The sequence below is a fragment of the Pempheris klunzingeri genome, chromosome 22 (assembly GCF_042242105.1).
Source record: "Pempheris klunzingeri isolate RE-2024b chromosome 22, fPemKlu1.hap1, whole genome shotgun sequence".
In the NCBI taxonomy this organism is placed as follows: domain Eukaryota; kingdom Metazoa; phylum Chordata; class Actinopteri; order Acropomatiformes; family Pempheridae; genus Pempheris; species Pempheris klunzingeri.
This window is the reverse complement of record NC_092033.1, coordinates 6,699,874-6,768,927: the sequence shown is the minus strand read 5'-3', so window position 1 is coordinate 6,768,927 and position 69,054 is coordinate 6,699,874. Positions and strand designations below refer to the sequence as shown.

The window sequence follows — 69,054 nt, the reverse complement described above, 5'->3', positions numbered from 1 at the left end:
TGAGCATCCACCGAATAAATAACTTCATGGTGTTTATATAGACTCTTCAAGCAGACACGATTTGATGGCACCAATAGTTCGAATACTGGTATTCACATGACATGTTCTTGAAGTAAGTGGTCATAGACTGATCTATCTATCTGACCAAACTATTTAAAAGGCCTCTTCTCCTTTCATGTGGTCTTTGTTGTTATTTTACAGAGCCAAAGTCTGCTCCTCAAAAGGCCTCATACACTTCTAAGGAGGGTACATATGGTGCTGCTCATGCAACAAGTAACTAATCATCTGTGGTTAGCCTGTGCTCCAGTCTCATGTTCAATAAAATGAAACAAATTGCCAGATGCAGCATATGTGCTTGCATAGGTGAGACCTGAGAGGAAGTGGAAGCTTTCCTCAGCTTTTTCAGCAACAATTAGGTTTTAGGTTTATGCACTTTTAGCCTGGGGGCCACTTTACTGACACACATTACAAAGTAGTCAATTGTTTTTATTATCTCTAAATGTGTTTTTTTCACATCAGTATGTTTGTCTTTTGGTTTCCATTGCGTCTCCAAAATGGACGCTTCTGCTGCCAAACAAATGTCCCTCCCTTAGATAATTAAGTTTATCCTGACTTTTGACACTTGAAACAATGACTGTATTTATAGTCTGTGTGTATAAATTCTAATTCCTGAAGAAAATTAATGGAAAAACATTGTTTAAAGGATAATTGCAAATCATTTGAGCTTAGCTCCATGCTAAATGAACGGCTGAATCAACTTCGGTTAATGCGTTTTACCCTAAACGCCCAGTCTAATGATAGCTTACTGGAAACTTCTGAATCAGAGTCTTTGTTCACGTGGACGATTTTCGATTGTAACTCGTAAAACAAAGTAGAGCCATAAGAGGTAAAGAAACTGGATTTCATCCCAAAAGCCTTTATAGAGTATACTTCTGTTGCAATTCTATGTAATCTATTAACAACAAGAGAGAAACAAACTTTTTATAGATTAAATTACAGTCAGATAAATCCACGTCTTATATACCTGAATTTATCGTAAAACTTCCTGGTGGGGCAATAAATTAATTGATTCCAGGTATCTGACCCCCCCATGACCTCTGAGTTGGAATTCATCCAAGGACACCCTACAAATGGCCAGAGAGATTAGAGTAAAATTACCTCCATCTTCCTGTTTCCACTGAGGAAAGGACAGAGAGTCCTGTATCTATTTTACTGCTTTCCACAAACCCGTATGAATTTCATGGTCAAGGATTTGGGGGTAAATTGGAATACTTCAGAAGGGTCACAGAGGTCACTTACCTTGCTGAGAACAATTTAAATGGAAATAAACACAGTGGATCAGGTTTGTGTTTTTTCTTGTTTTACTACACCGCAGTAAAAGCAAATCTGTCACAAGTGATGAGTCAGTCTGACTTCTCACGGACACACGATTAAGTTACTTAAACATCTTTTTATTTGCTTTGGTTTAGGCTTCAAGTTAACCCAGGTGGCACTGTGGCTATTTTAGCTCCAGTGCAAGGATTGTTTTTCTTTTCAATCTCTATCCATTAGCATGCAATATATAAGACTGGCTCAACTGGATTAACGTCTCACAATACACTCACAAAGTCTAATTTTTCAAGCTGAGGATGATATTAAACCCATTGCATGTCATCCTTTATCCTCCACCTCAACTTGATTAATTCCAGTCACCACTGGATTCAATCTAAAAAAGTAAAATTGTCTTTAAAATAGTAGAGAGGATCACTTTATCTCTTGCACACAACTTAAAGAGCTGTGGAGGAAAGTGGTTGAAGATTATTATTATTATTGTCATTCTTCTTCTTATTATTATTATTAAGTCATTTCAAAATAAAAACAACAGTAGCCAAAGAACTGACCCTCTTCAATGTTCTATAAGGAGTACAGTTTTAAATTATTGTAGCATAAAATGGAAAAAAGTAAAGCACTATTTCATTTAAGTAACATACTTGAGCAAATGGAGTTAGATTTCACCACTGTTTAAAAATGTACATTTCTGTGGAAACAAAAAATTGGGAATCCTTTTTTTGATGTCTCTGTACAGTACAAAATGAGCAATAAAAGAAAACACAATCAGGAGAGGAAATTCATTGGCAGACAGAGACATGCATACATGTTACATCGCGTCAGAGGAGATTTAATCACTTACAAACATCTGTTCTGTTGCTGACCAATCCTTAAGGGTATTAACCTCTTTTATGGGTAACACTGGAATGTAAAAGAAAGAAAAGCTCTGTGATGTGTGTCTGTGTAGTGTAAGTTCATTTCCCTTAGAGTGGCACATTGCCTATTTAGTAGGATGGAAGCAATTAACCTCACCTGTTCATCAGATTAAGAGGATAGCCTCTCATTTACATACATGTTCCCTTTGTGAGTTTGTGTTTGTGTGTTTATGAGTGTGTTCCCCACAAAGCCACGGAGGAATCCTCCAGGGCCGCCTGGTTTCCTTCCCTTTCATCCCAGCCACAGTCCACAGACAGCCACATTCTTGCCAACACCACCCTCCCTGGTTAAGATGGTTTAGACTACGTAGTATCTAAGAGACAAATCACCTCCCACGTCTCTGTCTGTCTTTCTGTTTTTTTCTGTATCTATGTTTTCTTTCTTTTTGAACATATAATTTTATTTTCTCATCATGAATCATTTTCTCTCTGTGTCTCTGTCTCTCTTTCACTCACATATATCTACACACACACACCACATCTGGTAACTCGTCAGCTGTCACCACTGATAAATGACAACAGCAAAATCTCTAGGGGGAAAAACGGACATTTCATATTTCTGGAGTTGCTATATTAGGCTCATGTTTAAAAAAAAAACATGTCTTGTGTTTCCTATCGGAAAATCTAGTGTTCAGTGTTATGGAAATATGTGAATGTGTATTCCACACGGTGATGAAATCATATGGTATTTTATGAGGTTTTTCAGTAGAGCAGCTTTAAATAGCCTAAATTTTTACTGGACCAATAAATCAAGGAATCACTTCCAAAAAAATTGGGCACTGCCACTTTGGTGTCAGCAGAAGAACATCATCAACTCACCTTTAAGTTGGTGTAGTGAACTTTTTATTAAAAATTAGCTTATTTACAAACCCAGCAGACATGCAATGAAATTAGCATTCATTTGGAGTTGTATTTTTGGCCACCAGACAAATGTAATGTCAATATTCACACTCTTTTAGCTCTGATTTGGTCTCCACCAAAGCCTTAGAAAAACATCTGGCTCTTTAGCAACTAAATGCTCCAGCAACTTGTTACTAACTTTGTCCATCCGCTATTTGGATCTGGTCAGGTAACGCACAGTGTTTTTTGCTGCCTGCTGTGGCTGAAAATGATCCCGATGAGAGCTGTGAGACTGAACCAAAACACTATATGTGTGGGCCAGCAAACCAAAACAATGAGCTGAAAAGAGGCTATAAAGCTCTGAGGGGGGCAGCAGAGTTTGCTGACAATTCTCTGTAGGTTTGTCACCACGAACAACCCCTTTCACTAAAACATTGTTATGTGATCCATTTTTGATATTAAAAACATTTATTATAGCAACTTTAATGCATCATATGTCTTCACATAAAAATGAAGTTGGGATGGTTTTTATCAAACAACAGCACCTTCTTCCTCCTCTTCTGCTACCACCTTCCACTAATGTCTGAAGTTATAAAAAAAATGTAATTAATTTGAATTTGTCATGTTAAATTATTATACAGTATACCTTTAAACATACGACTTCATATAAACAAGTTGACCAACGTCCAAGCACACACATATTTCAGCTGACCAGTGAATTTTCACTTTCCAAACTAAGTTTCAGTCATCAACTGTAGCATTCAGGCTCCAATAATTTAACATCCCAAACCCCAAACTACTAGTTTCCTTTGTTTCATTTTCTATTTTACTAAAAGTACAAACCACAGAAAGACACTATAATTTTCCACTGTGACTGTTGCCAGCCTGAAGAAGGCACAGTTCATTTTTATTGCATGATATTCTACATCCACCACTTATTTTGTGTGTGTTTTTTTTCCTGTCAGTGGTCAGAAACGAGCTTAGACTGTTTCTATGTAGCCTACACCCCAAAACCAAAATTACAGAGTAGAGAGCTCAGACTTGAGGGGGAGGGAGGGAATGTGCAACTACAACCTTCAAAAGGATAATTAAGCTCCTTTTAAACATCTCAAGTTCATAAAGAAACAGTCTGCAATTTAAGGACTTAACAGAAGAATAAACCAAAGATAAGAAATATGTGTGTGTGTCTACATACAGTATGTGTGTTCATACACATTTACTGTAAGCAGGAACACAGTAATTGGGTTTGCTGAGAAAGGTCATGACTCACTGTCTGCCGGGTCTCAGTAAAACCATTACAGATTAGACCTTTAAACCGACCCCCCACTGTGACCCAGTCCTCACACAGTTACACGCATTCCCAAATCCTCCAGACTCCGTTGTTTACTGGGCAGTTTAGTGAGGTCTTAAAAGCTCTCCACAGTGAAATGAACAGGCGTGCCACAGGACCAGATGACTTAAACCAGTGAGAGTGCAAAATGGAAATTAGCATTAAAAGAAAAGTAAAAGCTACTAATGACACACCCATTTTCTAGGCAAGTCAGCAAGTCAACACATGTACACAGGGGGTGAATGAAAGTGAGCAAAGATGTGCAGATGCTGAGGTCATGGTGAAGATATGCAGCTCTGGGGTCAGAAAAAAGGCTGTTTTAGTGACCTTTGAACCCTATATAGCTGTAGGATGTTGACCAGTATCTGAGCATGTAGGGGCTCTGCAATTCATCATGCATGCACACACATGCGAGCATATCTGGATTCATGGATATTTGCCATAAGGCTTTATGTAGATTTGCTTTCAATGCAGTATACAATATAAAATGCAATATAATGTATTATACTTATGTATTGCTAAAATTCCCAATGTAAGCTAACGTTTAAAATATACAATTCCTGTTTAACTTGTACACATTTTGGCAATATGGCTTGCGTCACACTTGCTTACATTGCTTTGCTTGTCTCTTCCTTATCAGTTTATCCTGGTTTCTACCTTTACTCCTCTGTCACAACTAATTCTGAAACTAAAGCCAAAAGGTCTCCTCAGGGCAAACATGCAAATCTTATGCCTGTAATTTGAGTCTCAAGGTTATAAAATTGCTGTGTGCAACCATGAACAATATCCTTGTTTTACTGTAGCAGATGGTGTAGTTTATGCTGGTAAATATTGGTCTCTATGACCAGAATTCCAGAGGTTATAAAATTTTACTGTATGCATGTGTGTGTGTGTGTGTGTGTGTGTGTGTGTGTGTGTGTGTTTTTCTGGAACAACAAACTCAACTAGTGACTGTTTAGACCATGAAACAAGATTCTGTGATCTGTGTAAAACAGTTTTTCTGTATATAAAGATCCTCTTTGGCGAGAGACAACTTTTCATTCACAGGAACCTTCACTTTCTGCCATTTTAAATAATGGACTTCAGTTTACTTCACAGAGAACCTCGTCTAACTGAATACAGTGGTTTGCATCTAATTAACAGTGATGAAACAATGCTCTTCCAAAACAAAACCAACTGTAGTTCCTTCCACTCAAGTCCTCTAGGTCTGTCTCCGTTTCTCTTTGTACCACTTTCCATGAGTAAGCATGGAAACTCGTGTGTTGACATCATTTCAACCTTTGACCAATCAGCTGCTCTCCTGTGGTGTCTTTGATGGACCACAAATATGGAGACGTGTATTACTGTAGAACGCATGGAGCATTTTCTCTTACCCAAACAGCTCCTTCCTGTCTTCCTGCTGTTTTGGTCTTCCTCCACCAGCTGAACACAGAGAACTAGTTCCAGTGAGTTAGATGTACTGTGACTTTGGTCAACTTCAGAAAACAGGAAGAGTGGATAAAAAATATTTGAAGTCAGCATTCAGTTCTTAATGAATATGATTCTTTTTTACCTCATACAAGGACTCACTTAATGCCCAAATCTCCAATCTGTTTTGTCCAACCAACAGTCCCAAACCCAAAGATATTCTGTTTTAGATCTTATGAAATGAAGAAAAAACCCAGCAAAGGCTTACTTTTAGGAAGCTGAGACCAAGGAATGATTTAAATTTCTGCTTGATAAATTAATTAAACAAGTTCTCAGATATCAACATTGCTTATTTATTTCCTGTCAACTTTTCTGTCAACTCTGTCTAAACATTTAGGTCACTGGCTTTATTGCAAAGATCGAAGAGTTCAAGGAAAAAGCATGAACAGTCAGACAATCAGACAGGTTGTAAACAAAACATGGAATGTCCCTTTAAAGAAAAAACAGGCACCAAAGCTATGAAGCTGGCGCCTCTTCAGGTTCGACAAAACACACACACACACACATACACACACACGCTATGGCTTGACAGTGCTGGAAAGCAGATGCTCCAATGAGAAAGTATCCTTCATGGTAAATCAGCTGTAAAAATCAAACACACAATCAACACATTTCATTCCAGCACACACAAACACACACTGATAGACAGCCCTTACATTGTGCAGCACACCATAAACCAGAAAGACGTGGACTGAGAACCTTAGACAGCACAAAGAGGATGCTTTTAGAGCAGTCTCAATAGTAATGAATGTACACAGAAAGATTCACAAATTCATTTCTGGATTATATATAAACAACTGTCTGAACATAAATATTTTCAATGCACAAAAACAGTTATTGCTTTATATAAGTGTAAAACAATTATAATTAAATGTAGTAAAAATCCACAAATATATATATTTAGAAGTATTTACAGTTTTCATCAAAAACATATTTGGATGTTGTTACATTCACATGCAAACTGTTGAAGCTGCATTTTCAAACTGTTTCTCTCTCTATGAACTTCATTGCATTTGTGTGTGGGATTGTTGAGACTCCCCTAATGCGGTTTGACTCACAAATGCACTTTTTTTCAACAGGGAATTATCTGTAGCCAATCAGATCTCTCCGTGTGTTTCAGCCAATCGGCGTACACTGAAGTGACTCTAACTGGTCTGACTCCATAGTAAAGTATGTTTTTTGGAGCTCAAACAGAGGAAAGACGTTTAGGGGACTCAGTGGGAGGATGAAAGAGTTTTTACAGAAAAGGAAAAAAAAGCAAAATACACACACACACACACATACACACACACACACACACACACACACACACACAGCGAGAAACAGAGAGAGAGAGTTCAGTATATTAAATTCTGAACTACTTTAAAAAGATTTTCTTCAAAGGTGTGTAATCTTGCAATATCACAGAGATCATACCACCACTGGCAATTACATTTATCTGCCACTTCAATAAATACTCAAGAGTATGTAACAGTCTGCTCATTTGCATTATACATTAAGGTGCAACATGTAAAAATTGGACACCTGCCACAGCAAGGAGGACTCTGAATTGCCCGTAGATGTGAGTCATAGCGTGAGTGGTTGTCTGTCTGAAGGCGTTGACCCTGTGATCGACTGGGGACCAGTCCAGGGTGTCCCCCGCCGCTTGCCCAACGTCAGCTGGGATTTGCCAGAGAGTTCTGCTTGCAGCTGTCAAGACAGATGTTTCCGTTTCATGCTTGTCGGGTGAAAAGCGCAGGAAATTGTTTTTTAAGGCCAACATCTCCAACCCCATTACCCCCTATGGATACTGCCTGCAGAGTCCTCCTCACTATCAGGTGTGTAGTGTAGTGTGAGCACTGGGTTTATTTCGCAATGAAATGCGCACCTGGATGTCAGTGTGACGGGTTTTAAAAGTACTTTGGATGTCTGAAATTAATTATGAAAATATCTTTCTAAAATTTATTTATATATATATATATATAAGAAGAAGTTGAAATGTGTATGTGAAAGGAATTCTGGAGGATGAGGAGGAAAGTGGGAGGTAGAGAGCAGAGGAAAAAGAGGAGGACAAGAAGGGAAAAGACAGAAGCTCACAAAAAGGATGGGACTGACAGAGGATAAGGAAAGGGAAAGGGATTCCTGTGAAAATGGAAAATTTGGATTAGAGAAGCAGAGGAAGACATGAAGAAAAGGGATGCGGGTTGGATAAGAAGGTTTTGGATAAGAAAAGCATTAGAGTGCAGAATAAAGGAGGATCATGTACAATAATATTTTATCCCTTCAATGGAATGAGCAGAAGCATCCAGTTTGGCTTCCTACAGACATGGTCAGAGAAAATGTGATTAACCCACTTTATCACTCCGTCACAGTTTGGCAACACACTCAGTATTAAGTTTTTGCTAGTAGCTGTACATTAGAAATAAAGTTATATTTACTACAGTGATGACTGATTTGTAGTGTGTAAAGATCACATAAACAGCCTCCTCATGTGGCTTCTCCAGAGTTCTGTCTGTCTGACACAGAGCCTGAAAAGTACCCACTTGCCAAAAAGAACATTATTGTTATTCAATGGAAAATATTCTCAATGATCACTGCCAATAGTTCTCAGTTCCAATAATATCCAAGCATCCTAATTAAAGTTTTGTTACCTTTGTTAAGGTAAGGACAACATCTTACATCAAGGATAGTATGAGTTTGTGTGTGTGTGTGTGTTTATGCCGCACTGTGTGACAGCTGTTATAAACAGCTTGAGACATTAAAAAACGGCCTACAGAGTGGCACGGCATCAGAGCACTGCGACACACCACAGCTTCTATTAGCGGCTGAGGTTTATGGTGCTGTCGTCCTATTAAATCCCAAAATCCAGCTCTGAAGAGAAAGTTCTATGAAGAACCAATTAAAGAAACATGTAGTTAAACGGATGTAAGACTTTTGCTTGTTATGCTCAGGCAACTCCTTATTGCAAAGCTGCAAAATAAATTAGCAGACAATGACGGCGTTTCGGAAAGCGTTTAAGCCAGAACCTTTTTTTAGTGGCGGGTATCTGATCCTGACCTTGTGGCCTCCTTGTATAAAACTTCCCCACTGTGTTACAGCCTTTTAAAAATGTATTAACATAAATAAAATCATGTGGATCCTCAAACAGCCCCTTCATTTACAAGCTGAAACTAGACGTGATTAAGTTTCTACTTGAATAAGAGTTGAGATTTGATTTGATTCACCTGCTGCCTCTCATGTCTGGCAAAGGTGTGTGAACAGGTTCAGTACTTTGAGCAAGTGCAGCTCGGTTTAGCATTATTTTGAAGCTAAATATTGTTCCATAGTCTTAGTGTTGCACTCAGCTTTTTATGCAAAAATTGTCCAGTGTAAAAAATTAAAATATTATTTGACAATCATAAACACATCACGGGATCATACATCTAGTTATGTGGTCTAAATAGTGGAAATGTAATTTTGAAATGAACAAAATCATCTGTATAAAGCCAATAGAGCTTGTCTAAATCAAGGCCAATGAAGAAAAAACTAAAAGTATTCTCTCACAGCACTGGATTCCTAAGAAACTTCCAAGGTTATTCATGACTCATCTTAAATAGAGGCTTCACACATTTGCGAAAAATCTAATTTAGTTTTGACCCTAAAAGCTCAAAATGTTTGTGATGTTACACAGAAGCTTCTGACATTTGCAAATGACTATGACAGCTTTCTTTCCAGCAGCTTCTGTGTGTGTGTGTGTAGCATGTGTGTGTAGCATACATCCACACACATGCACACACACACACACACATGCACACACACACACACACACACACACACACATACACACACACAATACAGGTCACTTGTCTCTGGAAAATTCTGGTTAATATATGGCATGTCATGTGAGATAACTTCAACAACTAATAATTTTCCTCTAGGGCAGTGACAAACCGCAAAATATTATCCAGATAGAGAGAAAGAGATCTGAGTCTGTTATGAGCAAGCCAGTGCTTGTGTTGTGTTTGTACATGATCTGTGTTTATGGTTACACCTGGTCGCTCTGATTTTATGTGTTCTGTAATTCCACTCCTGTAGAAGTCAGCATAGATGAATCATAACCAACTTGTTCAGGCAACAGAGATGTATCACAGTCTGAACAAAGCGGCATGGCTTGGACAAGAGGTGTGTGTTGGAAAATGGGTAATATAGCATTAAAATATTATAAACTTAATATATCTATGGTGTACCTTTCAAAATAAAGTCCTTTAGTTACATTTCATATATGATGTAAGTTAATGTTGTGAAACAGCTGCAGTTTGGTTAGGTTTAAGCACCAAAACTAAATATTTAGGAAAAGATCATGGTTTGGGTTTAAATGAGTTTGTTAGTTGTGGAAGTGTAGTTTGCCTTGAGACATATGTGAAGTAACGCTATAAACATGACGTAACTTAATCTATGTGACGTAAGTTAGAAGAACTCTGTGTTGACTTTTCTATCACATTCTGTGTTAGACACATCCATCCAAGCCAAACTCCTCTCTAAACTAACTTTTTGTTGCTCTTTATACTATGTCACCTGACTCCCTCCTTTGCTCCCTTCATAATTACTACGTCCACCAGAGTTCACCTACATAACACTGGTCGTTTTAACTCTCTTGAAAAAGGGAGTTAAAATGACCTGGGAGTTCAGGCAAAGTAGTGAGTGTAGGTTTGAAATGAAATGATGAAAGAGGGACCTGAGAAGTCCTGTGACGTGGAAGAAGAGATAAGCAGATGTGATATGCACTAGCAGAACAGTTTTGGTCTTCACATCTCGGTCTCCTTGGTAACAAGAGGAAGTGCATGAGGTCTGAGTTCTGTCAAAGAGCCTTGGCTAACAACAAGAAGGATGAATTATATACTGGAGTGATTATTTAGTCATGGTTACAAAAGAGCAAGGTGAGAACTCGCACCATCTGGATATATATGAGCAATAAATTAGTTTGTATACTGTTACAAAGAAAGTGATGATATACTTCTTCACTAAGTGCCCATATTTTGATAGTTTACTCTTTCCATGCAGTCCTCCTATGATTCATTTCCTTCTATTTGTCTGGGTTGTGATATCAGCAGACTAAGAAAAATAACCCAGGTGCTCTGAAGTAGCAGTGGCTCTAATCCGAGTTCCCTCTAGATATCTGAGCCCTTCACCCTGTCCTTGACAGTGAGGTCCAAGGCTGTGCAAAAGATGTTCAGTTCAGCTGCTTGTATTTGAACATTTTCCCACCATTACCCAGAGCCCATGACCATGGGTGAACGGCCTGTGTTGTTGTAAACTTGCATGAGGGATAAAGGTCTATAAATGTAGAGTCATGGTTAAGTAACAGTAAAAGAAAAGTGATCCCTCACTGGCTTCCCACACATGAACACTGTCAGTAATGTTTGATTGTGTTTTTAGAGGGGTTTGAATCTCTGTTTCGCAAGTTTTAGAGGGCTCTTTTTTCATCTCAGTCTCCTAATCTATAACATTTGATGTTATGAAACAGTTCCGCTCCTTTTTGGTTTCTAAGACCCGAATTTGTGTTTGTGTTTATCCTGTCTTCCATGTAACATTTGTGTATTATTTACTTTCCAATTGAAAGAGTGAGATGACATCACTTTACATCTGTTCAGGCAACGTTAGGCTATGTCTCCTAATTAGTCACAAGGTTTATTCTACTGGAGTTTCGCTGTCACACAACTGGTATTTTGTCATTAGCTAAATTTAATTTACGCTTTGGTGGGGCCAAGTTGAGGATTTCCATTTCATGGCTGTTTTCTGTTGTTGGACAGGGCCATTACATCAGAAAAAGGGTGGAAACACTGGAACCAGATATTCAACACACTGGAGTATTTATTATGGGTCTTAAAGTGAAGTACATTTAAGATCTTTAAGGTGACTGAAACAATTTCAACTTAAATGTAAGTCAACTCAGAGCCAGAGAACACATCTGTATGTACTGGATACTCTGTAGCCTGCAGCTCATGGCTACACTTAGAGATAGCTGCTTAATTCCCTGGACTTTGAATACCTTAGCAACACATGTGTTCAGTCAGTGGATGACAAACACCATACTGTACAAATACCAAAATATAACTAGTTTTGGACACATTTAGGAGAAAACTGAAGTGACTCAGTGTTGGTTGTGGGAAGAGAAGAAGATTGTTTTAGGTATTGGAAAGTTTACTTTGGATCTAATTTGATCCAATCTATACCTGATATTCCCCATACACACTCCAATGCCTAAAGAACACATCATCCTTCACTGTAGTGGAGCAGAGGGGGTAAAGATTCCTCAGTCAAAGCAATTATAATTGGAAGAAACTCGTCATGCAGCAGTGAAATATAGTGTCATGAGGTGTAAGAGTAGAAGAGTATAATTTTTAGAATTTTTAACCCATTGTTTGAGGTTGATCTTCACAAATAACCAGATAGTTTGTGTTAATGGACGGAGCTAGGTAACATTTTGACAGCTGTGCAAATCAGTAAACTGGCCAACATAAGGCTGGGGTATGCTCGAAATGGGTATGCATGTGATGAGAATGATAAATTGTGCAAATGAGAATAACAGCAGCAAACGTTTGGACAGATTTTCGTCATCAAAAGTGACAGAAGCAGTCGTGTGAAGAGTGCCTGAATGAAAACAACCAATCAGAGAGAACATTGGTGAAATTGCAAACCAGCCTGCGTCGGAAGCTCCTTGCTGCCTGCAGTCTATGACAGCCTCCTCTGTGGGAGGGGGCATTGGAGGCAGAACTGAAGTGCACCTGAGAGAGGGGGGAGGGAGCTGGAAGTTGTACTCTTTCAAACTCTGAAGCAAAATCTCTGAAGTCTACTGTCTTGTAAATGCTACCAACTGCAGCTTTAAATACTGAAAAAATATTTTCTATTTTGACAAGACGGATGTAAGGGAGGGAAGGGATAGAAGGACAAAGTAGCAACACAGACCTGGATGTAGAAATGTGTTTTTGTTGGATTCAACCTGCAGGCTTTTCCCTGGAAAATGTCTGTACCTCATCTTTTTAACCTCACTCAAAAATGTTTCCATCTTTTAGATTTCTTTTTCACGCAATATGTTTTCTGTTCAAAATTAAGACAATTATGAAGTTGATTATCTAAAAGTGGCTTTCAAAATTAGAAGGAAGTCCATAACATAGTCATTACTTTCATAAACACATGTGGACCATTCACTGGTGAGTTCTGGGAACACTTCAGACATAGACTTTACGCATAAACACATTATGAAGTCTCAGCAATATTTCCGAGTGTATCACACAAAATAAAGAGCACTTATCCAACACACAAAGGCAACATTTAACCACACTCCTCATAATTGAAACTGTTTAATGTGGTGTTGTTACAATAAACAACAAGACTGAATTTTTTTCAGCATCTTTAAGCAATTAAGGAATTGGCCTTAATGTCTTAAAGGCATATAATTTAGAAAATGTGATTCATTTAAAAACTCACTTTCTTGTTTATGTGGTTTATATAATAACAAAATGCAGCCCATATAGCATTATCTTCATTATCATAACTTTTTAAAATAAATCCACAGTTATGAAACAAACAAACAAAAAAAGAAACAGGACAAATTTTCAGCTGATAAATGCATTTAAATGTCTCTTTAAGTTCCTATTTATAAGCTTTCATCTTTGATGGGGAACAGCTACTTTCTGTCATAACATGCAAACTGATCATTTAAACCCTTTGTCTACATCCTGTCATGCATCAGACTCTTTGTAGCTGGAGACTCCTCTTAAAGTAAGCTCCCCCAGACTTGGCAGCTCAACACAAAGTCCCAGAAGCAACCAGACTATCCTCTATGCAAATGAGTTTTACATTAATACTTATCTACATTTTTTTTTTCCAGCCACTGAAAACATGGTGCTTCCTTGGACGAATGTTTACTCAGCAGGGGAAATTTCCGGTGCTGGATAACTTGTGTCAGTGACCTCACTTCGTACTCCCCTCAGGGAGAAGAGCTATGTAGCCTCTGGGCTATTGTAACTGTAATTTAGGCTTTTGTCTGGTCTTGCAAGGCTTGTGTAAACAGGATTTTGACCAGTAGTCCACTAGGCACACAAGGATGAGTAAAATGTGTAAAGAGGTCATATGTAAGTTCAGTAACTGTCAAGATAGGCAGTTGCCAGAAGTTCCGATGAGAGAATTTGTAAGCGTTTAATCCACCAAACCAAATACTCCCCAAAGTTGTAGCAATTAAAATGAGCTTGTTCTTGTTCAGCAGAGTTTTATGCCTTTGGGCCCTCAGAGACAAGCATCTCTCCACACCAGGAGAGAGATAAGTGCATTCTCTCACCGTCTTGTTATTTTATCACATTAGGGAGACAAGCTGTGCAGGACATGGAGATAACTCTGAATGGGATTTGTTCATTAGGGGCAAAAGAAGACCATGATCATAAAATGGCTGACTTGACAGTTTTTAGCCATTAACACAGACAGAGAATGTAAGTTGTTTCAACAGAATACAGGGGAGTTTAGGCTTATCACAAGATCACTGAAAAAACTCCACATGGATAAAAATATACAATACAAAGGGCTATAATTGATCGTGTTTATAGCTGGAGCTGCCAACATTACAGATGTCTCTTTTACAATGGTGGTCAATGGGGAAAATGCTATTTTTGGTTGCTTCAATTTTTCTTTATAACACCTGCAGGGGCAGGGCTCTCAGGCCTCTCCAGCTGTGCATGTTGGTGATATTGGTTATTTTACCTCTGCTTTGGTCTCCACCAGCTCCACACTGGAATATCCACTTTTAGGGATTTAAACTAACATTGTTTTGGCTACAAAGTCACTTCTCCAACAATCATCGACATGTCATCTACATCACCTACAACCCTTACGATACTTCCCATTTATGAGCTCTAATTCCTGCATCGTATCACTGATCCTTTATTTAACTATCTGTCCGTTTTAATCTGTTATTTTTAAATGAGCCATTTTACACTCTCTTGACAGTTCCTTGTAATTGTCTGCCAAAACGAAACAAAAAAATTCAGTTTGTTGCACAACATAAAGACTTACAGTGCAATATGATGGGACTCATTTCTCAGTTGTGACATGCACAGACTTGCAAATTGCACAAAACATATCCAAACAGTCCCCTTTTCACCCTCCTGCTAGTCTGGATTAATGACAGGCATTACTCTAAACACACTGTTAAGTCATTTTTTAGTCATTACAGCACAGGCAGATGTGTTATTCTCTTCTTTGACACCTCGTTATAGGTATTAAATGTCTCCTTCTATTTATTCTTTCTACATCCAACCTTCATTTGTCTGTGCACTTCAGTATAGTAATATGTCATGATCTTTCAATGCACCATGACACCCACAGAAACAAATTGTAACAGACACCCAGTTTATTATGTGATACATAATCGATCCTGCAGATGTGAAGACAATTCATTGATTGTGGTTTTGTTATTTGTTTATTTCTTCTGTTCTTATCTTTCTTTTTGCATCCTTCATTTGTCTGTCCACAGACACACAGCAGACATATATTTCACAGGGTAATGCTCAATTGAAATTATTGGTGTTAGTAATGCACAGTCATTCCAATTTATTCAGTCTGGCACGGCACTTATATTAGAGATATATTCATATTATCTTTCATTACGCCTAGCTGTTCTTCGTCACAGCAAAGCACTCCAAAACTGCAAAACAAATAAATCACCGAAAGGAGTGGAAAGAGGGGCGGGGGGGAGAGGACACTGACACAGCAAGACAGAACAAGGTAGATAAACAATGAGAAAATAATGGTGAGAAGAGAAAGAAAATAAAGAAAAAGAAAGCATGAGTGGTGATTAATGCTTGCTGTCTTTGAAGTGACCAACTACCTATAGAGCATAGACTGAATCAGTGCTGCAGACTGATGGATTTTAATGGGAGGGATTCAGCGTACAGTTCTTTGATTAAATAGGCTTTAAGTTTATAGCCGCAGCAGATGGAGATATGGGGTCATCTGGTTTGTCTAAATAGATGCATCCGTACGGCTGCGTTTGTGTGTACATGTGTTGTTCCGATGCGTTTCCAGTCTGTGATGGATTGTGGCCAGGTAGAGGAGCATGGGACACTGACGGAGAGAGAAAGAGATGCAGACAGAAAAGGGGAATAGTTCCCAAACAGAGAGAGGCAAGAAAAGGGGAGACAAAGCTGGAGAGGCAGTTAACTTACAAAACATGTACATCAAACATCTCATAGCTGATCTGATACATTTTTCATAATCCTACTGTAGATTTGTTCCCCCAAGTTTTACAGTTAAAGTTTGACTTACTGTATGTTCCAAAATCTCTTACCTCCGTGCCCTAGTACTGCCCAGCCCACAAAATAAACAGAAGAAGCTTGGATTTTTTTCCATTTTTTAACATTTCATCTTCAGCCCCAACTGATATTGAATAGAGTCTCCACTTAAGGCAATTTATGAGATTTTGCACAGAGCCTAAAAAGGACCCTTTGCATTGACATTGTGAGCGTGTTAGTAAAAACGTGACTATTTACATATCTAGCAGACAAGGTGCAATGATAGCATATTCATAATTCAGAAAGTGTAAGTGCAGTTGGGAAGACTCCTGCTTAATTTTCATCCAAGTCACCCACACAACTTGTGTGTGTACACAAGAGACTAGAGGAAGAAGTTTGTCGTTCTTCCAACAAGACATAGTTTCAAGTTTCAACTTCCTTATTTGTCGTATGCACAACAATTACAGTGAAGCAGTCAGTTGTAATGAAAATCTTGAATCTTAGGCTACCTCCAACAATGCTCTTATGAAAATGGAAAAGAACATTACGTAAAAGTAGTGCAGAAATTAAAATACATAAGTATAAGGTACTGCATATAGAATAGATGTCAGGCTGCAGTACACAGAACTGTAACAACTGCTGTAGACAAAGACAAAGGACCCAAAAGCAAGACTTAAATTCCCAGCTGTTGAAATCAAAATCAGTCTTTACTTGGAAAAATGTTTGGTACACAGATGATCAGTCTGGAGAACTAATCCATCGAGGAGAAGGTTAAATGACACAATAAATAATCAAAAGACAGTAACACTAAATGACTAAACATGAGTAGAGATATGCTGGAACGTTTGACACAGTGGCCCAAAGACTAACCGGCACAGAGAGGGGAAACACTTAGACTAAATACACTGGGAAGGGGAGGAAAGTGAGGGACAGGTGAAAGTAATCAGCCAATCACACAGACGGGAAACACACAAGGGCAGGAGGTGAAGTATCAGTATGACAAAGTAAAACAGGAAATGAAAGAATGAAAGCAAAGGACTCTCCTTAACAGGTTTAATACGGGCAACATGGGACGTAGGATGGACCCTCAATGACCTGACAAGTCTGAGTTGCACAGCCACTAGATTAATCACCTTTGACACAGGGAGGGGGCCCACCAACTGGGGAGCTAATTTGTGTGATTCCAATCGTACAGGAAGATCCCGAGTGGACAGCCACACCCTCTGCCTGGGACGGAAGGAGGGAGTGTAGATTCGTCGGTCATCTGCCATCCTCTTACCATAGGCTGGGCTTCGATGGAGCACCTGTCGAGCCCGGCTCCAGGCGTGGTGACATATGTGAATGAGAGCCAGGGCAGAGGGGATGCTGCATGGGGACTCTGCAGAAACTGTCCGAAGGCAGATATTTGAGCAAATCCTTGCCCCAACTATAAAACGTCAACTTATGGACCATGTCACGTGAGGGTTATGTTTTGTGAGCCAAAGGAAACCCAGAATGAGGGGATGACAGGGAGTCAAAAAGGTGATAACTTAGGATCTTAGAGTGATTATCAGTAATAATGAGTTGGAAATTGTTGGGTATGGTGAGTGACTCAGCAGAGGAGAAGGTCATCCAAAGCATTAGCTTCTAAAAGCTTGGGCAATGGATCCAAGTCTTTTGACGAAACCCTAGTCCGTAAAACTCACATCAGCTCCAGAGTCCACCAACACAGGGTGAGAGAGAGTGTGGGAAGAAGTAATGAGCCGTGCAGGGGTGAGGGTATGAGAGGGATTAACAGAAGAAGTGGTTTAGCTCACTACCACCCTCTCTTCACTGATGAGCCTTGTCTTTTACTGGACACCTGGAAATTAAGCGCCCCAGCTGAGAATAGTAAATGCGAAGTTGAAGTGAATAACGTGACCCACAGAAGCATCACTAGAACAGTTTGTGGCTCAGGTGATTGGGGTCTTTGATGATGCTGTTGGCCCTCTCCCTGCACCGCTGGGCGCAGACGTCCTTTCTGTAGGCCGTCCCGTCCCCGGGGATCAGGCTGATGACAGTAGTGTCTCCAGGGGGCAGGGGTCCTGGACTGGGAAGTTCTTAGTTCAGCCTGCATGTTTTTGGTGTTGGAGCTGAGGAGGAGATCAAGAGACAGCAGCCGTCTCCAGCGCCATTTTCTCTAAATGACAGAAGATTGGGAGTTGTTCTTCTACTCTTGGGGCAGAGATGCGGTGCAACCACCATTTACAATGTGTTTTCCCACTGGAGAAGGAGGAAATGCAGGGTAAGCCTAATTAGAGGGCAGTTTGTCTTGTTTACATTACATAACTGTCAACCAGTCTCCAAAGTGTACAATTAGGATAAATTATAATGGCATTAAGGTGGATTTCCTACCTCCCAGAAAGCCATTGGTTGTCATTAATGTCAGTGTAACAAACTGACTTGAAATTTGCTTCAGATTCTGTAAGCTTTGTTTTTTTGATGCTATCTAGTAGAGATATTATTATCATTATCAGGATAAACATGCCTCTCAACTGCTCTGCCTGACAAAATTAGACATGCTCACACATTTTGCTATCATCAGTGTTTTATTTAGACATTTATATAGTAACCAAGGCTATAAAAATGCCTTAAAATGATGCATTGGGTTCAAAAGTCGACTCGGCTCTTTAAAGAATGTGTTTGAAGAGTTTTAACAAGCCGCACATCTTTCTCTCTCTCTCTCTCCCCACTGGCACCACAGCTGGCCTGGCGCACAATCAGCCCTTCTTACCAGACCTGAATGTGCACACACAATCACAAACTGAAATATGTGCATGCACAGATTTGACAGAGAAAACGAATTTTGCAGTTGACATGGATGTCATTTTGTATTCTTTCTCCTTTTAGGCAAGATTTTGCAGATGTGTGTGCGCAGTATGTTCTTGCATGTTTGCAGGGGGACTTCTGTAAGTACACTGTAAGTTGCAAAACAGACAGGTTGACTCTTTTATAGGCTTAACAGAAAAGCCTACAGGTCTCCATCCCACCTCCTCCTGCTTACTTAACAACTGTACTGATGTAAGTGCCCCTCAAGCCGTTTAAAGTGTTTGCCAGTAAACAATCCATTTAAGCCAGTGCAGAAGGGTGGTCCTAATATGGAGCTGTTTCACTCACTGTTGATCAAGAGAAGAGAAGAGAGGGACAGAGCAGGCTGCAGTATGTTGATTAGCCAGGATTGCTGTGCTCTGGCACAATAGAATTACACAGAATGCCCCTTACTAATAGGTGAAGCTATTTGTGTGGTAGCTGTTTTGTGTCAGAGAAGCCAAGTGGTTAATTTTAGCGGCAAGTGGTAGAGAGTATGCAGTCACTTTGGGAATCTTCACTAGCTCATAAGTAAACACTTGAAACATGCCGCACAGCAAAACAATTACACAGATTTTACCCTCGATAAGACACCAGGAGTTCAAACATGATGCATCACAGAAAAGTCAAAGAAATCAAACAGCACGAAAAAAGAAATTGGATTCAAGGAGAATAAGAGTCTATAAACACGTAGCAGCTCTGTTAAACTCTAATAGCCTCACTAACACCTGGCTAAATAATGACTTTCAAATGATGAAACCAGGACAAAGAATGTTAAAATGTCAGACAGTAAAAGAGGCTTTGCAGTATTTATAAGGTAGATTACATCAGAGAAAGGAACAAGATGGGTCTACATCCTTCCTAACAGCTGTGAGGCTTTACTTTGTCACAGCAGGGCTTTGAACTAAAAGTTAACGTCAGAATGCTAACATGTGCACAGTGATAATGCTAATATGCTGATGTTTCACGAGTAGTATGTTTTTTCTTTCGCTAAATGTACTAGAATGCTAACATTTGCTACTCGGCACTAAACGCAAAGTATAGTTGAGGCCAATGGGAACGTCATTATTTTGAGGGTATTTGATCATAGTATTGGACCAATTAAATTATATTTTGACCTGATGATAGTGCCTGATGAAAAGTTAAGCATTCACTGATTGCAAATTGCTTTGCGGTCATGAATGCCTAAGATTTTTCATTCAATAGATCACTTCGGCACATCCAGGAACTGAATCTGGGAGAAAACAAACAACCCTTGCTGTAGACTTTAATGTAAAATAGCAGTACAATACAACACTATCAGAAAGCCATCAGAATGAAATTAATTCATAAAAGGCCTGAAGACATCATGTCAGGCAAATATTCTTCCACTCATTCTCCAGCATCAGACTGAAGACTAACTTGGTAATGGTCCATGCTGAGATGTAACTTTTGGAGAATTTTAGCTGTTGTGACGTTATGCCCTGTATCTTCAAATTAACACTTGTTCAACATTTTCATCATTTGCCTCCTGGACTAAGATTCTAAGAATAAGTGACGGATATAGAATATGGTAAAATGGCCGTTACAGTCACTCAGTAACTACAAAGCAAAAAGTCGGTGCAGGGGGTCACCAAAGTCAGTAGGATTTATTTGTGGGAACCATGAACATCTTGAACAAAATTTGATGGCAACCTGTCGAACAATTAATGAGATATTTCAGTCTGGACCAAAGCAACACTGCTATTCCTAAAGCCCCGCTGCTAGCATAGCTAAAAAGAAGCAGAACAGAATAAAACATAGCATCAGTGATTGGATCCACCTCTTCCATTACTATGAGGTACTATGAGGCAGCCCTGATGATAGGTGGCACAAAATCCTGGAAAGCCACAAGCGCTGCATGCAACATCATAGTAACACAGTTCAAGGCCTAATAACAAAGGAGAGATCCTCCAATGAAGCAGTGATCAAAGACAGATGTTGGATGTGGACTGAGGGTATTTTGGAACAAAATCTCTAAAATTTACATTTCTGAGGTCCCTTCTGCTGGGAGCATCACACCACATGGAACAGGATAGAGGCACACAGGGTGTTTGTGATGGTGGGTCAGTGTTTGGCCTCTGTGCCACCAAGGTGCCTGATCTCTCTCACTCTCTTCTCACTCTCTTCCTCTCAGTCCTTCAGGCCAGCCAGCAGCATATCCTGGAGGAAGCCCATTGGTATAACAGAGGGAGAGGGGAGCGGTGCAGGGTTGCAGCCCTCCTCCACGTGTGTGAGTGTGTGTGTTTGTGAGTGTAATGCTTCACCAGACTCAGCCTTGTGGCTCCTTTGAGAATCAGCCTCGCAGTCTGTCTCTCTCTTCACATTCTCAGTGTGATCCAGCTGAGTGGGTGAAAAGTAAAGGAGAGAGAGAGAGAGAGAGAGAGAGAGAGAGAGGCAGGTTGTATAAGACAGTAGTCAATCACTTAGCACAAGCAGCCGGAGAGAGAGAGAGAGAGAGAGAGAGAGAGAGAGTGAAAGTGGAGAGAGAGAGAGAGAGAGAGAGAGATTGGAGAAGCAGCGAGTCGTTCGTCCCTCACTCCAGGCTCTAAGTTTATAGGCAGCCAGGCAGATTTTCTTGGCTTAGACACAGCGCTCATGACAGGATTAGGAGCCGGGGACGCGGGACCAACCGGAGATCTGCAGGTCCTAGTGGACGAACCCGAGCCAGATTCTCTCCCTGCACAGGTAGGACTGAAAACTTCATATTATACCAAAGTGCATCAGATATGTCTATCTGAAGAAGATTATTCAACTGAAAGCAGCAGCAAATCCCCAGTCATTCCTGAAGCAATATTCAATATGCAAGGATATTTTTGGCAAGTGTTGTTTGGCACCACAGTTTAGTTCTTGGTGTGTCTTAAAATGTGATTCCCTGAAGGGTAGGAGAAAACCACAGCATATTATTTTAATCTTGGTGTGAGAGGGTTATTAGGTTGCAGAATATGTCAAAACTCCATCAAATGATTGTGTCTGCTTATTTCTTTGAATATTCAGCGAAAGTCTTACAAGAAGTGTGACTTCCCTCTCCTCTTTCCTTTTTTCCTTTGTTCCTTGGACATTGTAGGCATACACTGATAGTGTATGCTGCAGACAAAGAATGACTCCAACCCAGTCATGTTGAGAACTGACTAAGTGCTCCATGATGAGTAATTTAAAGATAAGTTGCAGCAACACAACATTAGAGCATGTGTTCAGTGTCAGACATTGATGAAATCATCTGCAGCGACTTTGTATAAGCATAATAGAATTACAAATGTGAAGATGCAAATATTTTAATTCATTACATTTTGCTGCTACACTGGTTTGTTCTTTAAAATTGAAAAAACAAACAATTAGCTATTGTATTCATTATATTTTCAGTGCATCTTGTGCCAGCTTAGTATTTGTGAAATTGCTGAAATTGCTCTTTTCAAAAGGGGCAACTGTTGACGTTGTGCCAAGTTTATGGAGGGTCATAGCGCCCTGAGGTTGTTCTTGATTTCATCTTAACAGCAGAGAAATTATGCAAAAAACACCTCTAATTTTAGATGCTTCCTTACTACTTTTGTTATGTAACTGGCTTGTGGTCCCGTACACCATCCATTAAAAGCACTCACACTCACACGACTAGGCATTCAGCTCCCTGTGCAGCTCAACAAAAAAAGCCCCACTTCTGCCAGAGCAAAGGGTTAATTTACCCACTTGGACCCTCTTTGTACTGTAAGGAACTCCGGATAGTCATGTCCCCCAATGACTCATGTTCGCTGAACACATAGCCAACTCTTGCTAGGACTGGGACACTTAAAATTTGTCAGAACACTCTTTTTGCAGAGATGTCCAGAATTTGAGGGCAAGTTTACAAAATGTTCAAGAGGAAGGGCTGCACAGCTTACTGTACAGATGGTGTGAACACTTAAAGGTTCTTAAAGCATCTATTTGTGTGTGAATGCAGCAATATGTGCAGCTGCACATTGAGTTACATGCTCCTGTGTAAGTGTTAGTAAAATTCCAGACTCACGCAGCGCAGAGCGGAGCAACGTGTGGCTCCACTCTGGAATCCTGCACCCAAAGAGGGGAAGACAAAAAAGCTTGACTTGCAAGTTTAGTGATTACAAAGTGCGAGAATCCCCTTTACTTAAATTTCTGCTGTTTCAGCGTGCTGCAGTTAAGTGCAAGTGGAACACTTTGTAGCAAAAGAAGTGAGAGTTTGTAGTGGGAGAATTATGCCTCAAGTATGTGTGTTGTGCCTTTTGCATGTGTGTGCGCGTGTGTTTACGGTGCAGATGTGTCTGGCGCCAATACATAGCAATCAGCATAGCTGGTTGGTGGGGAAGACATTGTGTGTGCATGTGTATGTGTGTGTGAGCTCTGTTAAACATCTCATGACAGTTTTTTTTAACTCCTTCATTCTAATGAAGCAATTTGCAAGACACTCAAGATTTTTGATAGAGAAGAACACATATTATTACATAACAGAGAAATAAATCGCTTCCCCAACTCCCAGAATTTAGAAACCTGACACATTTTAGCTCTACAGCAATCCCGTGTTTAATGTTTTATGATGGAGCTGAGTGTTTTGTAGTCAGCGGTTTCAGAACATGATCACACATAGCCAAGAAGCAGGGGGAGACCACACTGGTGCATGTGTAACATCAGCTGAAAGCTGGCGGGTCACTGCATGGGACGGTGACCTCTTTTCAAGGGTTGAAGTTTCTATTCTCGCGGGTATGTTTGGCCTCAAGAGATTAGGAGAAAACAGATTTCTCAGGGGTATAAGGAGGACAACACAAAGGCACACAATTTGGCTTGTTTCCATTAGAAAGGTTCTCTTTGTGAGGTTTGTGTATGTGAGTTCAACACCTCTGACCCCGTCTGAAAAAAGTCATTTTCTGTCTCTAAACTTGCCTCTCCTCCTCTGCAGAAATGACTGTGTCTGGTTTCAATTAGGCTCTCAGGGATATGTGAGAGTTCTCTCTCTCTCTTTTTCTCTTTCTCTCGCTCTCTCTACATACACAGTATATGTCTGTCTATGTCACTGTCTCATCCTCTGGGTCAGGAGTCAGGGCTTCTCTTTACATCCTCATAGTCTATACAGTCATTCTTTCCTTGTATCTGCCCCTTTATTATAGCTAGATGGCGGGTATGTTACATGGTAACCAGCCACATACTTTTGGGCAAGCACTCCACACATAAAGGAAACTCAGACCAAAGGAAACAAAGTATGGTCCGCCTGCTGGGAGGTTGGCTTGCAGAGGAAAAAAACGCTCACCTTTAAGCCTGCTCCATGCTCTTGCCTTCCAACTCTTTGACACTGTTTCTTACTGTGATTTACTGCCTGACTGACCGACTGACTTTCTGCCTGTTCCTGCCTCCCTGCCTATATGGTACCAATGCATGCAACTTGGATGGAAGTTGAATTTTTTACATTTTTCTGGAAGAAGCTAAGGAGAAAAGGCTCCTTTTTGTTTTTGCAGCCTCCCCTGCTTGTTCTCACTTTCTCTCTGTAACACAGTGGCCCTTGTTTCCTCTGGAGGTCTGAACTCTTTCCATCCCCAATGGCTTGTCCAATGTTATTGGAGCATTAGGAACCTCTCCAGGCAGGCAGTGCAGGTAGAGAATGTGCTGCCTCAAGGTCTTGAGGGTCAGAGGCTGGGACATTGTGTTTTTCAAAGGTGCAGCATGGATTATTGTAGTTTTTGTATGACTTTCTTATTCTTCAAACCCCTCTCCATTTACCAGTAGCAATATCCCTTGAGCTGACATAATCATATTTTCTGTCCCATGCAAGCTCAGCTTCAAACATTAATCTTGTCTTCTGGACTTTTCTTCCGTCTTCCACTCTCTCCCTTGGGATTCTTTTCAGTCTGAAAGTGGTTTTCAAACACGTGTGCTGCCTCGGCTCCATCTGTATTTCTCTTAACGTCAGTCAGTGCCTCTGCTTTCACCCACTCTTCCTGATGTAGGTGGGTTGTGAGGGTGGTGTTAGAGACTGTCCTGTCTGTGTTTCCTCCGGTCTGCTGAGCCCAAATGACCCATTTGAACTCATAGAAAGTTCAGAAAACACACACAGACATATGCCTCATTTGTGGGTTAACATGGGTGCCTATTGTATATGTGTGTATATATATATATATGTGTGTGTGTGTGTGTGTGTGTGTGTGTGCGCGCGCCATGTGGAGGTCTCCCCTGCTACATTCACACACATTTGTACTTTGACCATTGATTCAGAGGAATGTAGCTGATCTGATCTTGGCTAATGTCACCACTGAAGTTCTGCCAGAGCACCTGGTTAAATTATACTTTCCACTTCGTTATAAAGCACTACCTTACATACATGTATGTAATGTATGTGGTGTGCTACTGCACATGTAGCAACATACTGCTTAAAACTTTAGTTCAGGTTCTTATTAAATTACATCATAGAGTAAAGAATGCAAGAATCAAAAGAATGAAAGAGTTGTTTTAACTTCCAGATAAAGGCATGTTGAAGCTGGTGCAGCAGGGAGACTTCAGAAGTTATAAGTCTTCACTCCTGTACAATGTTCCCCAAAACAAAATTCCACCCAAAGAAACACTACAGTATATATTCAGTGGTTTGTTTTGATCGAGAGCACAGTTGTGCTTCGTACTTGCTGTCCCTCACTTGTCTAAAAGGCAGAGTCGGTAAATTGTTATGGTTTGAAAAGCCATTATAAAGATTAAATGTAGATCCAAGCCATTTGCTCAGCACTTTCAGACACAATGATTCAGAAAGTGTCTGCGCAGCGCACCCGGATAACCGAATCTCTATCACAGCTGATCACATACTCTCACTGTTACAAGTACATCTATGTGAAGGATTTCATGGCATGGCTGTCCGATACACTTTTGAAAGTAGAGCCAGGGAATTTTATCAAAAAATAATTAGCATCTAATATAGAAACACAGCCCGAGGTCTTAAAATTACACTCTTGTTAGCATGCATGACCTTCACTAAACTGTGAAAAAACTGATAAAACTGCCTGCCAAATATGGCACTACATAAAGTGCTGAAGGCTAGAATGTGATTAATGAGATAATCTCTTTCACACACATAAGTAGCTCATTTTTTCAGTCTGGTCTGGTCTGTTTCATCTGGCTTTCAGACAATGAAAACGCAACATTTGTCAAGTATTTGTCTCATTTGGAGTTTGAGAAATATCCAGCGTTAGCTAAAGACTTAAATGATGAAACTAGGTTAGTGAACATGTTAAATGTCAGGCAGTATTAGAAGCTTTGACAGGATTTGTAAGGTAGATTATTGCACTGAAAAGAACAAAGGTATATAGCCATGCTTGCAGCTTTGTGAGGCTGTACTAGTGACAACAGGACTTTTAACTATCGTCCACAAGCTAACATGCTCACAATAATAATGCTGACAGGATAAGCAGGTATAATTTTAACATTTTCGCCATTTTAGTTTAGCATGTTAGCATACTAACATTTGCTAGATACCTTAAAGTACAGTGGGGGCTGATGGGAATGTATTAGACAAATTAAATTCTGACCCGATGATGGCACTAGATGAAAATGTAAGTGGATCATGAAAGTCATAACTGTACATTGTCTGGCAAACACAAATGTCTGCACAAAACATGTACTTATTGTCCAAAGAGACTGACATTGCCACTCCTAGGGCCGAGATATAAAAAGGCTAAAAACAGCTCAAGAGGAAGAGGTTTCCCAACATTTTTTATGGTTTTTGGTTAAGTTATTTTATTCTGCAATCCAAAAACACAACAATGTCCACTGCTAACAGACACGCGCATACTGTAGGCCTCCAGGGCAAACAAGTAATCCACCATCTTTGAACTTCTTCAAAATTCTTCTCTTCAGATTCTTCCCAAAGGTTTATTTTTCCAAGGTCCAAAATGAGAGACACATTTCTACCACATTTCATGTCCAGACCAAACTTTATTCTGGGTCAGTCCAGATGGCAGTGGCAGCAACAAAAAACAGTCTGCATGATATTTACAGCAATACCCCAAGGAAGTAACTGACCAAAACCCTGAGGGCTTTTGCTCGACGTTCACAGACACAGGGAGACAGGTTTTCTTTGAGACTTCTTTGGGCTAGCTTAGTCTGACCAGAAGGAGCTGGGGGCGGGAAATAATACTAGACTGGAAGGGCTAATTTGGGCTGGTATGGGCATGAGGTGAACCGCCCAGATGGTTTTGGCCTGAGTGGACTTGTTACGGTCCCAGCTGGAATGTGTCTTGGATTTTGCAGGCTGACCATGGTTATAGATTTCTAAGAAGGGCTTGGACTGTTCCTGTTGAACAGCTGCGATGTGGAAAAGAGCTAAACAGTACCACTTCCAATGGCTTGGAGATGGTTCATTGACTATGAATGGAAATACTGTAGAGAGTAAATGTTAAAATGTTTACAAAATGAACAGTTTTATCTGCTAGTTTCAAGTGTGATCTTTCATATTCTGAGTGACACCTGTGAAGGAATAGTAGTACAATGTGAGGAATACAGTGGCAGTGTGAAATATACCACCTTCTGCCATTGTATTTGATTAGTGTAGTAGAGTAGTGGTAGCTATACTTGACTGACACAACATTATGGAGGGCTGACAAATGAAATGGAAAAACTTAAAAGAAAGGAACTTGTATGGAAGCATTTGTTATTCGTGTCCTGAAAAAACAATTAAGATTGAAATTTAAAGGAACACTGTGGAGGTTCTTTTGTTTGTTTTCGTAAGAAACACTGAATTTACATTTACATTTGTTTACAAAAAAAAAAAAATCACAGGGCTCCTTTAATCTTGGTGAGGTATCCCACCACTACAATTGTGAACCAGATATTGTGTTGATATTGAAGAACAAGACAGGCTTTGTCAGTTATCTGAAATAGAAAATTAAATCCACTGTTTTATATTGTCTTTTATGTTATCATATGAGAAAGGTTATTCAGTAGAAGCAGATATAAAGAAGTAGTGAATGATGTTCATTCCTCCAGTAGAGGTACAGATTCTAATCTAAGCCAAAGAGTACTGAAGCTGTTCTGGAGTTTTGCAATGACCATGTGTTGGATACTGTTGATTTTTCCATTAATTTGTCACCTACATTCCCAATATTTTCTACATTATGTGTATTCTGGAGGATGCGGCTCCACTATGCTGGAGTGTGTGTGTTTGCTCTGAGCCAAACCTATGATTCTTGGATGCAATGTTAGTGCCATGCTTTGCCCACTGAGCTGCACAGGATTGGCACTGTATATAAACAACCTGTACCAGACCAAATGACTTAACCTTAAAGCAGTTATACACAGAGAGAGGGAGGATATGTCTGGGTCTATTCAAGTCCCCTCTCCATGCTTTACACCTCATTGTAGTCTAGTCTGGTGTTTGGACTGGCGCAAGTCTTGCCTTGTGTTGAAACATGTCTCTCATCAGCTGCAGCGCAGACACAAGAACATGTGCCTGTAGTTTATGTACAGCGCCTGTGCGCGTGAACAGACACACATACAAATCTAAGAGGGCATGCATGTATATAAAATTAGAGAAAGAAACATGAGAGACACAAGCATACACACACTGAGAAGAGACAATTCATTCGGTTGCTGTTGGGTATGAAGTAACGGCTCAGCAGAAGAGAATTATTGCATGCAAAGGCTGCAGTGAATGAAATCGAACTTTCAAGTTTGCTTCATTCGAGACGATTGATAGTTGGACAGTTGAAGAGTGCTCAACGAACTGGAAAGTGTATCCCCCGATACATTCCCAGCTGTTTCTGTCTGTAGCTAGCTAACATGCCCAGTGTGCTATTCACAATGGAATGACACCATCTGCATTGACAGGCTTGTTCCACTGTGTGAGACACTGGAAGACTGTAAGGGGGCTGTGGTTTGGTACAGTAAGACTGAGCCAGTGTGCACACAATGTGTGTGTGTGTGTGTGTGTGTGTGTGTGTGTGTGTGTGCGCGCATGGTGTCTTGGCAGATGTGTGGGCCTTGCCTTTTCGCCTCCGATCACTCTAGGGACCCATGACTCACTTTTTTTTTTTTTTTTTTTACCATAAAATCATTCACACACCCACCCCCCCCCCACACACACACATACTCAGCAGGCAGGGAGTCCAAAACAAGTGACTATGTGGCAAAAAGATGACAATTGCAATCATTATTAAGCCATAAATATTATTTTCTCCAGTCTTTTTTTTCCTTTTTGTGGCTGATGATAGTTTCACAGCTTGGCAGTACAAATGACAGGATAGGAAGGCTGCAGGGAAGGGAAAGAGAGAAAGACACAACAGCAGTGAGTCAAAGGGTAGTTAGATAGTGGTTGTGAAGGAATAGTTTGGCACTGAAATCTTTGGGGAATGTGCTTCTCTGCTAAGCTAAGCTAACTGGCTGTTGCCTGTAGCTTTACATTTAGCGTACAGTGTATTTCCAAACAATTCTAACAATAAATTTACATACAAACAGCCTCTTGTGACCATGTGAATGATCACTGCCCCTCCTCAGCAGCAAAAATGGAAGTGGTGTGACGTAGGAAGAATGTTGGGTTTGACTTCACACAAAGACTCAGAATGAGGAAACATCCACCAATCACTAATTATCCTTCATTTAATGGATATGGAAATGGTAAAAACAACTAATTGCCACCATTGGTATCCTGGTGACAATTAGGCCAGTGTTATATCAAACTATTCCTTCAATTAAGCAAGTATTTTGGTGCCTAACCTTAGCTACCAGTTTAAATTCAGATAAAAGCACATGTGAATCTGAGACATAAGTGCTGTTTTGCAATGGATAAATACGCTACAAGAATACGCAATCAGGACGAAGAAACCAAAATGAAAACAGAGAGATGGAATCAACAAGATGAAGACACGGAAAGACAGAGGTGGGACAAGTAAAAGCATTTAAGTGCAGAGACATGAAAGATGGAGGGAAATGTTTAAAAGGATGGCAGGAAGAGACGGAGAGAGAAACACCCGGGTCTGTTTAGTTGAAGGTAGTAAACATTCACGGGGTATCCCAGGAAGAAAACACCACTTTACTACAACCACATTTTTAACTAATAGTATGTTAACACTTAACAAATGTCTCTCTTTCTTTTCCTTCAAACCTCTTGTCCTGTTTCCTCTACCCACATTCCTCTCACTTTACAACTCCATTAATTCTCTCAACATTAGTGTTACCATTTTAGTTGTGAGCATGCCTCAATGTAAAGCAAATTCATGTACTATTATTTATTTATGTGAATAAAATTGCATAGATAGGACTTTACCTATGGACTTTTTGAAAATGTCTCTCTCCTCCAGCTCAATCTTTTTGTTTTCCAGCTATGATGAAATTATCTCACTTGATGCTGGTGAGTGTTCATCGTTAAATTTGGATGACAGGACAAATACATCTGCCATCAGTGACAGCTTGAATCTATGGTCGATTGACTTTTTTTAATGGGTTGAGTGCACCTTTAAGCGCTGTTATTTTCAACATTCAAGGCATCAAATGAGATGCAAATAACATTGCACATTGGACATTGAAAAGCAGTTTGTGTGGCATCATTGATTGCCGTGGAATCAGCCAAACAGGTTTCATTTACTGAACGCCAGTGTCTGCAAAGTGTCCTATAAAACATAAAATAACCCAGCAGCAGTAATTTGCGTTCTAGCAAAATGGTTAAGCTGTGAGTCAATTTGTGTAAAGTGGCCATTTTTGACCTTTGAAAATTCACCTCTCTGTCTCTCCTCTTCTGTTTTTCTCTTCATACACACAGCTGTGACCGGCCTCCTGTGTCCCGTCACATCAATCTTCCGAGGCGCTCTTCCAAGGTTGACCTGATTACCAAGAAGCCTCCCTTCTCCTCCTCTCCTCCCCCACCATGCGTCTCTTCACCACCTTCCTCCTCTTGCTGCTCCTCTGGTCGGCTGAGTCCCGGAGAGGCCCTCGGTCAGGGGCTGTGGAGAGGGGTGCCGGCGGCCATGTACGGGGCAGAGGCAGGGCCAGACTGATGAGACGGCAAACTCATGACTGTAAGGAGTACATGGAGGCAGGAGAGAAGTACCTGGACTGTCAGGACAGACAGCTGACCACCGTGATGCAGAACTGGCCCAAAGATATTCACCATCTGCTGTTGGCAAGGAATAAGATTCAGGTACATGCAGACAATTTACGCTGTAAAGAGGCAAGATAGAGGTCACCTGCTACAGTCCAGACACTGCTAACAACAATTATGAGGCTGAGAATGTCTCGTGCAGTTTTGTGTAACAAATGCATGCATTTTCTGCAGGTTTGTGTCTCAAACCTCTCACTCAGACCCTAAACTCAGTCAGCTTGTTGATACCATGAGCATCTGTGCACCATTTATTTGGGGCTGAGATCAAAGAAACATTTTTCTGCAATGTGTGTGTCGATGTAGTTTTTTTGCATGTCATAGCGAGCACAGGATGTGTGCATCACAGGTGTCGATGAACAAAACAAAATGCTGTGCCAGCGATGTAATAAATGAGATAGAGAAGATAAATGAGTTGTACACTGATTAAAGCAGTGAAAAATGAGTATAATTGCTTTTTATTTTGGCCCATTAACGTTTAAAGAGTACGGTTGTTAAATTAGTGAGTGGTGAGAGGAAAGAATGAACTGAGTGGATTTTAGTCTATTTTTAGCTGAATGTTTGGGCTTGTTGGACTTTGCATAAAATGAAATTAAACTAGCATTAAAGTATTTGATTATTAAAGCTATATGCTGTAGTTTGCAACTGCAGGTGCAACATAACTATACTTTCTGTATAATGTGAAAGTTTTCATTTGTAGTGACACTGCAGTTCCTCTCAGTTATATCTGTGCTCAATATTTTGTTTTTATGGCTTTTGGTTCAATCTCTCCACTCTCATAGGGCCTTTGTTCAATTACATAAAAGCCAACATTTCACATCTCCCCCTTAGGTTTTGAGAGACAACATGTTCTCCCAGTTCACCCAGCTGAAGAGCCTGGACCTCCAGCAGAACGACATCTCCATGGTGGAAGATGGAGCGTTCAGCGGCCTCTCTCAGCTCACCACCCTGCTCCTCCAGCACAACGGGCTGAGAACAGCCTCCGAGGAGATCCTGCTGCCTCTGCCCCGCCTCACCTACCTCCGTCTCTATGACAACCCCTGGAGCTGCCACTGCTCATTGGACAGCTTGGTCACAACCCTGCAGGTGCCTAGCAACCGCAACCTGGGCAACTACGCCAAGTGCGCGGAGCCCCCGTCGCTGAGGGGCCAGAAGCTGAAGAAGCTGAGCGTGGGGTCGCTGTGTGCGGATGACAACCAGGTAGACAGGAGGCCGGGGGGCGGAGAGGGGGGTCAACCGAGGCCTCCACCTATCAAAGTGAAGCCAGAGGCCATGTCAATGTGCCACACCTACGTGTTCCCCAAACCTCTGCTGGACTGCAGCAGCAAAGGTGAGATGGTTACGTTTTTTATCACTTGTGTAATGTCATGTTAAAATGTTTCCCCTGAAATGTTGTGAAATTTGCTAAACAACTAAAGTACAGGTGGCACATTTTGGTTGATGGTTTGGTTTTCCTTTGTTTTATAACTTAATACTTGCAAAACTAATTCCCATCAGTCTCACCTGTACTGTTTAATGCTAATTAGTGAATGTTAGCATGCTCACACATAAACTAAGAGGATGAACATGTATATACCTGCTTTAGCATTGTTGCTGTGAGTATGTATAGTCTATCAGTGCACCAACGTTGTCCCTCTTTAGAAATCCACAAGCTTCTGTGTCCACAGAAAAGGCTCAACTTTATTTCTGCATTTCTGCAAACTGTTCATTTGCAGCCATACTCAATTGAGATCAACTAGTGTCAGTGTATGTTTAGCTGAAGCTTTGCCACATATTTAATAGTTATCATATGTGACAAAAACTAATTTTCCTGCCAAATACATTATAAACAAATAGACTGCCCTGGCAGGGGAGTACCGCGTATCAAAGGTACGTTTGTTCGGTTTGCTCTGCACTCTCCAGTGTAGAGTCATGCTTGCTTGTCCAGTGAAATTGGGCACGGAAATTAGTTTGCTGTGTAATGTTTTGGTTACTACAAGGCTTAGCAAGCAGAGTTGTGTTTGTTTTAAAAAGTTTGCCGTGCACGGCGTCTGAACCTCATTCAGATGGAAGGAGCAGGCCCTCTGTATGTTGTACTGTACACTCAAGACTCTTGCTTCCCCCCCCCCCCCCCAGAGTGGCAGGTTTAAAGTCAGGGTAAAAGCTGGAATTTTCATACACATAGTATGATTTTGCATTTTGAAGACATCTTACTCATTCGACATTATTCCATTGCGTCAGGCTACCTGTTGTGATTGTGGGGGCATCGTTTGGGCTTCTTGCTGAGTTGCATTGTGGTGTGTTTATGCTGTTGTGTGGTCTGTTCAGCACTTCACTGATTTTTGAAGTGCAGAGCTCTTTTGTCTTCTATTGTATTCTGATTGGAATCCTACATTCATTAATTTTCTGCAGAACTGTCTTCTCTGACAGATTTTTGGAGGCAGTAATGACCACCAGCATCACAATATGTTTGAGTGTCTGAGTCAGCATGGGTAGAAAGCTGCAGGAAAGATGGAAACAGGCAGGCAACTCTCTTTTAGCTCCTCCAATTTTCACATCTGGTTGTCTCTCTCTTTCTGTGTAAAAATGCCACCACGAGGCTGCTATCCTAGAGGCTGTAAGTTCTCCAGAGCTCCATAAAAAGTTTGTGTCAGTGTTGCCTTTTTCAGAGATAGGCAGTATGCAGGAATGACAATCTCTGAATTTGTGCAGACACATCACTTATTGTTACTTTTATGTGGGCTCTTCGCTCGTGGTTTCTCTCTCATCTTCTCCCTTTAATCTGTTACTCTCTGCCCAGCACCCCCCTCCTTTTTTATCTGTCTCCTCTTCAAAGCACTAACATATGACTCTTCTGATGCCCAAATAGCATCCGCTGTCAACACAGTGAACAGAAAGACAGTCTGTGCCCATGTTTGAGACCAAATGAGCGCCCAGATTTAAATGAGCAATTGAATGCATCTATAAATGGAGAGCTTATGCCTCTCGCAGAAAGCAATCTTTCACAGAGCATCGGCAAGCCAAAACCACACAATGCAGCATCTGTGTTGTGTAAATGCTCAAGGAAGCTTTTTGCATATTTTCCTAATTTTTTTCAACAGTAGGGCTTTTGAATTGATTCATTATCTGACCCACTATAAGGTTTCTCTGTTTTTCTCACAGGCTGATTCTTCGATCCATCTTTTCCTCTTTTTCATGCCCAGTAATAACTCCCTACATCCTGCCTCCTCCTAAAGCATTCCCAACCATGAAAGCGATATGCAATGCGTGAATGTTGCTTAATATACTGCAGCTGTTGTTCATGACGTTCAATACATAGTTTCTGTGCTTTTGATTTGCAAGGACGTCCATATATTTGTACTGTTAGCTTGGAGTAATATTTCATTTTGTTGTTTTGACTGCACTGCCTTCCAGCACCAGTGTCTATATTAGTAGCACAGGTTATATTAGCTGCCAATCAGTGTGAGATCTAACCACTGGTAGTTTAAATCGTTAAACATTGTTTTATCCTAATAAAAGTAACATAAAGTTGTGTATTACGCAAACACATCCGATGTTTACATTCATCCTCTCCTTTGCCTTTTTTGGCACATTGCTAGATTTTTCTGTGTCTTACCGCCACCAACTGTTGGTTAGACAGCGAAATACCAATGGTCGGTGTGTGTTTTGCGGCGCCCATGTGCTCGCACACGCGCCTGATTGTACTTATGCACAACACAAACAAAAAAGGGTCCATCCATCCATCCATTGTCTATACCGCTTATCCTTCTGGGTTGCAGGGGGGCTGGAGTCAATCTCAGGTGACTTTGGGTGAAAGGTGGGGTACACCCTGGACAGGTCGGCAGCCAATCGCAGGGCCAACATGTAGAGACAGACAACCATTCACGCTCAGATGCTACTGCTGCTGCCTGAGCGTGGCTATTGAGCTGCGCTGGCACTGCTGCTGACATCACTCACAAAGCAACAACAGTGTTGTGACATAGAGAATCATGTTTGTGTCATTTAGGGGGGAAATTTGTGCGTCTTAACATTTGAGTCACTTTTCAAATGTTGCTAAAAGTTTCCAGATAAAATTTAAAAGTAGTTACATTTGTTTCTGCTATTTGAAAAAATAAAAAGTTGCATGGGTGGTCTGAAAAGTTGCCAAATCTAGCATCAAAATTGTTAAATTGGCATCACTGGCAGGGAGCAAGAATAAGAAAACCAAGAGCAGAGTGGAAACTCTGATCTCTCCATCTCCAAACCCTGTATTTTCCTTGTCTATCTATTTCTCCCTGTTTTTCTCCCCTGTCTCCATGTCTCCCTTACTTTGGTTTGAGGGCAGTTTCTCTGAGGTGAACCACAGCAGATTTCAGGCTCCACATCATTCTCACTAGAGATCAGTGCTATACAGAGTGGTTAATAGAGTTAATATGGGAATTCTTAAGGCTGTGTTTCTCAAAGAAGGGACATGGACTTTGGAGTTACTGTGTGTTGATATCCAAATGTGCCTTCGAATTACTTCTGTTTCAGCGCCTTTCATAGAACTGGGGAAAGACCCAAATGCAGACAGAAGAGAAGGCAGCATGACGACTTAAGTGATTTATTGAAGAAAGTATCTTACAGGCTGGTACACTGATACAAACAACTAAAACTAGGATGGACTGGCCAAGAAACTAACCATCTGAGCTGCTGTATGTAGTGGGGTTGATGGGTAAGTGGGGTAGACGGGTGAAGCTAACAAGGAACAAGATAAGATGATCTCCAGGGCGGGAAAACATGCAAAGGCAGGAAGTAACAAACACAAGTGGAAGAGAGTACTACGAAACAATGAAAGACATCACTTTCAGGACTCCTTGTTCTTATTTACGCTAAAGATAGTTCTTAATGACATTGGCTCTATGTTTGGACAAATCTGGGGCCAATCAGACCCCTCCCTGATGGTACTGCATGATGGATAAGTATCTGCCTGTATTTCTCAGCATTGAGGACACCATTAATCCTGACCACAGCCCCAACTCCATTTGCAGAAATGCAGCCCCAAACTTGCAAAAAACCTCCACCATGCTTCACTGTGGGCTGCAGACACTCATTATTGTACCGCTCTCCAGCCCTTCGCCCAACAAACTGCTTCTGCTACAGCCAAATATTTCAAATTTGCCTTTTTGGCCACAATCTTTCATGAAGACCACTTCTTCATGGCTTGAGGCCAATTTTCATAGATATATGTGATCTCCGACAAGCTGACACGCCACATGCATTTCCAGTAATAAACAATTATAACATTAGCATAAAAACCTAATGTTAGCATACATTAAATAATCCCCTTTTCTGGATATTTTTTAGATATATGCCACATGTGTTACATTAGTGCAATACCAGCTTTTCAATTGATTTCCCTATGATCTTTCTGTCATCCATCCATCCATTATCATACTGTTTATCCATCACTTGTCACTGGGGTGCTGGAGCCAATCCAAGCTTACTTTTGGATGACAAACTAAACCCCAGACTGGTCGCCAGTCAATCACAGCACTGAAGCTTTCTGTCATTTCAGATTATTTTTTGCATATATGTCTCAGGATGTTGCTCAGAAACCCATCTACTGGGCAGTATATTGATTTTGTTGGCCTAGTTTTAGTCTCTGCCTTCGAGACTGTGCACATAAGGTCAAGAAATCATTGGTTTCAGAAGTAACATAAATCCTCCATATAAATGTCGGGCCATTTCAGTAGGCAGCAGAAAAGTGACTCATGTATATATTGAGTTGGCTGCCTCCCAGTCACACACACACATGGACACCCACAGGCATGATATTATGTCAGGCTCTCCCTGGACTTCCAGAGGGAAGTTAGTCAGCAGAAAAAAAGACAAAAATCTTCCATAATGCCATTTGAGCAAGAGGCAGAGGTAGAGAGGCCAGTATCAAACATCACTCTCTACTAACAGCAGGATTTAGCTGCAGACTCTGCCAGATGTTCTCCTCTAGCATTTTCTAGGGAAACTGTACAGCTGTTACAAAAATGGACTTGTGTTCAACTTCTGGGGTTCAGAGTTTCCCAAGGAGATTTTTCTCGCTGAGGTGAAAAGGTCACTGAAACATTGTGAGAACACACTTTGGGATGCTAAAAATACCACTGAAATCAATTGTTATGATGTATTTGTTGGCAAGCTGGCAGTTACTTCCACTATTTGAAAGGCAATGTTTGGATGGATACACCATGGACGACAAAAGATTGCTTATATTTTCATTATTTGCCTTTTTTTTGTTGTTCCCAACACACTGTTGCCGTGGTGACACAGCCAAAAAGAGGCAGTTACATGTAATTCCTTGGAAAAACAGTCTGGATGTAGCCCATTTATCATAATTTGCAGAAATATCTGGAGGATTGAGTTTTTACTTGTTTGTAACTCTGTTAACAAAGATGTAGCTTCTTGCACAGCCATGATGAGACACAATTTCTTTCACACTATGAGCAAGAGATCTCTATTTCAGTTGCACTTACATACACCAAACTTTCCAGTTCTATTCCTATATATATCCTGAAGGTTTCTTTATCAGGTCTTGTTCATATGTCATTCATAACCAGATTTATATAACATTTTATTGCTTTATTTAAATTCCACCAATTATTTTATTGGTCTGATAATAATGAATTTGAAAATGAAAAAAAATCTGGTGGTGTAGAGTTAAAAAGAAGTGAATTTACAATTCATAATGGAATCAGTGATTCTCTGACCAAGCTGCCAGCGGTCAAGTTGCATTATGGGTTATGTAGGCACTGGTTTTTAGGTGCTCAGTTTCAATACACACCCATTTGGAGAGGAATCCCGTCTAATATGGAAAGCTATTTCTGTTGACACAGTGAATTACAGCATTAAGGCAATAAACCTCTTTTAAAAATGTAGCCTGATATGACCACTAGCACTGATGTGGTTGTTATGATGGTGATATCCTGTAAACAGAGCTGTCAGCATGTTTAGAACAGGCGTCACCTCTGCCTCTATATCTTTTGTCTGAATAATGGGAGTTATGGAGACTCCTGAAGCAAAGGAAGAAATTATAGGGGATTCTGACAGATTACACTTTACTTGTTAAATGCTAATGACGGAAAATATCCCAACTCAAATCATGTTTTTGCTCTGCCTGTGCTGGAGGATGATTAGTAGTGTAGTTAACAGTAAACAGAACATTCTTTTCCCAAGGCATGTACTGCATAGTCCCCTCATGTTTGACAAATAACTATTTCCTCCTGCTACCTTTATTCCTCCAGTCTTGTGTCATGTAATGAATATAGTCAAGCAGCTGAGGTGCAAGTGACTTCACATGAAACATGTTTAAAGATTAGAAGGTAACACGTTACATACAAACTAATTTATTGCTACCTAATGCTACATCTAATGCTCAGAAAGCACGTCAAGAAATCATTCCCCCTGACAAGCATGGGGTGCACGTCCAAACCACAAGAAATCACTGCAGTACGCACAGTTAACCCCAGAGTCTTCGTGTCAACACTGTAAAAAATTAACTGCTTCCCTTTTAACTGTCTAAACAGTATGACACATATTGCACCACCAGCTCCAAATGGAATCTGCATTGATGCGCAAATGATGTATCCTGCAGATGTTGCTGTATATTTCACCTTTTGCAAAAATGAGAATAATAGCAACACATTTTATAGAATATATAGTGATGAGGGAAGAATAATCAGACATACACATAATTCATCAGCAGTGCTAACCCATATCCTCTGGAGAAGGATTTGTAGATAAATGTCCGGATTAATGTTCTGCACTCCTACTAAATCCATTCGGCATACTGCCGTACATTTACTGCAATATGTTATCCATGTGTTGCACTAATGCACAGCCTACATGTTTTTAACTAACAATGGAACCTCCATGGGATGTTTTGGCAAATGACTGACTAAACAGCTGCAGAGAGTAATTCATACCTTGTACTTTGGCATAGTTTAGAAAAATAATTTAATCACCCAGAGATGAAACAGCTATTGGTCCAAATTAAGAGCTGTTATCAGACAAAACACTGGGATTCTTAAGACAGGAGTGAGTTTCTCAGGTAGTAGCAAAGTACTTCTTCTTTGTTTTGGATGGAAACGTTCAAGTGGGACAGATGTTCACATGTGCACTGAAGTAATGACTCCAGCAGATATGGCAAAAATCCAGTCCAAACCCAGTTATGAATGAATGACTTTCCCTTTTCCTGACATGTTCTCTCTCTTTCTCCTCCTCTCTGTATGTTTCTTCATTCAGCACTCGGCTCTGAGGAGGCACAAATGTTAAAGTAGGACAGAAAGCCTAACACTTTATCTGCAAGATTTGCTCCATTAAAAATCTCAAGATACCCTAAAGGCCCCTGATAAAATATCTGACTTCCTGAAAACACATTTAGCACCAGGAAGCACTGCTAAAGAGAGCGAGTCATATGTAACATAGCAAATCAAGATAATGAGCAGGATAATAGCTCTCCTATCTTTGGCTCTGATTTTTTTTTTTTTTTTTTTTACTTTCTTCCCCCAGGGGAAAATATCCTATTGATCACAGACACCACCTATTCAGTCTTAGCTAATGTCACCGCTGAATACACAGTGTAGGAGATTATTCTCATTCATGGTAAAACTCAGAGGACTGCAGATGTATCTCCCTTGGACAGTGAGGATTTGCTTTTGGCTCAAAATATTGAAGGCTGATTTCTCACAAGTGAGCCTGGGAATTGATCGGTCTGACGCAAGAGCATTTTTCCAGTCTGAAAATCAGTTTGAACAAAGCTACAGACACATGTACACCGAAGGCATGGTGGGATTCCCTTTAGACTTATGATTTCCACTGTGGAGGACTGATAGCTTGTGTCTCCAAAGTCTGTTCCTGCTTTTGTAAATGTTTGTATCTATCACTGCATCACATCACTGAACAATAATAATTACATTTCCTGAGAGCAATTGTTACATCTGCGAGCTTGCTGCATATATATGTCCTGTGTGTGTGTGTGTGTGTGTGTGTAATTATATTTTTCAGTCATTGATGATTTATGGCAGCATGCCTCCAAGATAACTGGCTACAACATCTGTGGCAGTAAAGTGTGTGCATACAGACTGCAACATCTGCACTGTGAAACTGCTCATACACATTCCTCCGAGCAAATTATACAATCCATGTAAATAAATACATGCAGGAAACTAACCCACATGCATGTCTGCCACATACAAATCGCACACAGTCTTTTTTTTTCCAAAATAAAGCAGTAATTCTATATGAAAATAAACACTGAATAATTATACCTCAGTTCGTATTCACTGCCTAAACATACTTGTGTATCCTCTTATCATTTCGCAAACTGCTTCAAGAATCACCCATGTTTATTTTGTTAATACAGGGCCACACACTCAGTTTTAAACAGAGCTACACTATGACTGGCACAGAAGATGTGATCTCCAATTTAGGTGGTTTTCATATTTTTACAGACACTGACAGGTGGAGGAACTCTAGTAACTGTGGGAACCGCAGAACCAATTCAAAATCCGTTAAAATGTTTTTTTTTGGCTTTGAAAGGCTTGACAGCCAGACTTGTGCAATAATATGAATCTGGATCAGTTTATCGTCTGTGGAGAAGTTTCAAGTATCTAGATTGAAGCTACGGGTCAAATGTTTCCAGCTATAGTGACCGATCTTCATTTTAACTTTGACTTTGACTTAAAACTCCGGAGAGAACCTGTTATCAAAATGGGAATATGTGGGAACAACTGTTTCATACATTAGATTCTTCAAAGACCGTCTTACATGATGGGGGAAATGTGCGTGAGGATGGAAACACTGGAAGTGAATAGAAACACTCTGGCACAGAAGTGAAATATTGTCATACATGCTGTTGCTCTCGACTCCATCATGAAAGGATTTAATATTGCATACAACCCACACAACATCTTGAAAATGTATAAAAATGCAGACATTTTGGATTTCCAGCTCTCCTGGTGATCCTGGGGCTTTGCACTTTGTTTTCTGATTTCATTTGTTGTGCACATCTGCCTCAGTCCTGTAAATCATTTCAACAGAAATACAGGAATTAATCTTTTTTCTTGTTGTGTTGTGTGTATCATTCTCTCTGTTTTAATTTCTTTACAAAAACCCGGTTTCTACATGGCAGATATTAAGAAATTATGTTTCTTTGTATTTCCTTCATTGCAGATTTGAATAACATCCCATCTGGCCTGCCGTCTGACATAGTGAAGATGGACCTGTCCAGCAACAACATCAAACATCTCAGGCCCAAACAGTTCCTGCTGTCCAAAGACCTCAAGCTGCTCAACCTTAGCAGCAACAGCCTGCGCCATATAGACACAGGTGACACAACAGCGCCACCTCACACACACACACACACACACACCTCTGCACCCACATCAACACATCATGTCCGCAGCGAGTATATGATACTCATATAACCCTGCTCTTGTCAAAAATGAAACTGCCTTTCTTTCACCTTTTCCTATATGGTGGGTCACAAGACAAATGGCTGTACTATCGTTTAACCCACCAGGAAAGATGCAGAGGCATCGTTAAAATGTGACATATTTAACAACACTGATAACACTGATAATAAGTATAGGACTTTTAATATTGATCAAGGAAAGGTTTTAGGTCTTTCATTAGGGAAACACAAGATGCTCAAAAGATCAATTTTATTGTAATAGAATATCTGTTCTGAATACTAATTAGACTCAATGCTAGATGAAAGCCATTAAAAAAGAGCAGACTCATTACTTTCTCCAGACTAATGATGTCTTCCTGCCCAGGAGGGAAATCCTTTAAAAACCTTGTAGTTTTCAGATGTAAACAAGTGATCTCTGTAGCTCGCTTCACCGTGTCCAAAACTATCTGGAAACTAAAGAATAAATTCTGTGTAATTCTGAGAGCTTATGATAGTCAGTGACATATGGCCTCAATCATGGTTACTCCGTCTAATCATGTTCACATTTGGAGTCAAAAAAAAAAAAATGCTTAGAACCATTTTCAAGATGTTGCTTGGTTCCGCTTTTCATATGACGGGTGACCGGAGTGAGAAAGAGACAGGAATGAAAAAGGCAAGACAAAGGCTCTGTGCATTTATTAGAAATAATTTGTGTGTTCCAAGTATTTGCAGTCATCTTTCACTGTTAGTTTTGGCCAATTTTTTTGTGCCAGATTGTTGTGGTATTTTCCAAACCCCATGACAAAACAGCAATCCACACAGTCACAGGACAGTACAGTGTATTTAAAGGTCATTTGGTGCACTTTCCCATGACTGATAACTTAACACTTAAGGAATTGTCACAATGTGGGGCCCCGTCCATGTGGAATTCCTAACTCTGCACAATTCTTAATACTCTCCAGTCCTTGTAGAAGATCCCTCTTGTCTGCTGCTGCTTCACTGTTGCTTCACCTACAGTCACACTGAGTAGATGCAGGCAAGTATGTAATAGTAAGACTTCTGCAACAGTGATATCTGTTGTTATGGAGACTAGATACTTTGAAACTGTGTTTATTTGTTATGGAGACTTGTTACCAAGATCAGCCCAGAGTGTGAAGAATGTGGGAGGTAAATCCTTAATTCATCACCTCAGCTGAAGTTGGATGAGGTTCTTGTTTTCACGCCATTTTTGTCTGTTCCTTTGTCAGCTCAAAGAATGTTAAATGTGAATGTTGTTCCCATATTATTCAAAATCCACTTTTTATGTGTTTTCAACATAAACAGGCCCAACAATGCACAAGATCCCGCTATTTTTATGCCCGAAATTGAACGGAGCCCTGCCTTCAGCACTGTATTCAGTTCTCTTTATACATCCATGCATCCACCTTGTTTCCTCACTAACATCAGCTCCCATTAACACAAATTTGTCGACGGCGAGAGCAAAGCCCACAAACTGTTCTGTTCTTCTAAAACCGGCGGTGCAGAAAGTGGCTGAAAGCAGCTGCAGCAGCCTTATCTGATGAGAAAAATAATGTGGTTTTTGAACATTAAACCATACTAACTATTCCAGTAGAATGTACAGTACAGTAAAGCTGGAGAAATTGATGACAGGGTTTAAAGCATAAGCCTCAGTCTGGGTTATGTTATCTGTGATCCTGATGGCAGTGCTGAAATACATTGAGAGAAAGGCATTATGTAGAGCTCTTTGCTTGCATTTCTTCTATGACAAAAAATGTACTAAACTGTCAAAGGATGCTTAGATAAGGTTGCTTAGGAAGGATGAACAGATGGAAAGAACAATCATGGCCAGAAAGTGAATCAGTGCAAAATGTCAGAGAGTTAGATGAGAAGATCAGTGCCACCCTTAAGACGGATCAATCATCTCATCTAACTTGACCACAAAGCAAACTAACTTACATGGATTTCCCAAAATGTTGAACTTTTCCTTTAACATAGATTCTTTAGGTTACATAAATATTCTAAGGGCACCTGCAAACTAAATATAATCTACAGAATATTGCTCCACTTTATTTCTCTGCCTGGGAAAATACCATAACAGTAGACCACACTGAGCTTCCTGTGGCCATCGGAGCTATAAAAAAGAAAAGAAACTGTATGAACAGTAGCCAATTAGGGAGAGTCAGTCTCATGAGTCCAGAGATAAGACAGGGGAGGGGAAGGTGAAACATCCCTCCTGTTCTCCTCCTTCATTTCCTATAGTTCCCAGATCTGTGTCATCTTTAAGGTTGAAAGATGAGACTGCTGTATCAGCGACTTATCACTTATCCATGACTGAAAATGGATTTTCAGAAGGATTTCAGTCCCCAGTGTCAATTTATCTTCTTCTCAGCGTTTATTCTCACTGTATTCGTCTACCTCTATATGTTCCACATACACACCTCCCCTCCTCCCCCTCTTCTTCCTCCCCTCCTCTCTTCCGCCATGCTAAGATCAAAGCTAGGCCCAAGGCTAGAGGACAACGTGAAACAGCCTCCACTGTCTCATTACGCAGATTGCTAACAATGTCTGGAACCTTTTAAATACGTCAACAGTCACAAAATTGTGTCATTTTCATCATAGTTCAGACAATGAAAGACTTTGTTCACTTTCAGTGCAAACACATAAACCATGTGCTGCTGCTGACACTGCAATTTTGGTGATTATCATGTTCTCCCTTCATTTGAAAGGTTATATACACAAAAATTACAAGTATAGTGAGTAAGGTTTGTTTTTTTTAATGAATTCAGTGTACTTTTAATAAGATAGAATAAGAAAGTCTTAAAGCTGCTTACAGTGATCTTTTTTTGTTTGTTTCATGGCTCTTAACTTACTTAACACTAACTCTCATCAATGTACTTTCCTGAGTTCCTGAGGTTTCACAGAAGGCAGCTGTCTGCAGCAAAAAGGCTCTGATAAACCCACTGCACGCTACTTCCCAAGCACAAACCAGATAAAGTTAGCTTGTAAAGAAAGTGGACTATTTGGCAGCTTAGTTGTTAGTCAGATATTTGCCTCAGGAGATGGTGGAGACCAAACAAAGAGCAAAAAAGAGAGTGGATATTGGACTTTTTTAGTATTCAGACAGCACTGCGATCTGTGAAGCTTATTTTGTTCCACTTCTCTTCCTCTTCCAGCTGCATTTGCAGGCCTGCTGTACCTCCGTGAGCTTGACCTGTCCAACAACAGCCTCCATTACTTTCAGTACGGTGTACTGGAGGACCTCTACTTCCTACGGAAGCTCACGCTGGAGAACAACCCCTGGATCTGCGACTACAACATCCACTACCTGATCTACTGGCTCAAGCACCACCCCGGCGTCTTCTACACTGGCCTGGTATGCTCAGAGCCACGGGAGTTCAGGGGCTGGCGTGTCGAGGATTACGTCAAGACCTACAACGGGGAATGCCCTAAAGATAAACAAACTGGAGGGATGGATACAGGACAGGGAGGACAAGGGGGGACAGACAATGACGCGGAGGTGGCGGAGGAGACGGGACAGGGCGAGACTCTGCCTCGACCCCTGAAGGAGAAGAAGCCCAACATATTTGAGATCATCAGGCTGAGTTAAAATGGAGACGGATCCGCGGACTGGCGTGGTTCTGCATGGAGTGAGAATGTCTGCGGACAGGCTAAAGATTGGATTAATAAACGTAGACATGGTGCTTTGTTGTTAAAAAAAAAGAATGTGATGAGTAAAAATACAATTTTGGGATGAATCCATTATTTTGCGGCCAAGATGTCTGTTTAGTAATTAACAATTTCCATCTTGTGTGGATAAGAGAAAGAAATCATTCTGAAACATTAACATTTTCTTAAAAGATGACTAGTCGCCATGTCATATTGCTAAGTTGTATCTTTTGCAGAACAGATCTAATAACCCCCAACAAATACGTCTCTTTGAATTTCCCACACAATGAACTGCGGGTACTCTCTTTTTTCTGTTACAGTAATTATTGACTTAGTTAGGATATGCTTTTTTTCTTCAAAAACAGGGTTTTTGGACTTTTTGTATTAATTAATGTATGACATTGTCTACCTGTTTTCTGGAAATAAAATTTGGTTTATTTTTTCTGAAAATTTGGTTTATTGAGTGATGGACAGACATGATGGAACATACTGAACTTATTTCCCTACAGTCTCACCACATGAATTGCAGATGCACATACGGTGACTCACTGTTATAATGCTGTTGGTTCAAGTAATGACTGATAATTATAGATGAATGTACCAAAGTATGAAAACGGCCTGATAACGGACCTTAAGAGTGACCATGGTGGAAAGTTTGACTCAGTCATTGCTTTTTTACATTTCACACACCTAAGAAACTGAATTCTGTCAATGATGTTTTAGTTTTTTTTGGAAATAAAGTCATCACTGATTGTCAGCTGGCGCCACCCAGTGTGCTGGAGACCAACACACAACAGCCAATTTCATATTTACAACCAGGATAATGGATTTCCTGCTGACAGTGAGAGACTAAAAGACAGACCAGATTCTGTAGAACTTCTGTCCCAAATTGCTTAAGTAACTAAAGATGAATAAAATGATTTAATAGTCACATATCATTTATTGCTGGGTAGAAATTTCATTTTGGATTAAGGACAAGGCTACAACTGATTGTTCCCACACTAAACCCAATAAGCATTAAGGCAGATTAACTGTATCAGTGTAAGAAAAGCAACAATCAGTATAAGTCCAGCTACATGACTTCCAGGTTGGTGTTTAAGTCAGGCTTGCCAACTTGGCATTGAACACAAAGAAAGATCATACCCTGGACGGAAACCTTGTCAGCTCAATTACCTTGGTTTGCCAAGATCACTTCCTCCCAACACAGCAGTCAAAGTTCAGTCTTAAATGTGATCTGACTTGTTTCCTGTTTACTGGGGTGCATGTAAACATAGTTGATTGAATCTTAGTGCAGTCACAGATGTTTTAAATCACCCTGGTAGTCATTGTATGAGGCAAAGAGCAACCAGCCTGCAATTATAGATTAACAGCACAGTGCCCTCTAGTGTTCACAATGAAGTGGTCTATTGAAGGCCCCGTCTTTTACTGAGGCACTTCGTAGTGGTTGTCCCTGAATTTGTGCATGACACCCTTAACTAAAGAATCCGTTTAGAGCAAATTCACAGCCTATTATAGCTATTTATGACAACATAAGACTTCATCATGTATATAGAAGTGAAACAAACATTCACAGTCATCTGGCTTGTAGCAGCTTCACCCATCAGCGGAGGATCGCAGCTCGTCATAGAGGCACCACAAGAGGTCACTTGTGGTGAAATACTCAGAGTCTTTCCCAGCTTTTCAAAAGGCGCATCAGCAGAGAGAAGCATGCAGACAAAAAACAGCACAAATATAAATGATTCCAGTGTGAAAACACACAACAGATCCAAAACTGCTTTGTGTTCTTACATTTGTGGTAAATAAATAATCAGTTATCAAATTTTGGTTGCTTTTGTTAGTGCAAACTTTACCAAACACTAATCACAGCTGTGTCTGACTCACATTACTAAACATTCCTGCTTTCACTTCCTTTTCCTTGTAGCACCAGCTGGACTATTCTCTCGGGGCAGGTAAGTCATGGAAAAGTACACTGAATTGATTTTTCAATACTTTTCAATAATTGCCTTGAGGCCATTTTTGCTCGTCCATCTTTTTCCATTCATTTGGCATTCATGGTGTAAATCATCTTCCCTGTCCAACCCATATACGAGTCAGCAACATGACTTCTTCTCTGATGGTGTGTTAGCAACCACGGAGCCATTAACCGGCCGAGAGTTGGCCCGCAGGAGAACTCGAGGTGTGTTGTTGCTCCCTTCATCCCCCTGTTGGACATTTTGACCGTTACGAGCCAGCAGCTCTCTGGCCATCATCATGAAGGCTTCTTCCACGTTCTGACTCTCCTGGACGCACAGAGGGAGACAGAAAACTTTAGATTACAATTTCAGCGCACTTCCCCTCTGTGTGTCATGTGATTGACCACACCCATCACCTTTGCAGAAGTCTCTAGAGCAGCTAGTATGCCCCCCTCATTTGCCAGGCGGCAGGCTTCCTCAAACTGAACCCGCCGTTCGTCCTCCAGGTCACATTTGTTACCTTGATGGAGATAATGAGAAAAGTAAACATAATGCGTCAATATGACCTTAAATACTATTACTGATGCATCTATTTTACATGTCATGGCCCACATTTAAACACCCTTAAGGGTACACACAGTACCATAAGAAGTGCTGCCAACATATATGTGCAGTGTTACACTATCAGCCATGTGTTTGAAGTCATTTTGTTGAAACAGAATGGATCCAGAAGAATGCATGTGGTGATTAAATGATTTGGATTTGATTTCTTTTGTTTTTTTTGACAGATTTTGAGGATTGTAAAAATCCAATGGGGTTTCACCACACAGGTTCAAGTTTATCTTTTTATTACATACCCAAAACATAGATTTTTCTCATATTAAGCTCCAAGTTTTGCTGCAAAAAGTTGCCACATATGCTAATAAAAGAGTCCAAATTATCACCTTTAACAACCTTCAGGGGACTCAATGTGTGATGATCATCAAGTGATCCCTGACCACTGAGACAGGCACATTGCAGTGTACATGCCTGTCCTCAGCTGGGGGAGATAATCACTCAACACTCAAACTATTCTGGAGTTCATGATATAATCCAATTAACTACAGCAACGACACAAACTTCAGGCTACATATCTCTGACACACTCTTACTGCAGGGCTGCTGACACCATAGATACCATCATACTCTTGTTGTTTTGTTATTTTGTCCATCCTCTTGCACAGTTCACTTTGAATACATACACACACTGTATTTGTGCACTCACGTGTGAGCAGTCACACCCACGCTCACCTATGAGAACCAGCACCACGTTGGCTGCTCCATAGAGCTCCACCTCCTTGATCCAGTGAGTCACTGAGTCAAAGGTCGAGCGTCGTGTGATGTCATAGGCAATGATGGCGCCGTGGGCGCTGCGGTAGTAGCTCTGGGTGATGGTACGAAACCGCTCCTGACCTGCCGTGTCCCACACCTGCATCTATGGACACATACACACACATTTATATGTTTTGCTGTCTTTGTGAGGACTTCCCATAGACACAATCTATTCTGTAACTGAAAAACACTAACCCATCCCTGACCCTGACCCCAACCTTAACCATCACCAAACTTACTACACTTTTAGCTTTGTCAAAAGCAACATAGTTCAGAACAACGTTGTTCCTAGTGGGGTCCATCTACAAAACACTGTGGGCCCCTAAATGTAGGTGTTCTCCCAGTTTTCTGGCCCCATTAAGTATGTAATACAAGGGCACACACACACACACACACACACAAAGGACAGTGTTTGAGACTCCTTCGTCTCCCTCTGCAGATTACTCCCTCAGCATCTGATAGACCATGTTACCATGGTAACAGCTGTCATAGCAACCAATCCAAACGCACCAGCTCAACCGATTTGTTTGTGCTGACGGTTTGGACCGTGTCTACATTTACTATCTGGATGAACTTAAAAACCAGATCATGAATATCATGTAATAAAAGCTTAGATTACATTTCTGTTATAAACCTGTAAAAATATATAGTACCAGCCACATTGCTTTTTCCTGCTTATTGTCTCCCTCTTTATGTAGAAATTGTAAACATAAAGAGAGCAGTGAGTGAACTGACTGAAGACAGCAAGAAATACAAAAGTGAGAAAGTGAGAAGTAAATATCAAATGGCTGAATAACACACAGCCTCAGGCTCGAGGCGTTAAACACACAAAAGGGCTCATTTCAACCCTGAACTGTTTAAGATTTGCAAGCAATTGAATTTATTGTTACTTTTAACACCTGCTGTTCACCTTATATTTTTCATTTACTGATTCATATGAACAGAGGGATGAAACAGGAGGATAAAATGCTTGTACACTATTAAATGCTGACATCCTGCCTGTAAACACTGTCGGTCATGATTCCTCCTAAATTAAAGTCCAGTTGATGACATTTATTGAGATGAGACAACAAGCTGTGAATTTCTATCCTGGCTTGTCTGCAGAACAATAGAGTTTGTGTAAGTGTGTTTATGTGTGTGTGTGTGTTGAGTAACAGACGGTTCCTCCCCCCTGGCTATGACAAACCTACAGACACTCTAGGTGAGATAGATGCAAATATAGATCAAATATAGCAGTAGATTTGGATATATCACTACAGAAAGTGACTTTATTTGACCATTCTGGGCATCTTTACCTCATACCTGACAGCATTATACACTACCGCTGTGTAAACTACATGAATGAACACTGAGGTTATATTTTTAGCCAGTTTTCAGACCAGTTTGGTGCATGAGGAACTAATCACCATCCACTTAAATCATTTAGTTCCCTTTCTGTCTTAACGACGGTGCAGAGAAGTCATTCCAGGTTTATTTTTGCCTGCACAAAAGCACGAGCAGAGTAGAAAAACCCGAAGGACGGGTACTTCATGTGAGCAGCTGACTGACTGGTCTGACTTGTTTTTGGACTCTAACTGACACTGTAACCACAGGACACCTCTCACTGTTGTATCACTTACCACCAAACCAAGAAAAGTCCATCACTGACTGACTGACTGACTGGTCCTTTGGTGTCTCTGACAGATACACATTTTCCAATTCATGCATACTTTTACTTCAATAATTTACCAAAAAGGCCTGTTATTTTGCTGTGCAGCCGTTCATTGTCAGAGCCAGTGGACTCTGCAACACCCATGATAAAGATCAGGGCATTTCATAATCTGGGACTTTGCAGAGTTCACCATGTTAAATTCAATACCTGTTTCACAGTCATACAAGGCCAAAGTGTGAGAGTTAGATGGAAAACCAGTAGTAATGGCCAAGAATTACTTATCTCTATATGAAATTACTATTACAAGTATATGACAATAATTAGATAATTAATTAAATTAACGTGACCTGGACCCAGATAAGCAACATAAAATGGGTGGATGAATTACCAAATAGATTAATCACATTAATTGTGTAACTAGACAATTGCTCTTAATGAGAGGATGAGTTTCCTAGTTACTGTTGCTACATGTTAAAAACAAACACAAAAAAAACACTCACAAAAAGGGACTGAACAGCCTCCTGTGAGCACAGTTCTCTGTCTCCTGACAGCTCCCAGTCACATACAAACCATCTAAAGACCAAAAAATGATCCTTTAATCTACAGTCACATGCTGGTCGGCCCAGTTTAGACGGTAGTTTTTCCACTCTATCAATTCTGAAACTCTTATTAAAGCTGATTCTAGCCTCTCTATTGATGGCTTCACTGACAACAACATTGTATTTTGACAGTGAAATTCTGAATCTGCTCACACAGAGAGGTTCACATATGGGTGACCTGATGTTCTGTGCTTGATATTTTTGACAACACCTCAACACACACTTGCCATAAAACACTCCACATGCATATATGTCCCTCAACATTCCCGTGTTTATGTCCACCAACCTTAATTTTCCTCCCCTCGATATCCACAGTTCGTACACTGAAATCCACTCCGATGGTGTTCTGCTGTTTCTCAGGGAAAATCCCTGACCTGAAGTTCTGAACCACACAGGTCTTCCCTACGTTAGAGTCTCCAATGAGGATGATCTTAAACAGGAAATCAAAGGAGTCATCAAGTTCAGATCCTGGGGTCTGCATGGTGGAGGCTCAGTGGAGCGTCTGTGGAGTTGTTCTCTTCTACGCTGTGGATCACTTGGAATGTTTGGAGGCCAAGAGATGCTGCGTTATCTCTTTGCTTCAATAAAGGCTGAGTCATAGGAGAGAAAATGGATCCCAAAATGCTGTCATGTTGAGAAGTTTCATTAGAAAAAAAACAAGAAAATCAAAAGTCTTACTCTACTTTCTTCTTCTAGGGAAAGCTACAGTTAGTCACCAGACTAGAGTTTCAGCAACAGTGTAAATTTAGCTCAGTTGATCCACATGTAGCCTGCAAAACCAGTTTAGGGTTGTGAGAAAGATGCAAAACTGTGCTTTTCAAAGGTTTGAAAGTGCCAGATGATCCATTTACCTCTAATATTTTCAAAATAAAATTTAGAGTGAACGCATTGCAAAGTATTTACAGCACACAAGCAACAATGTGGGAATATCTGCTGCCTGTTTTCAGTTGCAAGAAACTAAAAAAAAGGTATTTTCTTTATAATTCTGCATGTTTTCAGTCTTGTGTGTCCTCAGCCTCACTCCCCCCCCCTCTCCCTTGTGCTCTTTCAGTCAGACAAAACTGCCTCAGTCTCTGCTGCTCCTTTCAGCTCCTTCTCAGGTGTTGACCCACTTCATGGCCCACAGCAAAAGGCAGCATGAATACACGTCCCATCCTTTTAGTCCTCCTGCACAGCTTCTGGTGGGCAGTCTGTCAAAGAAAACAGGAGCTTCCCTTTCATGAAATAAAAATTCAAAAGATGCTTGTCTGTAATCCGGGTTTCTGTCCAAACCACGTTGTTCTTTCACACACATGTGGGTATTTTTCCTCCCTCTCTCCTCTCTCTCTGTATCTCTGTGTCCCTCTGTCATCACTCAGTCTTTCCTGTTTTTGCTGACTTATACCCTCTCTCTCACTCTCTCTCACTCTCTCTCACTCTCTCTCTCTCTCTTAATAGCACCTGTGGAAACAATAGAAACCCGCCCTACCTGTTCTAGGAAAGTAGCCCAGCCCCATGCCTCTGGGATCATGGGAAATGAAGTCTATTTGCCATTCAATCTCTTCAGCTTCAAACAGAAACAGACCCACAGACATCTGTTAAAACTCACAGGACATTCTTTGAATAATAATTCAATAGTGGTATGACCATAAAATAGCAACATAGATTCAGTGTTTTTTCTCTTGAAGAGAATAGTATTGGGAAGTTTATGTCCTTTTATACCTTTTTATAGTAATTAGTTTTAGGTTGGTATTTTTAGACTCACTAAATATGATTAATTTGACCACTTTTCCAAGAGACTGAAACAGCATTTAAGTCTTCATGTTGGGGGGGGAAAAAAATCACAAAATTCATAATCCATCAGTTAACTGAATAAATCGAAAGTGAAAAATCCAAATAATGTTTCTTTAAATGACTCTTTACGGGCTCTTTTTTGTCCTAAGGGTGTTTCTATATTAATTTCCTGACTACCTGCTCATAATGCTCTCAATCACTCCTCCTCTTAGCGCACGTGTCTCCCCCTCCTCCCTCCCTCCCTCCCTCGATTCCAACATTTCCGACTGCACGTGAAGGCACCACAGAGCATCCTCACCCACAGCACCTCGCAGTGACGTGCTGTGCGCAGAGATAGATGCCCTTACTGTTCAAACCCCCAGCTCCTCAGCTTTAACATCTCCTTTATGTAAAAAGGCGTTCCAGGGCTCTGGAGAGAAGCAGCAGCATGCAGCGGAGCGCCGTGGTCGTGGTGGCGGATAAAACGAGCCTGAAAAGGCCGTTTATTTTTGCAAATGCTGTGCATATGGTAGGTGAAATTCCCCTGCTTTTGAATGCAATTGAAGCGAACGGGCCTATGTGATTGCTATTTCTCTGAAAAAATGTTTGATTGTCTGCTGTTATTTAAATCGTCAGCCAGTCTGATATTAATCCAAACAGGACTCACATATTCATACACGCTGCAGCGAATCACCCACCATCAACATCATGTCTGCAGCATAAATATGAGTCCAAATGTTGTTAAAGGTTTTAGCCTACAGAAAGAAAGTGATGAAAGGGAAAATCACCAGTGGCTATATCTTAAAGACGCCATAGTGGTGGTTATAATTTGCATTTACAGAGAATTGCCATCCTCTTAACCGGCCTGTCCCCCCCAGACAACATCTGTAATGGTTTTATAATGATTACAATGTGCGAGTTTACAGTGTTCTGTAGAATAGGTCTCGTTTTGGCTGAGATCTCATTGTCCTGTAAAGGAGCAGACCCTGGATAGCATGCTGCTGCCTTCCATTAGCCCTTAGATGAACTACACTGCTCCTAAGAGGTGACACCTACTGTGCGAGTTCACCAAAAGGCAGCACAAATGTAGAACATATCAGGTGATACTTACAATTAGATTTTCAGACAGGATACTGATTTAGTCACACTGACATCTTGAAGCTAAACTATGTAGTTCCTTCATTCTCTGTTTGTCCTTTAACACTTTAGTTTGCAAACTTAACAGATTTTCTTCTCCTGTGTTCCTTTCTCCAAAGGCGCTGTGCTTCTTCATGCTGACGATGACGGTGGCTTGGCACAGAGAGCTCATACAAACGGGCAAAGTAAGACTGACTTCATATGTCCTTCTGACCGGATGGAAATAATTTCCTAAGCATATGATATCATTTATTGGAGGCAGAAATAGCTCCTGTCTTGCCAGGTTTTACAGGAGCAAAAGAGTTGCTGGGGTATCCAAGGACAACTGGGGTATTATTAATGCATGGGCCTACTTGATCTTCCATCAATATTGCCTGAACGCACTACATTGTCTTTTCTGCGGAAGACCTCACGTCCTCATGTTGGCAAACATCTGCCAGTTAAAGTGTCCTTGGGCAAGACAGTGAATTATCTCCAGGGTGCCGTCCTGTAGCTGACCCTGACCTTTGACCTCCTTTGTAGCCATGTGTCTACAAATAATATTAATAACAAATGTGAGTGGCCATCTCAGATGAATTACACTACATCCACAGATCCTTTGAGCTTAGGTTATTTTGTTACCTAAAATGATAATTGTCGCTCAGAGCATTTGCCAAGTAACGTATCGCTTTAACTGCTACTGTTCATCTTCCTCCTCAGCTGGTGTCCAGTGTTTCTGTGGTGATCATGTACGTCATGGAGATCGGCTGCCTGCTGCTATCGGTGCTCGGTGTGTTTGGAGCCTGTAAAGGAAAGAGATGGTGTTTGATTCTGGTAAAAAAAAAAGTGTTTGTATTATTACTGTTGTGTAGGAAAGAAAAAAATGCAAAACCCACAATATTTTTTGTGTGTATATACACTGTACATGTTCAGAATGACGTTTCTCTCTCTTACTTTTGCTGGTTTATGTGTTTGCAGTATGCAACTGGGATGGCGGCAGCCAGTCAAACAATAATTGTCAGAACAGCACTGAGTTACCAAGACATTTATGAGGTACAGTGCTTGAAATCCCTCCTTTTACAACATTTAGTGTAAGCCGTCAGCTATTAAAAAGCAGCCTTAACTACAGTATGTATTTGAATTCTCCGTCCTCAGAAACGTGTCGTCCGTGAGGAGTCCAAGCTGCTGTCCATGATGCCACTTACTGGAACCAGCAAAGCCAACAGGACGCTGCTGTATAGTATTCAAGCAGAGGTAAGCAATTTTATTCATTGATTTATAATATACAATCCAGATAAAGCATGGCTCTTTTTTCAAGGCACAGTGGAGATAAAAGTAAATCTGCTCTCTAACATATTTTCACCCACCAAGCAATTAAATGGTATGTGTCCATTCGTTAGTCTATGCAAGCTGATATCTCAAAGTGTACATCAGCACTGCTCTGGCATTCCATAAAGAGAGACATCACATCACAGATAACATCACAGACATATTCGATTAACCTTGGTTCTGTTGGTGGAGAGACCATTTCTCTGCTCTGTTACATGCTCCATTGTGTTTTTATGCAACCTCCAGTCTACTCTAATATCAAAATATATCGATAGTTTGACAGGAAAGAAGTAAATATTAAAGGATTTTGTCACTACTATCATTATTCCTTTCTTTACTTCAATTTAGGAATTAGCATGCCTTTACAGTTCCCATAATTCTTTGGGGCAACTAAACAAAGGAACTCAGATGGTGCTGACTTGTTTATCACTAGTTTAGAGGTACTTTTGGGGCTTTTTACTGCTCACACGAGGCAGAAATATGTCAGCTCCCACACTTGCTCTCAGACAGAGAGCTGCCAGAGTACTGAAAAGAAAAGGGAGAATAAATCTAGTGAGGCTGCCCAAAGAGGACAGGCTCAAGGTCAAACACATCTGCTGGATTTGGTGGTCAAACACCCACCAGCATATGCAGTGTGCAGGGCGTGGCCAGATCAGCAGGTGTGTCCTCTCTCAAAGACGTATCTGCTTATCCTGCTATGGAGGAATCACTCCCCCATCAAATCCAGCCAATATATTTTAACAGTTTTAACTCAGATGTGAGGGACTATGTAATGCATTTTGCTCTGTTTACTTGCTTTGGATTTACTTTTTACTTAGCCTGTCTGTATGTGTGTGTGTGTGTCACCTCCAGTTTGAGTGCTGTGGTCTTATTGAAGGCTACAAAGACTGGGGCTCCTCTATCCCCGCTTCCTGCAACTGTCAATATCCAGGAAAATGCGTGAGTATCTCCCTTTTATACAAAGAGAACATGAGCAGTGAAGGAGGCTTATTAGAGTTTCTGATCCTGCAGCCACATGTTTCAGTCAAGCACGATTTTTGGGGGAGAATTTATTTTTCTCATCTCAAGTCTCATTGTCTTCAATGTTTTCTGGTAACAACAACACTCACGTCACTGATTATATTGCTGAAACCTTAAGGCACAACACTGGGAACTACAAGTTCAAGTGCTAATTTTGCTGGGACAGTATGTGCTCATATTATTGTCATAATATGTGATGGGATTTTGTTCTCCTCCACAGATTCGACTGCGGGGCAGCGCCACACTCGGGGCTCCAAAGAACCAGTATGTTTATCAAGAGGTAAAGTAGCTCAACACTTTGCAGAAGATAAACAGGATCACTGGTCGATTAAAGTCTTATTTCTTACTGATTTTCTCTCTAAAATTTGCTGCCACCTTTGAAACAAACCTGCACTTTTTGTTCACAGCCTTGCCTACCAATTTATGTCTCTGAACTGAAGCTGGCGTTCTCACTGGCGATGGGCATACAATTTGGAAGTGGAGTTTTTTGGGTATGTGTTTTTTTATATGTTTGATAGGATTCTACACTATTAATATGGACACCAATTTTCCCCTATATAGCTCTAATCATGTTTAAATTCTGGCTGTGGGCACTTTGTGTTTCATTAGACAAATACACACAAATGAGTACATCCTGTGAAACAGACGTATTACAGGAGGGGTCTGGTGGTCAGGTTTGATTCTAGGTCAACAGAAAATCATGTGGATCCCAGTTGTAAACATTACCGAACACCACGGCATGCTTGTAACTCTTGTGCTTCCTCCTCAGGTCGTTTTACTTGTCATGAGCATCAAGCTGATGGGCCAAATAAAAAGGAAAGAGGAGTTCAGGGCTCTTCTCCAATCAAACAGATACGTTCCTGGTGCCTTCTAGTCACCTTGTACATTTTGATACACACCTCAACTTATTATCAAGAGTACCTTGTTTGAATTTGCACATGTAAACACATTATGCTGTATACCATAATCTATTTATCATAAGATATTTTGCGCTATAGCAATATATGTTGATATATGAATTTTCAGTTAATGCGTGTTAATGCATGTAACTGTTATTGAAAAGTAATCTACATGCATAAATCAATTTGAAATGACTCTTTTTTTGCCCTAATACTGTAAAAAAACAAAAAAACAATGCAATTTAATGCAGTTAATTAATCTTTAATCATCATCATCACATTTTCACATGCTTTTGCCATATCTCTAAAATTAGGTTATCTTACAAGTATTAATCAGCCATTTGTTTTTCCAGTAGCTGGAGCCTGTCCTACCATTTTGTTCTTTGCAATGAATGGTGCATTTACTGCACCTAAAACATTCAAACACACACACAAGACACATTTTTGTTTGCACATTTGCTTTCGGCATCGGCTGAAGCTACATTCTGCTGACCAGGTTAAAGATTTTAATGTTTTGAGATGAGCGTAGTCCTCATGTTTCACAACATCTGCTCAGCCGTGATCATACGAAACATGAACAAATGATGGTGAAACTTCCTCACCGGTTTATACAAAAGCTACCACTGGAAGTTCATCAGTTAATGGGTTTAATCTCACACTTGTCGACTGGACCAACATGCATATTTAAATGTTCGTACTTGTCTTAAGCTCGCTAATTGAATTTTCAGCATTAGATCAACCAATAATCTTTAAACAATAATAATATTAATAACCCTTATGTAGCACCTTTTCTTAAACAGTGTTTACAAAGTGCTTTGATCGAAATATAACCATTTATTTATTATTGAGCGATGTATTTTCTTGGGTAAACGATCAGGTTAGACAAAGGAATGAGCTACAGCTCTCATTGGGACACCAGAATGTCTTGATGCCTTGTTAAGCACATTGCATGTCAGAAAAACTTCCTCACTCCATTCAGTTTCTCTTAAAGCACATTTAGTGTAGTAAATGACACACGATCACGTCCAACAGCAAGAGAGGGGACTCTGTTTGGTTGCACATTCAGTAGACATGCAGTAAAATCCTCAGTTATTTTGCCTCCAAAATTTGATTTCAAAAGTTTGGAGAAATTTTGGCAAGGCCACTGCAGACAGGTTGTGAGAGGCTCTTGTAGGAAATCGATATTCTTGCAGAGGCTGTACTGTCCCAGCTGATGCCACTCTCACCAAAGAAGCCTTTATGCCACATGACTTCTAGTATGACTCGCTGCATGAGCTGCCTGCGGTTGAAATGTCTCCTTGACTGACGAATTGTCAAATGAATTTCATCTGAAACAGCAGATCCAATGTCTACCTGTGCACTTTAACCATTAATGCCTAATATACAACATGTTCTTGCAAACTGTGGTATTTTTATTTCTGTCATACACACTGTTTTTTTATTTAAGGAATGAACATATGTAATATTTTGTAAATAGCAGTAATAAAAAATGGGATTCTTGTTCCTTTCATGTCTTAGTTTTTATTTTGAAACTGTTTACATTCTCCTTTTATGCAGGGGATAAGGGAGCGACAGGAGGCTGTGACACAGAAAGGATACAATAATTTGGATTTGCATCTTTGGTACCCACAACATGTAAAATACAGTTCACAACTTCCCTGTTATCTGTATATTCTATCCCTTCCTGCCATGAACAGAAGCACCTGATCCTATTAGAGATGAAAGTATTCATGCATATTTACATTTTGTCCAAGACTATAAATTGTGAAGCTGGAAAAAAAAAAAAAAGATTTCAGACAGCTGGAAAATCACAAGATACATTCTCATTAAAGTTCTATTACATCTATAATATACATTTCTGCAGTCTTCATCAGTGCTTTTTTTTATACCACATGTTCTTTTACCTCCTCATTTTAATTATTTACTTACACTACGCTACGCTAAAACATGATACCAATCTAGGATGAAAATACCACTAGAGTTCAAATATATTCATCAGCTAACATACTTCGCTTCTAATTTGAACTGTTCGTAGTCATGTAACTTATTAATTACATAATTGCAGCTTATGTGTCAGTTTTCTTCATCGTCTGTGACTATGGCAAAGAAAGGGGGGTGCTCTTTCACAGTATATGCTGTTTCCGGCAATTTTCCCACCGTGAGGCCTAAAAACAAAATTAACAAAGGTTTTAAAGATTTTCTTTTCTTAAAAAACTACCCAATTAAAGAAATTAAAAAAAATGTATTTATTCTATTTCATTTCTTAATGAAATCTCACTTGCTGGAGGCCACTTCTGATATATTCAACTATTCAAAATACATTATGTATCATTGTAGCAATCCCATTGTTCCCAATGTTTGTGCTCAACTTTCCTAAATATGCTGACATGATGACCTTAACCTTTGTGAAGAGCAGCCAAAAATAAAAACAAGGATCTCAGGTATAATCTGCAGCGTCTGCCAGAGTGGTGTAGTTGCCTGCTTTCGCCTCTGGACTGTAGACCACTGCAGGGGTATCTTCCTTGCGACTCAGCCGACACAGGATGAGAATACACAAGACTACTGACAACACCTGAAGGACAGTGAAACAGAGACATCCCTTTACTTTCTGTTTGCCTTTTGTTGTTTCATCCTTTACCAATACATTGTTTTGAGTAGAGCTGCAATTTTATAAAGAGACAGAGGGGGGCAGAAAAGCCCAATAACGTCTCTCACTGAAGACATTTTAACACATCGCTGTGGGAAAAGCGCAGGCGTGAATCATAACATTAATGAGGCCTGAATTCCACTTAGCTACAGAGACATTGTTAATGTGCTCTTTCCCACTATCACAAGAGTCTTCAGTGAAAAAGGCCTTTTTGACATGTTAGACTGAGTTGTATCAGAGAGAGAACTTTCTGAAAAACCAATTCTATTAAGATAAAACAGATGAGGGCTTTATTTTAACTTACAGAGCACAGCTGACTCTAAGGAGTGTAAGAAAATGATTCTGATCGTGGAGGGCATCAAAACGGGGGTACGTCTTCTTGATAGAGCACCCCGACCCTACATTTATATCTTATTTCTTTTATTTGGAGCACAGTCAGCAGAACCTTCTGCGCCACTCGCTGCTGCTTTTGAAGCCTGTTGTTCTGAGCGCACAGTAATAACTGCGACACATGTTTTTAATGACTTGTACTGGCAAACACTGTAATATCATTTTGAGATATTACTGCAGAGAGTCCATTGAACATTTTGGACTACGGTGGGAAGGTCCTCACTTTGTTAAGAAGTGAACTACAAGGTAAGTGAACTAGTGGACTATTATGAAGTCCATAATAATCGATAATTTTAGCCCAGTCCCTTAGGGAAGTGGAAAAAGGGTGAATTTGAATATTAAAAGCTGAGCTGCAACGAAATGGACCATGAAGTGAGATTGTTTTGTCAGTTGCTGGTTCTCCGCTTATGAATTAACTTTGAGCCTCCACTTTTAAACCTTAATGGAGAAGGAGTGCTCAGAAAAAAATGGAGATTTTAACATCTACAGTGTCATAACAACTGGGCAAGCTCTTCTCCTGGGCACGCTCCAGAAGAGCTACTTCAGGTGAGGTTTTTTTTCAACAGCTGTGAATTACAGTTAATAAGCTCTTGAAAATGAAATTTGATTAAAGGGAAAAGTGAGAGGCTTTGAAAAAGGAATGTCATGATGAGTATAAGTGTGGGGAGAGCTGGAAGAGTACTGGTGGATAAACAAAGAACAGATAATAGTGAAGTTAAATTAGATAGAGAGGCAGAAAGGGGGATACAGGGGGGAGGAAGGGGAAGGTAGGGGGATACAAACATGATAGACACATGTAGACTAACAGTACATACCCAGAGTAACGTGACTGCCAGAATTCCGCCCAATGCAGTATTTATGGTGTCCACCTCGTGCAAAATCAAGTATGGAAGGCATGACTGGAAGAGGAGAGTGGATCAATCGGTTTCAACATTAGGAAACTAACTCACTTTACATGAGGGGCTGTATTCCAAAACAGTGATAAACCTTTATTTAAACACACAAAAATTTTTAATTTAGGATCAAAGTATAAATAGAGACAGTTGTGATGCATTACATTCCAAAGTGTCATAAATCAATACAGTAACAGTAAGTGTGAATGTTTCAGTTCTGTTTTTTACCTCTTTATAAATCATGATGGGCTGATCATCGACCATGTGCTCAAACAGAACACTGTCTCTAGGAGCTGCTACCTAGAATACACAAACATCAATCATGAGCTGAATATGTATTCATTCATTCATCCATTTATTCATTCATCCTTTATTTAAATCTAAGGGGATCGATGAAGGCATGCACTAATTTTCAGTGATGCAATTAAAACCGAATGAATGAACAAAAACAGAGAAAACAAACAGCAGAGGTACAAACTAAACAGCTTGAGGGTGAAGTACTTTGTAATCATGGTTTTAAACTGACCTCTAGGTGCAATTATCTAAAGTTTTTATGTGTGTTGTTAAATGTTCCATGTGTGTGCAACACAAAAATGAAAAGTTTTCCCAAATTTACCATTGGCTCACAGGACTTTCAACAGCCATTTTTTATTACAGCCTGCTGACATGTGAAGTTAATACGAAATCTGCATGTAGCTTTTTGATCCTGCAAGATATCGAGAAATTGAAATCATCTTTCAGGTCTAGATCTAAACAGTCTGTAAACCAATTGATGCTAAAATCACCTGCAAGCAGCATCACTGAGTTACTGCACTCAGTAGGTAAGCCTGCCAACTCATTAATTACACTACAGACAGCTGAGGGCGGCCTGTATACACTCACCACATTCAACAAATGATGTTAGAAATAATATTAAATTATATCAAATGGTGCACAAGAGTTACAGAATATAGAAACTGAGCAGCTTCAGCACTCACACATGGATTAGTGGCCTCTTCAGCGCACAGACAGGATTCTGAGATGTTATAGCCCCAATCCAGGTAGCCCTGATCCAGGCCACAACACTGCAGCTGAGAAAAATGATGCAAAGGGTTAGGGTTAGGTTAGTTAGACAAAGTAAGAATACAACTTCTACAACTACGATTCTAATACAACTAATAATCGATTCAACTTGTTTTCTGAAGTGTGTCTGATTTGTGCTATTGAAATATTTCCTCTGTGTCACAAAAACCTAATTAACTTCTATTGATGTTGTTTCATTTAGCCTTTACTTAGCTTTTGTGTTAATGTTGGTGTGTCTATGTACGCATTTGACATTTTAATTGGTTCATTACTTTCTAAAGCACTTAGAACTGCTTCTGTATGAGACTGTGCTCCATAAAAATAAGCTTGAACATGAACACATGCAAACGATCACACACCCACTCCAGGATACCTACTTCCATCTGTGTATCACTGAGGGCCTCGATAAAGTTCTCACTAGCGTTAGCCAGCGGCAGCATTTCCAGGTATTTCTTCCTCATTTCTTGAGCCACCTGCACAACAAAGCAAAAACAAACATGTATTTCTTGCAGCCATTTTTTGTTGGAACTGAAGTCGTCAACATCGTTTTTAAAAAAATGTGACATTATTATAAGCTGGTGAAGATGCTGACTTTTTGACTAGAAAATCCAGCTTTTATGTTTTAAACATCATGTATTTAGCTACCTTGTACATATGTAAAACCAATTAGAGATGCGGTTACCATCCTGCACATGCTGTCATTTGAGCTGTCATTTACTTTACTTTAGTTTGAAAAATTATGATGAATTTCAAGGAGGAAATCTGCCTAACATGTTACTGCAAACCGCATGTGTGTCATCTGAGAATGGAAAGCTTGATGGGTAACTAGGTTTGGTGGTGTTTAACAGACTGTCAATTGATCTGTGCTCCTGTCTGGTAACATCCTCAAATATTTAGTAAGAGTTCATATGAAATCAATAATTAGAGCCCTTTCCTGTGTTTCATTAGTTTGATTGGGAATGCAGTTTGGATGCAGCCTGCTAGCTTATGTGGTCTTTGTATGTCGAAATCTGTGCTGTTTGTAAAGGAAAGGCATTTCAAAGTTTGTAATACCTGCGGTCGCACAGCCAGTCCTTGAATTTCACACGCCACCATGAACAGACAGCCCAGGATCATTCCAACTGCAAACTGAGACACTTGTATACTTAGTTATTAGTTATTATTTACTACTACTAATAATAATAATGTTTTTGTTTATCTATACCCACCACTATTAGTGCCCACTGCTTCTCTCTGCAGGCACCGTACAGACCCATGATGGTCAGGAGCAGAGTTATGATGGAAATAACATACATGGCACGTAGTCCTGTGAGCAAATGTTCTATCTGCAGAGAAAACAAACAGGGGAAAAGGTCACCAGCCTCTGTGAGCAGGGGAAATCTAACACTGATTGCGATTTCATTCAGTAGTAACTTGTCTGTCTGTTTTTTTTTTTTGTGTGTGTTACCTCTTCATCATCATGGAAGTATCCATGGCTAAACAGAGTGATTGCCAGCAGCAGGGCACTGATGATCTGCAACAGCAGCAACGCATTACATCATTACTTTCAGGGCTGCAACTAACAATTATTTTAAAAACTAATCAATCTGTCGATTATCTTTACAATCATTCGTGTCGTTAAAATGACATGAAACCGCAAAGAAATGCAGATCTTCATATTTTGAAAGGCTGTAAACGAGGGCACTCCATTTCTTCTGTCTGACCCTTCATGTCAGCTGTTACTGGCTTGACTCAACGCCACTGTTTATCTTGGTGAGTCAGTAGAAAGTTATGTCTCTGCTGTAAGAGCTCTGGGCCTGATCATGCAATGGAGCGTGCTGCTCCTACAGCATGCAAAGAAAGTCACACTGTGTTATGAATATCTATAAATAATCCCGGGTCCATTTACTGTACTACGTAAAAAGGGTGAGAAAAAAATGAGAAAGAGTGAAAAGCTTAATCCATGTTCACATTCAGATTTCTTTTAATTACTTTTCTTGTCTTAGAGGTGATATATGACCCATATATCTTTAAGATTAGTGCTACAAGTGCAGCAAAATCTCAATGATTTATCAATTAATTATTGAGGTTATTATTATTGTTATTTATTATAGTCCAAATTATTTATATTGCCAAAAAAAAAGGTTTTTTTTAAACTTTTACTCAAACAAAACAACGTGATGTATCACCATGAATGGCTTTGATGGTCGCTTTTTCTTTTTACAGAGCAATGGATCAATTAATCAAGAAAAAAGTTGACATTGCAATTAGGTGGAATCGGTGGACACACACACACACACACATGCGAAGTTCTTGTCAACACCATCAAATGTTTTAAAAGGGGAATTTAATAGCTGTTTACTTCTGAAGCATCATTAGTAACCACAGCCTTGCTTGTCATGCCCTCTAGATTTTATTTTGTTTTGTTTATTTACATGTCACACTTCCTCATACTGTTTATTCCAACCAGCCATCAGGCTTTAGCTGCGGCGCCACTGCGAACAACGAACCCAAACCCCGCACTTCCAAACCATTAGTGCCTCTTGTTTTATCTGTTAACTCTTTCAGGATCGAGCAGCAGCAGCAGCAGCAGGAAAAAAAAAAAAAAAAAAAACCACACTCACCGCGATCAGACTTGTCACGACAAAGTAACTCCGCTTCAAACAGACGTTCACTTTCCCCATGTTGAACTCGGTCAGTGTAAGTTAAATAACACACTTTAAAGCGAAATCCACATGTTACACAGAAACACAAGCCTGATTTGAATAAAGAGAAACTTCTTTTTGTTGAGCACTGCACTTTAATATCTTAACTGGGCGGAGAGAAGGAGGAACCCCCCCCACCCCTCCATGTTTGGCTGGTGAAAAGCCCTCCTCATGTGCAGAGAGGGGTGTGGGGGTGTGACAGTGGGAGGATTTGGGGTTCTTTTCTATATTTCTTTATTTATTTATTTCAACAGATGTAGGTATTACTCAGAACTGCTTTAGTCTCACTTATCTTGATCATTAAGAAGCACCTTGTAGCTCCGTGTGCTCATACATCAGGCCTTTTGAGTAAAATGTAAAGTTTGTTTTAAAGACACTGTTGTTCTGTTGTTCTGATGGATTCATGCGAAATCTAAAGGCTCCATTCAACTTTAGCAGCACAAGTCACATTGTGGCATTGTTGGTCACCACATTGCTCCGGTCATGACCTCCATGTAATACTTTCATCATCAGCTGGAGTGGAAATGTGTCGGCCTACTGGCAGTGCAGCAACACACACATCCCCGGATAAGCACAGTGATGGATATTGTAAGTGGCTTGAATTAGCCAGATTTGGATGAGTATTTTCTAGTTTATAGAGAGAGAGAGTAGAGTGAAATAGTGGCAGTGTGGCTGTACCGACAGTGAAAAGGAGAGAAGTCACAGGGGGTTTACCGAACCCGATGTTACCAGCGAGCGACCGGAGATAGAGTGAGGCTGAATAAAAAAAGTTCTCAAGTGGAGCCAGGAGAAAGTAGAAACATGAGGGAAGAACATCAAGTTCTTATTTTTTCTGTTCATTCATGTAAATGTGTGTATGTGTGTGTGTGTGTGTGTGTGTGTGTGTGTGTGTGTGTGTGTGTGTGTGTGTGTGTGTGTGAAGTTGCCGTCAGTTCCGTCCTCCATAATGCACTTTTTGTCTGCTGTTGTCTTGGACGAACAAAGGGACTAGTGAGAGGCTGCATCACATGACCTCTCATCAGAGTCCCAAACACACAGACTCCATCCATCCATCCATCCATCCATCCATCCATCCATCCATCCATCCATCCACACACACACACACACACACACACACACACCTCTTGTGTCCTATGCTTCAGTCAACTTCAGCATCCACATCCACAAAATCTTTGGCGCACACGTGTGTACATTGGCACGCGCTCACACATCTGTAGCACATGATTGTGCAGAGACATCTGTGGAGCAGAGGATGTTGGTGGGCGGAAAGGACACAAAGGCCAAAAATCCCTTACTTTGGAGAACAGAACGTATCCTCTCTTCTCCAGTAGAGATAAATGTTACACAGTTTGATTGTAATGGAGTAAGAATTGTAGAATATGTGGGAAAACGAAATATTAGTATGAAGGATGATGACGATGAATCAGTCACGACAAGAGGCCTCCACTAATACATTCCTTCTAGTAAAGAGGGTTTAGCACGAGGTTCATTACTGCAGTCTATTTCAAGTGTTCTTCTGATGTTTGTATTTATATTCACACTCTTAACACACAACTGTAGATGGTGTTGATATTCAACAAGCTGTTTCCCTTCACTTCAAACCATCATGAACACGAACGCTGATCTCCCTGCAATGAAAAATCTTTATTGTGTGTTTTACAAGCAAAGACTGTAACAGCCGTCTCTGTTTCAGTGTAAAAAGTCTTAAAAACACTGATCACTGATAGATAAATCAAGTATGAATAAACATGGTCTCACAGTTACTTCCTATGGTTGTTTTGCTGCTCTATCTTGAATTAAAATTAAATTCTATGTATTACTCCTATACCATCAAATGTTTTGGTCACAAAGTCAAACTAATATGTGCTGTATTTCAAGGGGATACAGATATTGTTTTGTTACCTACTCCCACTTTTGAATACTTTGCTTCCCGCACTGGGAGCAGCAGCAACAACATTTGAAACATATCACTATAAATATGATAGCCATCCAGTTTGGAGTGGCTCCAAGGTTTGCAGGAAGTTATGTAACTAATTTGGATCTACAACGCTGAGATGATGCCTAGATCTCATACGGGAGAAGACCTTGACTCTGGAGAAATATGCTCTCGCTCTTCAGCAGAATGAAGCTCTGAGATATACAGATATTCATGTAAGAGAGACACTTCAGATGCATACGTTTTGTCACTGAGATAAGGTTAAAGATGAAGGGACCTGCCTTTCTTTCTCTGTTTACCCACCACTCCTTGGGAAGAAAGTCTTGCCAAACAAAATACCAAGAAATGTGGATTTTTTCTGTGCACAATTTGTAGCAACCATACTAATGATTCCAGGATGTTGGGAGTGTGTGCGTGCTGTTTCCTGCCTTCAATTTATGCAGTTTAAGTGTACTTAGTGCAGCCAAGACGACCCTGTATGCACATATGTGGCAAAATAGGGTGTAAAGACAACACTGTAATCACCTCCTACTGAATCTAAAGATTGTATTATTTGATAGTACAGCTTCCAGAATTTCCAGGAATTGCTCAAATTATATCCAGCGAAAGAATGCTGTTAGATAAAAACAACCTTTCTTTGTCAGTGGTGTCTGACCACAGAGTGTGGGAGGGAATCAGCTTCAGGGGGAAAGAGTGTGACATTCCCAGTGTACAACCCAGTGCTGGTAAATTACACCCCCACTGGGCGACAAAACATCCCTGCAGCTCTTGTATTAAGTTCCTCCGCTCCTCATTTCTCGTAGCACACATTTTTCCAATAAATGTCATTACAATGAAGTTTACAAAAGCAACAACAGATAATAGTCTGTCGATAATAGCTCTGTGAGTAAAGTCATTCAGTCTGTATAATGATGAAGATAATTCAAATAACTGTGCCAAACAGTTAATAACACAATATCTGTGTTATTCATAATAAAGACGCATGGTGTATGTAAAAGATTAGAAAACAGTGCATTGAGAAAAGTATTACTGTTGACAAAACAGTCTCAGCTGGTCCACCTAGTATCTGTTCTGGAACTTTCAATCACATCACATGGTCCTCATCAGCAGATGGAGAAGTATTGTAGATGTTCGAAGTCCATGTTCATCTGAGGGCTCTAAGATCATGTGATATGACTGAAATTTCAAGAGTAGCTGCTACTAAATGGACCTATTGGTGTCTTTACTTTCTCAACAAGTTTTACAAGGTCAAGAATTTACTGAGAACCTCAGAATTATGTTTGATTTCAACAGCAAAAGTCCCAAGAAAACAACTGATTCATTTCAGCTTACTGTTGGGTGATTACATGTATACATAAATAAACATTTTAAAATGTTTACCATGTGGGATTCGTGTAATTTTTTCCTCTTCCTCTAACTACTACTACTACTAATAATAATAATAGTGTTCGTGAGTGCATTATTTCTGTCATCATTATCATCTAATTTATGTTGTTTAACAAGGCCATGTTATGATAAATTACATATTTTAGTAGGAATATTTCCATTTTAATATTTTAGACTGTTGCAGGGTTAACTGGATTATAATGTCTATTACTGCTCCTGCTCCATTTCATAGGCATTTACAACGCTATCAAAATTACTGCAGAGGTTAAAGTCAGTTCGTCATTTGTCTTTGTCTCGGGGTAACATTGGTTCCTACGTGCATTGTTCTCGTTTACGAATGACAGATTTAAGTGTAACACGGTGTTACTCCTGTCCTGTACCTTTAAGAAAAGTCACATGACGCGGAAGTGGGCTCAATCATTTCAGCGTTGTTTACATCAACAGCCTCTTGCTTACGTACCGCGTGCAGGTTCGTTGAGTCGCGTTAAATGAGTGTAAAAAAACTCTAAAGTTGTTGTCATTCATTCATTACAAATGTATATCCCCATTTAAAAACAGGCTTTACCGTCTTTGTTAATGCAGCTACTTCTCTGTCACCAAAGTCAAGGTAGGATTTGTGTGTATTATATTGATTTTACCGTAAACACACGCGTGTATAAACCATGTGTACGCAGTAATAAAGCACCTATCATCTTTCTAAGCCTGACATTACTTGGCATTACTCTCGAATGTGTGCTCTAACCCTGACTGCCTCTAATATATCATTTCTGTCCCTTTCAGCAAAAGGAATAGGCGAAAACTCTGCAGTGGTTGAATGAAGTGACCATGAAGCAGGACAGTGATGCTGTGAACGTCCCTGCGTGCTTCTTATCAAACCATGAAGGATTCCTCGGAAGCATCAAAAACTTAATCAGAGACTTCGTGGTGACTGAGATAGACATCACAGGACAGCGTGTTAACACAGCAGAAGCCGCACAGACACCAGCCTGTGCCTCCTCAGATGGACACAGTGCAGACTGTAAGAAGAGAAGTCATCACTCAGTCTCACTGGACACTGATGAATCGGCTGACTGTGGGGTGGATGTCACCATACCTAGTCCAGGCAGTTTTGATTTAAGTGTGATTTTAGGCCAGTCTGTCAGCGAAGAGCTCGAGCATTTTGTGTTGACTCTCAAAGATGAAAAGCCAACCAAGCAGGAGCTATCTCTGGGATGCTTCCCTGACAAAACCCACAGAGCGAACGTCCACCGGGCCGTCAGACACCGCTTCCCCTTCCTCATGACTGTCAC

At 40.3% G+C, this 69,054-nt stretch overlaps 5 protein-coding genes across 5 annotated transcripts in view; 3 read left to right on the top strand and 2 right to left on the bottom strand.

The window, feature by feature from the left end:
* Positions 1–21,476: 21,476 nt before the first annotated feature.
* lrrc17 (leucine rich repeat containing 17) lies at positions 21,477–45,529 on the top strand. Its single transcript, XM_070853921.1, has 5 exons — positions 21,477–21,653; positions 30,697–31,074; positions 31,864–32,362; positions 41,194–41,349; positions 44,587–45,529. Exons 2-5 carry the CDS (start codon positions 30,802–30,804, stop codon positions 45,018–45,020), a joined length of 1,362 nt encoding a protein of 453 aa, XP_070710022.1. The 5' UTR covers positions 21,477–21,653; positions 30,697–30,801; the 3' UTR covers positions 45,021–45,529.
* Positions 45,530–46,581: 1,052 nt separating this feature from the next.
* On the bottom strand, positions 46,582–51,204 carry LOC139221970 (ras-related protein Rab-19-like). The gene is made up of 4 exons (XM_070853920.1): positions 50,938–51,204; positions 48,321–48,504; positions 47,448–47,551; positions 46,582–47,358 (listed from the first exon to the last, which is right to left on the bottom strand). Exons 1-4 carry the CDS (start codon positions 51,130–51,132, stop codon positions 47,170–47,172), a joined length of 672 nt encoding a protein of 223 aa, XP_070710021.1. The 5' UTR covers positions 51,133–51,204; the 3' UTR covers positions 46,582–47,169.
* Positions 51,205–52,851: 1,647 nt separating this feature from the next.
* Positions 52,852–56,853, top strand: LOC139222214 (tetraspanin-8-like). Its single transcript, XM_070854192.1, has 9 exons — positions 52,852–52,932; positions 53,660–53,725; positions 54,240–54,353; positions 54,498–54,572; positions 54,675–54,773; positions 55,701–55,787; positions 56,089–56,148; positions 56,276–56,359; positions 56,638–56,853. Exons 1-9 carry the CDS (start codon positions 52,852–52,854, stop codon positions 56,740–56,742), a joined length of 771 nt encoding a protein of 256 aa, XP_070710293.1. The 3' UTR covers positions 56,743–56,853.
* A 1,424-nt stretch (positions 56,854–58,277) lies between these two features.
* LOC139221861 (tetraspanin-8-like) lies at positions 58,278–64,487 on the bottom strand. The gene is made up of 9 exons (XM_070853809.1): positions 64,363–64,487; positions 63,207–63,272; positions 62,968–63,084; positions 62,813–62,887; positions 62,137–62,232; positions 61,675–61,767; positions 60,926–60,997; positions 60,620–60,703; positions 58,278–59,339 (listed from the first exon to the last, which is right to left on the bottom strand). The coding sequence occupies exons 1-9, from the start codon at positions 64,420–64,422 to the stop codon at positions 59,205–59,207; spliced, it is 798 nt and encodes a 265-aa protein (XP_070709910.1). The 5' UTR covers positions 64,423–64,487; the 3' UTR covers positions 58,278–59,204.
* A 3,743-nt stretch (positions 64,488–68,230) lies between these two features.
* Positions 68,231–69,054, top strand: part of pus7l (pseudouridine synthase 7 like) — a 6,133-nt gene continuing 5,309 nt past the window's right edge. The window contains exons 1-2 of the mRNA XM_070853727.1: positions 68,231–68,372; positions 68,546–69,054. The exon at positions 68,546–69,054 is cut by the window's right edge and continues 317 nt beyond it. Of these exons, the coding sequence (XP_070709828.1) occupies positions 68,591–69,054 (464 nt within the window). The 5' untranslated portion in view covers positions 68,231–68,372; positions 68,546–68,590. The remainder of the gene's footprint in view (positions 68,373–68,545) is intronic.

Bases quoted from the DNA above. Each gene is read 5' to 3' on its own strand.
- lrrc17 (XM_070853921.1), top strand. From the start codon at position 30,802: ATGCGTCTCTTCACCACCTTCCTCCTCTTGCTGCTCCTCTGGTCGGCT. The intron at 31,075-31,863 runs GTACATGCAGAC...TCTCCCCCTTAG, and splicing joins TGGCAAGGAATAAGATTCAG to GTTTTGAGAGACAACATGTT. The intron at 32,363-41,193 runs GTGAGATGGTTA...CCTTCATTGCAG, and splicing joins GCTGGACTGCAGCAGCAAAG to ATTTGAATAACATCCCATCT.
- LOC139221970 (XM_070853920.1), bottom strand. From the start codon at position 51,132: ATGCAGACCCCAGGATCTGAACTTGATGACTCCTTTGATTTCCTGTTT. The intron at 48,505-50,937 runs GTTGGTGGACAT...ATGTGTCCATAG, and splicing joins TCGAGGGGAGGAAAATTAAG to ATGCAGGTGTGGGACACGGC. The intron at 47,359-47,447 runs GTGATGGGTGTG...CTGTGCGTCCAG, and splicing joins CTCTAGAGACTTCTGCAAAG to GAGAGTCAGAACGTGGAAGA.
- LOC139222214 (XM_070854192.1), top strand. From the start codon at position 52,852: ATGCAGCGGAGCGCCGTGGTCGTGGTGGCGGATAAAACGAGCCTGAAA. The intron at 53,726-54,239 runs GTAAGACTGACT...CTTCCTCCTCAG, and splicing joins AGCTCATACAAACGGGCAAA to CTGGTGTCCAGTGTTTCTGT. The intron at 54,774-55,700 runs GTAAGCAATTTT...TGTCACCTCCAG, and splicing joins TGTATAGTATTCAAGCAGAG to TTTGAGTGCTGTGGTCTTAT.
- LOC139221861 (XM_070853809.1), bottom strand. From the start codon at position 64,422: ATGGGGAAAGTGAACGTCTGTTTGAAGCGGAGTTACTTTGTCGTGACA. The intron at 63,085-63,206 runs GTAACACACACA...TTTTCTCTGCAG, and splicing joins ACTTCCATGATGATGAAGAG to ATAGAACATTTGCTCACAGG. The intron at 60,704-60,925 runs GTAAAAAACAGA...CTCCTCTTCCAG, and splicing joins CCATCATGATTTATAAAGAG to TCATGCCTTCCATACTTGAT.